Source organism: Durio zibethinus, chromosome 12, assembly GCF_047325235.1.
Source record: "Durio zibethinus cultivar Kanyao isolate XHJ-2024 chromosome 12, ASM4732523v1, whole genome shotgun sequence".
Taxonomy (NCBI): domain Eukaryota; kingdom Viridiplantae; phylum Streptophyta; class Magnoliopsida; order Malvales; family Malvaceae; genus Durio; species Durio zibethinus.
Window position 1 is genome coordinate 21,182,017 of NC_143173.1, and position 61,041 is coordinate 21,243,057.

The 61,041-nt window shown below is 28.9% G+C and overlaps 2 protein-coding genes and 2 pseudogenes across 7 annotated transcripts; all 4 read right to left on the minus strand.

Annotated features, from left to right (window-relative positions):
• Positions 1-1,368: 1,368 nt before the first annotated feature.
• LOC111297147 (transcription factor MYB33-like) lies at positions 1,369-5,768 on the minus strand. Of its 4 annotated transcripts, XM_022891771.2 has the most exons (6): positions 5,542-5,768; positions 5,324-5,405; positions 4,634-4,707; positions 4,135-4,521; positions 2,244-3,243; positions 1,369-1,817 (listed from the first exon to the last, which is right to left on the minus strand). In XM_022891771.2, the coding sequence occupies exons 3-6, from the start codon at positions 4,667-4,669 to the stop codon at positions 1,519-1,521; spliced, it is 1,722 nt and encodes a 573-aa protein (XP_022747506.2). In that variant the 5' UTR covers positions 4,670-4,707; positions 5,324-5,405; positions 5,542-5,768; the 3' UTR covers positions 1,369-1,518. The 4 variants fall into 4 exon arrangements, with proteins under 4 accessions (XP_022747506.2, XP_089597318.1, XP_089597317.1 ...); XM_089741192.1 differs by lacking the exon at positions 4,634-4,707 and having other exon boundaries at positions 4,135-4,549; XM_089741191.1 differs by lacking the exons at positions 5,324-5,405; positions 5,542-5,768 and having other exon boundaries at positions 4,634-4,974.
• Positions 5,769-8,967: 3,199 nt separating this feature from the next.
• LOC111297762 (protein FAR1-RELATED SEQUENCE 3-like) lies at positions 8,968-18,587 on the minus strand (annotated as a pseudogene). Its single transcript, XR_016326100.1, has 5 exons — positions 16,696-18,587; positions 12,992-13,576; positions 12,742-12,831; positions 12,279-12,428; positions 8,968-11,557 (listed from the first exon to the last, which is right to left on the minus strand). The product of XR_016326100.1 is annotated as a protein FAR1-RELATED SEQUENCE 3-like (transcript).
• Positions 18,588-22,468: 3,881 nt separating this feature from the next.
• On the minus strand, positions 22,469-23,136 carry LOC149515880 (peptidyl-prolyl cis-trans isomerase CYP22-like; annotated as a pseudogene).
• A 4,703-nt stretch (positions 23,137-27,839) lies between these two features.
• On the minus strand, positions 27,840-39,752 carry LOC111296419 (SUN domain-containing protein 2-like). Of its 2 annotated transcripts, XM_022890708.2 has the most exons (3): positions 38,562-39,752; positions 28,476-28,536; positions 27,840-28,364 (listed from the first exon to the last, which is right to left on the minus strand). In XM_022890708.2, exons 1-3 carry the CDS (start codon positions 39,663-39,665, stop codon positions 28,231-28,233), a joined length of 1,299 nt encoding a protein of 432 aa, XP_022746443.2. In that variant the 5' UTR covers positions 39,666-39,752; the 3' UTR covers positions 27,840-28,230. The 2 variants fall into 2 exon arrangements, with proteins under 2 accessions (XP_022746443.2, XP_022746442.2); XM_022890707.2 differs by having other exon boundaries at positions 27,840-28,536; positions 38,562-39,747.
• Positions 39,753-61,041: the final 21,289 nt, after the last annotated feature.

Genomic DNA, 61,041 nt, shown 5'->3' on the forward strand with positions numbered 1-61,041 from the left:
GATTTTTTAAAAAAAAATAATTATGATCAAATACTTCACAGGAATCGAATTCGGAACTATAAACAACACAATGCTAAATATTGCAGTTTGTTTCTCATGGAAGTTACAATCCCAAAGTCAAACAAATCTCCACTTGCACAAAGTTAACAGAAAACAGAAGATCAACCTTTTTTTGGTCCATTTCCATGGACCAAATGCTCTTGGAATTTTTTGTTTTTCCCTAAGTTTTATTTTTATTAGTTTTGTTTAACACTTATTTTCAACACACCTTCTCAAGTAGTGATATTAATTTGTTTTTCTTGCCTTTGATGTCAATTATCTACTTAAACTATAATATCGTTTTCATTTTAAACAGGGGACCGCAGTCTATAAATAAAAGAAAAACTGTAATATAACGGTTTGAATTCAAAATTAAAACTATAATATTGTCAAGGATAAAATGATAAAAAAAAAAAAAAATAGTTTAAAACTTTTACAAATATATATATATGAATTTAATAATAACTAAAAATATGTTTCATATTTTTACATTAATACGAATTATAACACAACAAATTTTATGTTTCAGACATGTTTTACACAAAACAAACACATGAATTATCATGTCTAATTTTCAATATAAACCTTCATTGGGAACAATAGTGCAATCTCGGACGTTTCAACTTAAAAAGTAATTTTAATCATCAAAATCATGTTCTTTCAAAACTAACGTTGTCAAAGTAATGTATTTTAAAACCTGTCTTGAAATCACACGTTACAGCCCTCAACGTAAAAACAATAAGTGGAAGTGCAAAACAAATGAATCTTAAAGCAAGTAGCTAAACATCTATACATCTGCCAAAAACTTCCCTCACACAAAGGGTTAGAAAAACCATTAAGTTCATATAAATTGACCCCGAGCAAAAAAGTCAATCAAAAACCAATCTATCAAAGATGATTGTATATGAATGAAAACAGGGGAAAGTTTTGAGATATGGCTAAAAATTAACAACGTGTTTCCTCCAACAGTCATATCATTGACAGCCCTACCACAAATCAGCATCAGTTAAGACACATGAATCAAATAGGAAAGTCATTGGACTAAGAATCCGGAGTTTAGCTCACTTGGTTCATATAATCACCCTTAAATGGAGGCATCTTACAGATCTAGAATTCAAATCCTAACACCTATAACTTCTTTCCCTATCTCCAGGTTATGGCCTCATTTATACCAAAAAGAAAATCATTGGACTGGGGGTTCCATTCTAAAAGTGCATGGTTATTCTAAAATTATAACAACAGCATGAACGCATTTGTATACCTCGTAGTTCCGTATTAGCATGCACACATTCAACACTTCAACAGAAAAGCATCAAAAACAACAAACCAAACATCCATGACTCCATAACATATTATAGTCTCACCCCAAATGATCTTCAGTACATCAGGTTCACCTGACTACCCACATCAAACAAATTATGGAACGAGTGAAACAAACAAAAAGCTCCATAGAAGTTCATACAATTGAGATAGCAGATATCAAGGGAGTTCAGACATTTGACAGACAGCAGGTATGTTATTCCATGCACAAGAATCGAGACCCCATGCTTGACTTGAAATAGATGTTCCAGCTGCCATATCGCTACTTAAATCGTCTCCAAGAAGGGTTGCTATGGCATCAGTCATGATTGTTTGGTCCTTATCATAACCAGAACCCTGCTCAAGCCAATTTGAAGCAAGTAAAGTATCAGGGCACCTACCATCCAACCGAATGGGAGCCTCTTTTTGTATCTCTGGTGTCAAAACATGGTCAGCTGCTTCTGATTTCACATGGGACTCTGAAAATAACCCAAATTCAAGTTACTAAACTCTAGAAAAACAATTGAAAAAAATTTAAGCATGTAAATTCTCACTTCCAGGAGACTTGGAACATTAGTTCAACCACAAAATATCTGGAGAAAATAAAATGAACTCGCTGATATAAAAGATGGTGGAAAGTAAAAATAAAAAACATTGATAATGTTATTATGCTAAGATTTTTGACAAATGACTCAATAACTGGGGTAAGAAATAGCTTTTGTAAATTCTGTCAATCTCAAATAGTTTAAACATCACAGGAATCTAAGGGATATAAGTCAACATTGACACTTGATGAGAAAGATCAAATTTTAATAAGGTGGAAGATAATTTTCATTTTTTGACAATGCTTGAGAAGTATAAATCATGTCTCAGCCTTAACAAGTCCAGATCAGATAGGTACTCACCAGTAAAGGTTTCAGCAGGTGGCCGTTCATCCAATGAACTGCCACTTGCACTGATACACTCACTGAACAGAGAAGTTGCTGAATGACCCATTGGAGAAAGAGGTTCACCACGGTTTTCCCATTCTGTCTCACAAATGTTGAAATTAGAACTTTCAGCAATATCAACAGGAGTTGATGAATTCGAACTCTTATCAGATGCATGATTCTTTGCGCTGCTTAGAGTTTTTGCCTCATGAAGTAAAGCATCCAGCAGGCCACTATTACGGGGTGAAAGACTATCAGACTCTACTCTGCTGGTTGGTGGTGGTGACTGAATAAAAACATCGACAGACTCAAGTAAAGTAGGTGGGCAAGATAATGTGCCCCAGTTACCTAATTCAGTTTCTGGATATTGGAGTGAAGGGAGCTCCAACTTCACAGCCTCCAACGCGGGCTCTGAAGCAGAGAAATTGCCTTTTGAAAGGGCATGGCTGCCTGGGAATACACCAAATGACTGAGAGGTCTCCATTGCAGGATCTGGTTCAATTGAAAAAGACCACCGAAAGGATCGAGCAGCCTTGTCGGACATATCATCCTGAAACTGCTCAAACAAAGGGCATTCATCTTTAACAGCACCAGTATAACCCGGGAAAAAGGCTGGCGATTCTTGAAGATGCTTCTGGCAATGGATTGTTGGTCGCATGAAACTACAATATTGAGAAGAACCTAGACCTTTCATCAGCATGCTGCTAGCGGACATAACAGGAAGTTCAGGGACATAAGGCAGGACATTTTGATTGGCCTTTAAACTGTCAAATATGACATCAGGTATCTCATAGCTGTTGTTCTGCAAGATATCATGAGGTGCTTTACCCCCTCCATTAACTGCACTGGTACTGTGGCTCTCCTGCAGTGCTTGCAAGCTCACTTCAGGAGGATACAGAGGCAAACCAGCACGTTGCCGTCTCTTAATCCGGGTATTCCAATAATTTTTTATCTCATTATCTGTACGACCAGGCAACTGCAAAGAATAACAGAGCATAGAGAAAATTATTTCAGACACCTAAAGGACAGATGTATAAAATCTTGTAACTGAAAACTTATCATGCCTTGCACAAATGCTTAGCATTTCCAAGGTGGGAATAGCTATCATAGAATTCTGGAAGGCATAAATTCCTATTATTCAACAAATGGCACAAAATTTTACGATATAAAGAAAAATATGCTACTAATGTGGTTTATTATCCTTTTTAAGGCAAGAACTAAATTTTGCATTTTAGTTTTCTCACTACTTTTCCTTCTGGCTTTGGGAATAGAATGGGATAAGAAAGGGGGATGGGAAAGAAGAATACAGTATAGAAGCTGCACTTTTATAATCCTGGGAGACACCACTTCAACCAGGCCAAGAATAACATTGCTCCTATGTATGAAGGCTCCTTATTAACTCTTGACAAACTTTCACTCCTTAAAAAACTAAAAATTATTGTCTCAATTTGGATCTTCCTGAAACTGTGGATACCAAAATCAGACGACTTCAGAATTCCACACTGAGCACATAAGTAAATCTTAGAACTTCGGTTAGTTCATTGTTATGAATAATGATGGACACACGCTGCAAGGGGAGTTCAGTTAGAATGAAAAAGCCAAGTGGAACTATCAGGATTCTTCATAATATTTAGGTAACATGCTCTAAATTTATTGTACAATGAGAGGGTTCAAAGACAGCAATAAAGTAATTCAGCGTACAGAGAGGGCAGGGTGCAATTCTACGGACATATTTTGCTTTAACACAAATTTAAAGCTTCCTTTTTTAATGTAATTCTCAACTTTCTTTTATGTTCAATAATAAATTTTTCTTATTCAACCAATCATGAGAATAACTAGATTCATGGTAAATGAACTGCACACTTACATATGCAGCCATCCGAGCCCATTTATTTCCCATCTTTGCATGGAGTTCAATGATCAGCTGTTCTTCTTCTTGAGTAAATGCCCCTTTTTTCAAATTTGGCCTCAAGTGATTTGCCCAACGTAAGCGGCAACTTTTTCCACAACGAAATAATCCAGAGTGCTTCTGAACAGCATTCCAGTTGCCTTCCCCATGCTTCTTCACATAGTCTATCAACATTGCATCTTCAGCAGACGTCCATGGTCCTTTCTTCAGAACAACCCCCCCAGCCGCACCTCCTCCACAGTTACCATCATCAATCAATGGCGATTCTGTCTGATCCTTAGAGAGCATTCCATCTTCCCTCTGATTTTTTGTGTGACTCATCTCTTTGTAATCACACACAAATCCCTACCAACAGGTGAGAATCATTCAAAACCTGAAACCAGAGAAAAGATAGAAGACGTGCAAAATTATAACAAAAAACAAAAAAAAAGAACAAAAGGTGGCGCTTTTTCCTCACTTGTTCATACTTGCACTCCAACTCCCACGGGTACATTTTTCCCCCAATACACACTCTTCGCACATCACAACAAGCTACAAGTGGATCAAACACGACATTTCTTTATTCAAATGTTAAATAAGAATTGCAAAAGCATATTAAATTCTATAAAAGGGAACAAAAGTCCTTGGCATAATAGAAGCACAATTCTACAGATAATGAATTTGGAAACCATAGAAAAAATCATCACATACACAAAGACTAAAATCAGTCGATAGAAAAGAAAACTATCCACAGAATATGAAATCCAGCAAACATAGATGTAAACCGGGTATCAAATTCCAATTATATTCCAAAAATGGAAAAAGCATTCCAATCTTCCAACGTTGAATTAAACCCTTTTACCTAATTTGGAAAGCAGATAACATATAATTTTCAAAAATTAAAGAGACCCATTTCCAGAAATGATGACACAAATAAATTCAGATAAAAAGAAAAATCCAAACTGCATTTATTGCACTAAGGTTCTCTCATAAATTACTCCAATAATCCATCATTTAATAAATTATAAGCTGCAATAATTGCGGTATCAATTACTACATAAAAAAAACTAAATTTAAATTAAATAAGTCCAAATCTACCCATTTCATAAAATAAGCACAACAAACAAAAAAACTAAAAGAAATCTAAGAAAAAGTAAAGTTCAATTACCTGCCTTAAGAAGATGCAAAATTTGCCCGAAAATAAAAATTCTTTGAACGAGCTCAATTATGGTTCCTGACTGAAGTGAGAGCTGAGACAAAGCAAAAATGGAAAACCCGAAATTCAACCCAAAAAATTATAATTATAATAAATTCCTTGATCTAGAACATATACTAATAATAAAAGAGCAAACCCTAGATCAAAATTAGAGTTTCTTTTCTAATTACCGTAATTTTGAGCTAGAAGAAAAAGGATCCGAGAATAGAAAGAGTAAAACATCAAGATCTGACAAAGAAGCGATTACAAAAAGGAAAGCCTTTTTTTTTTTTTTGAGGTTTTGTGTTTGGTGAGGGAGAAAATAGAAAGGATAAAGAAAAGGGAAAAAAAAAAGAAAAGGAAGGAAATTAGAGAGAATGGAAGCTAAAAGCCTGAGAGAAAGAAATGTCGATTAAGAGCGGAAATAAAGGAGTAGAAGGAGGAAGTAAAAGAAAGAGAGATTTTTTTATTATTCTTAAGTTTAATTAGTTATTATTTATTTTATTACAATTAATCTATTTTTTTTTATAAGACATTGGAGTTCGGGATAAAAAAAAAACATATGATTTAATTTAATATTGTTATTATTGTTAAAAAAAGTTTTGATTAAAAATCCGTTTAAAAATATAATTTAAAATATAATTTAAAATTTAATTTAAAATATTTAATTATTTAGTATTGTTGAGAACAGTGATGTAATAAATTAAAATATTAAAAAATATATAATCATAAGAATGTGTAGATATAAAATTAACAAATTTATTTTAATTATTTTTTAAATTATGTTTATAATCAAATATTTTATTCATATAATAAACTATTATATCATTGAATAATTAATTAATAAATTATAATTTATTAATTATTTTTTAAATCAGTTAATATATTATTAGAATTGGTGTTTTAAAATTATAAGTTTAATAAAGATTATGCATATAATGTTTTTTTCAATCACATAAATAATAAGATAAAAATTTAAAGTTAAATTTAAGAATTTCAAATAATAATAATAAATTATTATTTAATTAAATAATCAAATCCACACAAAATAAATCTTGAATTTAAAATATTAAAATTCTAAAACATCCTTTTTACTACTAAATCAAAACCTCATTAACAATTTATTTTAGTTAGTTAATATGAAATATACCATTGTAAGAATTTTTTTTTGTTTTTATTAAGTTTAATTAATTATTATTTATTTAATTACAATTAATTTAACTTTTTTATAAAACATTGGATGTTGGAATAAAAAAATTTATAGTGTTAGATTTGAATCTCATGTTTAGATATCATTTGTTAAGCCCAATTTGGTTTAACATTATTATTATTGTTAAAAAAAGTTTTGGTTAAAAAATGTATTTAAAAATATAGTTAAAAATACAATTTAAGACTTTTAATTATTTATGGTATCAAAGTTTTTAATCATACAATAACATTTATGGTATTTTATTAATAAATAAAATAAAAAATAATCATAAATATTAATAAATTGCATAATACCTCACTCATTATTATTTTTAAGTATTTTATTATTATACACTGTCAACGTGAAGAGTTTTTTTATTTATCCAAAAAAAATTTTTAATTTAATTTGTTGACTTAATCATAAGATAGCTACACGTGTTGAGTAATAAACAAATATTGTCAAGTTTAATTGGATAAAGTTCGGATAATTATAAAATTAAAAAATTATTGAATATTTATAAATTTTAAATAATTAAAAATTTAACGAAGTTCAAAATCAGATATCTAAAAAATAATTGACATCCCTACTTTTCAAAGCGCTTTTCCAAAGATTTGTTTGTTTTCTTGTTATTACTTGTCAGTTGTCAGTCTCTAAATAATGACCTTTTGTTTAATAACTATTCAAGAGAAGTAAAAAGTGACGCTTTAATATTACTTTAATGCTTCTTGATTGGTCCGTGTGTTACACGCTCTATTTTTTTCATATTGGCAAACATGGTCTCCTACATGTACAATTATAAATTTTAATATTCATAATTATTAAAATATTACTTTAAGAAAAATTTTATCTAAAGACTTTGTTAATTACTAATATTATATTAAGTTTTTTTTTTTTCATCTAACTCTAACTCATAAATCAAAATCCGATTCTTATAAAAGATATTTCAAAAAAAAAAATTTTAAGCGCATCAAAAATTAAGTTAGATCTAAATAAAAATTAAAATATCTTGTTTGTATTGTAAAAATATTTATTCACATAATGCGTAGATAATTACTACTACATTAACCATTAATTAATTTTTGAATTAAATACAACAAAATAATTATAGAAGTTAAAATACTCATAAAACCTATAAACCATTCAACTTTTCTTAAATAAATCTTTATATTTTTATTACACTTAAATAAACTATTATTTTTTTTATTTGTATTCAAATAAGGTTTTTATTTCATATAAAAGATTGATTTATTTTAAAATTTTATTTAAATATAAATTAAAAATTAAAGATTTATTTAAACACAAATAAAAAAGTTAATAATTTATTTAGATATAAATTAAAAAATTATTTTAATATAATAAAATTATAAAAGCTTATTTAAAAAAGTGATAAAGTTTAATATTTATTTTTTATTTTTTTATTTTAGCTTATTATAAATAGTATCTTAACAAGGAGAAAAGAATAAAATAAGGCCCATTAGATTATACATTAAAAAGATGGATTATTTGCATTCGCTTCTTCTCAAGACGCCTAAAAAATTATATTACAAATTTAATTTTTAATAAAATTACTTAAATATCCATTAATTGATTATTTTTTTTCTTTCACAAATAAATATATAAAACTTCTAAAAACTTTCAGAAATAAATTTTGTAAAATTTTTAAAGATTTTCGAAAATTTATTTTTAGAAGAAGTTTTGAATCGCACTAAAAAATTTTCAACATTAAATCTTACGAAATCAAACATTAAATGAAACAAAAAAAATAAAAAGAACAAACTATTTACCTTTGCTTTTATGTTTTCTAACTTGGCTTGATTGGACTTAAAATCTTTTAAGATTTTTTATTCAAAAGAGAGAGAGGAGATACGGTGTGAGTGAAGGAGAGAGGAGATGTTTGAGTTTTTTTTTGATAAATTTGTGTTTTGGATGGGAGATATGTTGAGTAAAAAATTAGATGTTACAAGTAAAGAGATATGTTGAGCAATTATTGCGGTACAAATAGCAACACTCCACATTAAGAGGAAGTGAAATGGTCAATGGTTATTCAACTTTGGCCATTGCAACCAGGAAAGAAATGGAAAACTAAAGAAGTTGAGAGCAGATCAACAACAAGAGTATTCTACAAAATTAGATCAACCTCAGAACTGAACTGAAATACTCATAGTATAAATATGTATTTGGATGCAAAGGTGTTGATATCGGTGAGATTAGATATAGCATTCGATTGCCCGACTAAAGATAGTCGATTGTTAGCTGCCTTAAGATCCGGTGATTCATTGGAATCACTGGACCTTTCTCTCTCCAGTTGATAGTGAGATTTTTTGTCTGCAACTGCATTGCTGGGGTGCTACCCAAATGCACCTTACAGTGCAATTAAGGACGAAAATAGCTTGGATTCTATCGCACCGGCAGTGTGATGGAATCCAAATGAACCCTAAATAACCAGTGTTCATTCACAACTTAAATTTACAAATGAGTTTCCAACAAATAACTACACAGAACCAATGTAACTAAAAGTTAAGAATGAAAATACCTAAAGACTAAACCAAATGTGGTTGGTGTCAAAAAGATTATCGCACCTGACTTAAAACTAATCAGATTCCGTCCAACATTAACATAGTATACTGCTACTGTAAATGGACTAAATGCCGAACACCGCCAGTGACTGAAGTGCAGCAAGCACTACATGTCCAAAGCTCTGATACGACTATGAGCCCAGCAATGGAGCTTAATCATCTTCATGAAGAGCATCACCGGACTGAAGCATACCATCACAAAGTAAAACAATATTTAATCCTTTTAAGGACCATTCGAATAATAATCTAAGACCAACATAAATAGATGACAAGTGGCGTTCAACTATGATTTTTCCTGTTTCTCCTATGGTTTATCTTTATTCATTACTCTGTCCCTCTTTCCCTCTCATATTCTTCACCGGCTAGTAATTAATTCCGAATTTCACAACGTCAAAAATAAATAAATAAATAAAGTCTAAGCCGTTGCAACCAGAACTATTTGTCTTGGCTACCTATTCAGTAACTCTTTAAGTTTTCTTGATTAACTATACAAGCTTGTCCCAGCCCTCAAGCAGACGTTACGGTTATATTATCAGGTTCGAACTCCAGTGGTGGGCAAATTTCAGATATATACCATGCTAGCTAGTTCATTGTTCAGTTGAACAACAAAGTAACTGGTCTCTGTGCTCCTTCCAAACTATGCCAACAGATGATGATTTATAACAAACAACAGCAAAAAAGAGCACAATAGATCGAAAATCATGTCAAAATAAAAGCAAACACCACAGGACATATTGGAATTAACTTGGTTTCATTTACTACCATATTTTAAAAACTGCACCATTAGAAGAATATCCCAAGGTTCCAAGCATGACGCTTTGCTCTCATGTGATTTTCTTTCATTAAAAATAGGGATGACATTTGTGCAAATTAAGGCACCATTTGAATTTTCACCATCTTTCAACAGATTCAAATTGGGTGCCAAGAATACAAAAGCAAGTTATCTTAGACATGGAAGAAGAAACTTTGTTATTCATGTTCCTAATTTCGGAATCAGCAATTTTGCATTTTATCTTAATTTTTCCAGCAATTTTAATGAATAAGGCAGAACTGTCATGTATCTATGTTACTGTGTTTAGACTGCTCCAAGAATCCCTAGGAGTTCAGATTATTTTCATGAGGCCCAAGTTACTAGTCAGTTTCCCATTATGAATCTTAGTCCTGATAGGTTTGTGAGTACTCTTGCACCTTCGTAAATATGGGAGCATTTCATCTGCAATTCTTTTTACTACAATCCTACAATTGTCCAATCACAATAAAGAATTAGGTAGGAGTTCACCACTTATAAGTGTGGATTTCATATAAAATATTTCCCACACATTTTTGAATTGTGATCGGCTAATTGTACTACAATGATTGTAAGTGATATGCTCCCAACAAATTTTCCCTCTCTCTCAGCAGTACTCTCAGGTGTTCACAGCACAATAGGCCCTTGAACTTGCTTTCTCCAATTCTGCTGCCCACAATTTCCACAAAATCTTTCCCCTCAATTCTAACCTTCTGTTGGGACCATACAAAAAGCCTCACTGATACAAAAACTTTAACCTAATTCCTATGATAGCTACAATTCTTAAAATCCTTAAATTCCATAGTCGAACATAAACATAGGCACACTACCAAATCTATCACCCATGAGTTTCGTATAAGATCAAAGATCTCCAACCATCCCTTCTCTTTTTTATTCTAGAATCATGGTAACAGACTCGAACTTTCATCGAGGTTTGGTACACTTATCAAAAAATTCTCCAAGAACTGTCAATAACTCAAACCTTAAATGCAAAAAGAAAAATTATAAATTCTAGCGCTACAAAAGGACATAAGTAAACAGAGAAATAACATGTCATAATTAGCCTAGGACTCTTAAAAGCTAAAACCATTAGAATTAGGAAAAAGACTTAGCTAATATAAACCAAAGACCACGTAAAAGCCCTAATAATTTATCTAAACCCAACACAAGACCCAATGAAACATTACTAAGGCTCATTCAGAAAAATGTAAAATTAACACAATAACCTACAGCACAGAAATTGAAAGCCTTAAAATTCTGTGGTGTATAAAAATAGCCAAATTTTATAAATTCAAGTCCTAAATTGCTAGTATTGAAATTATAAAATTGAAAATATTAATGTTTCTTATTCCATGGCCATAACAACCTCTATGGAACTTCATCCAGTCCAAACAAAGAAATCCTTTTAACATTGATTCACCATTAAGAAATTCATCTGTTTGCCTGCTTCTGAGTAGGAAGGTGTCTGCTTACAGTCTGGTAATTTGTTGAATTACGGTTCCATTAAGAATAAAATTGAATCACGGATCGAATGCTTACAATTGTCAAAGTCACTCACGAATATAGGCCATCAATCTCAACATAGAACCCAAAGTATCTTTTGACACTTGAAATTTTACTTCTGTTTCCCCAGAAGTTGTCTTTGTATCTTGGAGCTAAGAAATGGAAACAAACAAGCAATAAGTCAAAAAAATCAATGTAGACTTGCATGCAAACATACAAAACTTAAAGCAACTAAAAGAAGCACAAATCTTACTCTTCAATTCTAAGCAATAGTGAACAAGAAAAGAAAGATGATACTCCTAAATTTATCATATCATAACAAACAAGCAATAACAAGAATCTAATCAAAAGCATCTTATAGTAAGGTGCTTTGTGAGAAAGAGAGGCCAAAGAAAATTCAGCAATCAACAAGAAGGGATATGAAACATTAATGACTTACTAGACCATTGAGACCAAATTTACCAGGACTTTGACCTATTCCAGCAAAACCAAAATGACTAAAATCCCTTTGACACCAAAACTTAACAAACAAGTGTGTTTCTGAGATTCTGCTCATTTAGCCAACTAGACTTACAATAAACACATTTTTCACTATTTTAAATTTCGGCACACTATGCTCTCCATAATCTGATGGAAAACCAAATAGCATGGTTACACTCGTTAAATATGATACGTTCTTAAAAAACAGGTCAGCTTAGCTGAAAAGATTCCAGACATACAATATAGCATCTAATATCATTATGCTAAAACACTACAGTAATTCATACAAATAAAAAATCATCCCAAACAACCAAATCCTTTACATTTTTTTTTTCTAAATGATAATAAATTTCAGAAGAAAACATGCTAGGCTATAAGTTCAACATTTCAAACCTTTAAATTTATGACAGCAACTCTATTAACTGGTGTTGAGAGCCGCTGACTGATGTGAGCCATTGATCGCTACATAGGCTCCAGAGTAAGACTTGTCGGCCTAAACTGCACTTCTTTCTCTCCTGAAGGATTCTTGCCATATTCATGCAGCTGCAACAGAGATGAAAGAAAATTATAGCACAAGTCATGCTACAATGATGCATGCTTTGACAATTTGAAACATGATTGTGAATTCAACAAGGTTAATAGTCATTTGAAGCACAATGATAAGTATAGAACGATTTTGCACATTAGATTAACGAGAAATAAGCTGTTAGTTGTTACTTAATACCAGCTGGCAAAGTATCTAACATGTGATAGGTTAACTGAATCTTGAATTTACAAAGACAAAAAAAAAGCAATGCAAACAAAATAGTTAAATTGAGAAAAATCATTATGAAGATAGGAGTACATGCCAACATACCTTCAAGTTTATGACAGCTACTTTACCAGCTTCCATTGCATTGTTATTTTCTATAACCCAAGTCATGGACTTAAAACAAGTGAGAACCACCTGCATCCAAGAGAAATAGAATTCTCACATATTCTCACTAACAAAAGGTCAGTTAATGCTGCATAAAACAATAATCCAAGACAAATATTTGTGTCTAAGTTGGTGACATACATATAAAGATTATATGAGTAAAATAGATATAAACTTCTTCCACACATACTGTGTTATCAGGGTGACCACTATCATGATGAATAGATAGAGGGATCATGCGAGGTTGATTCAAGTCAGCAAGTGGAGCCCCAACATCATTAAGATTAAAGCGAGTTGGTGCTGCATTTTGCCATGGCCACAAAGATGGGACCATTTCAGAGACTGGAGAAGTAGTTTTTTTGCTACCATCTTCATGATTATTTCCACTAGTATGAGAGCTAGGCGGTGTGACTTTAGCTACATTCTTCTTTACAAGAGCAATCTTTTCCCCAGCCTCTCTAAGACCAATGATTGCTGCATTATATGTCTCTGGGGCAACTGCCCCTTCTTCTGCTAATTTGAAGGCTTCCTGACATAGGTTATTGAAACGGGTGGTTAGAGTCTCAATACCTTGACGATCAGCATGTTGCTCATCCAATCCAACCCAAGATTTGGCACTCCTGGTTCACCACTTTAATATGTAATGGGATGGGAGGGTAAGAACATTTGTCACAGTGAAGACTGTCAATATATGTCTACATAGAAGACCAGAATATTCAAACATCAGACAGGTACAACTTGCTTTCATCTCAAAAACAATAAGCGTTGTAGACACCTCGATTTGTCTCGGGTGTTTATTTTTTAAAAAGTGATAATTAAAAAATAATAAAAACAAAAAATTAGAAAAATTCTAGGGTGGTTAGATTTGCTTATGGCTGTTTTTCTGGGGTGTGATAAATTCAGAATTAGAGATTGAATTTAAAAGGGATCAAAATTCCTTGTAGTTTAGAGTTATCTGATCCTATAAATACAGGCTTACATCAGAGAGGAAATACACAGCAAGCAGTAGGAAAAAAGGTGTTTAGAAGAGCTAACGGCAATCCTAAAATTTTTAGGAATTTTTTGAAAATTTTTTGGCTTTTTTTCTAGAAATGTTTTGAAAAATTGTCAGATTCTGGTGAATTTTTCTGTGCTGGTTTAATTTTTTGATGAGTTTCTAGCTACATTCTCAGATTCTGACAAACTTCTCAGTTTTCGATAGCTGCTTTTTAGAAATCAATGAACTTTTCAGTGAACTTTCGACAAATAACTCAAATTCCAATAAAATTTTTCAGAATTCGATGAAATTCAATCGGTGTTTTTAAGGGGATTTTAGAGAGAGAAAGAGAAAAGAATAGTGAAGAGAGAGAAGGAAAAGAGAAATCTGAGGGAAAAGGCTAAAATTTGGGCTTTTATAGCATCACCAAAATGACCTCATTAAGAAGACCCAAGATTCGCTTGTTTTACCACTGGACAACTTGACCCAAGCACTTAACCCACTTTAACTCGTGTCTCTGCCTTTGGCTTCAGCCAAGCCAAGCTGTAAACCGAGCTGCTAAGTCGCGTCTCCCAAGCTATTTTTTATGTTTGGAGCCGAGCCGCGATGAATCCTCTAACCGAGCCGTTTCATGTTTTTGGTATTTTTTTATTTTATTTATTTTTATTTATGTGTTTGTTTTTTTAGTATTTTTGCATGATTAAATTTAGAAAAAGAATAAAAATATAAAATATTTTTTGAGAATAAGTATAAATTATCCAATGATAAAATTCATAAAAATTTTAAATGATAAATTTCTATAAAATTCCTAGATGAAAAATTTTATCTAAATTTATCCTAAATTGTGGAATAATTTAGATAAAATTTCAATAACAATAATTTATTTTCAAACAAAAAAATTAAAAAAAAATTTTTTTGATTGAAAATGTTTGACAATTATCCAAGGATAAGAATCTTAAAAATTTCAAATGGTAAATTCTTAAGAAATCTCTACGTGAGAAATTTTTTTAAATTTGTCATAAATGGTGGAAGAATTTAAATGAAATTTTAATAAAAAAAATAATTGTCCTATTATTTTCTTTTTAAAAACAAAAAAAAAGAAAAAAATTTTTAAATAAATCCAAATGGTGAAAAATTTAAAAATTTTGAAAAATAAAATATTTTTAAATTGACCCAAATGATAAAAAATTTAGAAATTTAAAAATAAATAAAATAAATAAATAAAGAGAATTTCTAAATAAGCCCAATGGTAGGAAGTTTAGAAATTCAAAAGAGAAAACATTTCTAATTCGGCTCAAATGGTGAAATAATTAAATATATTTTCAAATAAAAAAAACAAATCAAATTAAACGATTTTTCGATAACGAAGTCTCTTCAAGGAAACAAATGGAATCCTAAAAATTTCAAATGGTAAATTCTTAAGAAATCTCTACTTGAGAAATTTCTTTAAATTTGTCACAAATGGTAGAATAATTTAAATGAAATTTTAATAAAAAAATAATTTTCATATTATTTTTTTTTTGAAAACAAAAAAAAGAAAAAATTTTTTTTTAAAAAGTCCAAATGGTGAAAATTTTAAAAATTTTGAAAAATAAAATATTTTTAAATTGATCCAAATGATAAAAAATTTAGAAATCCAAAAACAAATAAAATAAATAAATAAAGAGATTTTCTAAATAAGCCCAATGGTAGGAAGTTTAAAAATTCAAAAGAGAAAATATTTTTAATTTAGCTCAAATGATGGAATAATTAAATATATTTTCAAATAAAAAAATAAATCAAATTAAATGATTTTTCGATAATGAAGCCTTTTCAAGGAAACAAATAGAATCATTGAATGCTCTTTAGGTGAAAAAATATTTTTAAAAGCTTCTTAAGATTGATAAAGAATCGCAATAATTATTTTCAATATTTGAACATTAAATTTTAAAACCATTAGAATCAAGACCATAAGATAAATTTAAAATAAAATGGTAACATCTTTCGGATGGGCATATGAAGATGCTATAATTTTTCCTACATGTAACCAAACTTTCGAACCATATTCTGATTAGTAGCCCGAATCTATTTTTTTAGGGATCCATAGTTAAGCTTAGGAGCTTCTTAAAAGAATAAAAAAACAAATCAAATTAAATGATTTTCCGATAACGAAGCCTTTTCAAGGAAACAAATAGAATCCTTGAATGCTCTTTAGGTGAAAAAATATTTTTAAAAGTTTCACCAAATTGATAGAGAATCTTAAGAATTATTTTTAATATTTGAACATTAAATTTTAAAACCATTAGAATTAAGACCATAAGATAAATTTAAAATAAAATGGTAACATCTTTCGGATGGGCATGTGAGGATGCTATAATCTTTCCTACATGTAACCAAACTTTCGAACCCTATTCTGATTAGTAGACCCGAATCTATTTTTTTAGGGATCCATAGTTAAGCTTAGGAGCTTCTTAAAAGGATAAAAAAAACAAATCAAATTAAATGATTTTTCGATAACGAAGCCTTTTCAAGGAAACAAATAAAATCCTTGAATGCTCTTTAGGTGAAAAAATATTTTTAAGAATTTCATCAGATTGATAGAGAATCTTAATAATTATTTTCAATATTTGAACATTAAATTTTAAAACCATTAGAATAAAGACCATAAGATAAATTTAAAATAAAATGGTAACATCTTTCGGATGGGCATGTGAGAATGCTATAATGTTCCCTACATGTAACCAAACCTCCGAATCCTATTATAATTAGTAGATCCGAATCTATTCTTTTAGAGATCTTTAGTTAAGCTTAGGAGCTCCTTAAAATGATAAATTTTTTAGGTGATTAATCACATCTAGTAAAAAAGATTGGTAATAACTCAATCCATTTATTAAGTCTAGCTATAGATTTATGGAAGTATATAATATGACAAACGTGACGAAGTATGCCTTATGATCATGTTCATACTTTGAAACCCCATATTTACTTACTATGCCATCACCCTCAATCTTGTTTGCAGTATACACAAAAGTTCCAACTAGTTCCCCCCGAAACTTTGAGAAAACTTTCTTCGTGTAGAGGTTTGCAGCCTGCTGTTCCATAGGCGATGGTGTCTTCAGCATGGGTGTGGTGCAGATTGTAAAATAGTCTGCTTCTATTTCCTTCTCTAGAGAATGTTCTAGAGCCCTTTCATACTGCTTAAAGAAAACTGGTATGGTTGTCTGCTGATTTACATACCCATCAAAAAAGGAGCTAACCCCTTGGTTTAAAGAAAGAGTACCAAAGAAAGTACCACGAAAAAAAACTGAAGCCCATTGTTTACGAGCATTATCTACTGCCCGAAGACACTCATTCTTATGGAGATCATATTCATCAAGGAGAGTGCTACATGATGATTCAAAATCCTCAATTGTCTCAGAAAAGTTTTTGCAGCTATAGAGCTCACCATAGAAGGAAGGATGAGCAAGGTAGATATTTGCCAACCTTTCTTGTCCTTCCCTCAAGATGTGCCACTTGCAAATGCAGTGGCGAGTTTCTGGAAATACCTGTGAAACTGCTGCTTTTATTGCTCTATCTTGGTCTGTGGTAATGGAAGCAGGAGGTTGATCATTCATTGCAGATAACCATGTCCTGAATAGCCAAGTAAAGGAAGACTCAGACTCATCTAGAAGTAATGTACAACCAAACAACACCATCTGGCCATGATGATTTATGCCTGTGAAAGAAGCAAATGGTATCTGATACTGATTTGGTCGATACATTGTGTCAAAAGTAACAGCATATCCAAAGTAATTATAAGCTGTCCTTGATGTTGCATCAGCCCAGAAAACATTAGTCATACGGTTATCATCATCAAGCCGTATTGCATAATAAAAGCCAGGGTTTTCAGCCTGCATCTTCTTGAAATAGTTCAGGAGATTTTGAGCATCTCTCCCCAGTGTTCTCCTTTGGCTAGAAGGTCTGACATAGCCTATATGCCCCATATTCCTTACAAGGAGATTAGGTTCAACAGAATTCCCCACCCTAGTTGCTTCATAAGAAACATGATTTCCATCCAGTGTAATATAATCATCAGTAGTGGCATCCAATGTTTCAGGAACCTTCTTAGTGGCTCCAGCAAAATGCCTACAAGGTCTGAGGTAATGAACCTAACTAGGAGTAATCATAGAATGATTATGATCCTCCACAAACTTTGTTGTGATCCACTTTCCTCCATCCTTTCTCTCTATCCTAAACATGGCGTTACAACTTTCAACATTTTCCACTTAAAAACCTCCCTTGAACAAGCAAAGTCCCACGTTACAATTGGCCCATCAGGCTTTGTACGTGTAAACTGACCAACATGGATGCTAAACCCCACCCGCCTAGCATATCCATCATAAAATGTCCTGCCTGCATCCTCACTCAAATTCCATTCCCACACATGGCTTACCTCCTGCACCTCCATCATCATCCTGATTAACAACTACCTCTATTTCCGTCGAATTTTCAGTTAAATTCCAATTATGATCACCAACCTTATTAGACTCAACATTTACTCCCTGGAAATTATCCCCTTTTCCCCCTCCCACATCCATGTTTTCCGCGCATACACTAACCAATTCAGCATGTTTTCGCCTCTATTAAACCTGGGTTATACCGCCCTCCATTCGTTCAATCTATCTGTTTAATTACGTGGTGATCAATTACAATCTCACTCAAAGCAATGCCTTATCTAGTAATGGTTATAAACTATTGAGTTTCAATTGAAAACTCCAAATTAATAAGCATAAGTCAAAGAAACAAAAATACTCAGGAATTAAATTCTAAAAAAGAATTGAAGGAAGCATTGGTGAAGCACCTTTTTCATTTATCAATGATGAAATCTATGTTGGTGGAAGCAATTTTTTTTATGTTATTTTTTGCCCTAACTCTAGAAATTGGAACAAAATTCGTTACTAACATCTATTTTTTTTTTTTTCAAAAAATACAAATATTGTAATATTAAAGTAGCAAATGAGGATAAATATGTGTTTGTTTTGATTAAAATATTAATAATTATTGTATTTATATCTTATTTTATAAGATAATTATTTTTTATAATCTAATATATATATTATATAATAACATATACAAATAAATTTATCACATAAATAATTATGTAAATAATCCTTTTAAATAACAAATAAAATATTTTTTTAATTATAAATTAAATAATTTTAAATTTATTTAAATATCAAAATTATTCAAATTATAATTAAAAATCAAATAAATTATTCAGTCTAAGTATCAAGGACATCAAAATAGGTTGGACGAAGGTGGATAAGCCCAAGGCAGGTGACGGTGGGATTTGTCTGTCTTGTCTTAGGTTTGATCAACTGGTGCAGCCCATGCCCATGTATCACACAAGTCCACACACGTTTTAAAGAGAAACCAATGTATGTTGTTATGGTGGGGTACGGCTACGAAAAAAAAGGAAAATGACAAAGAAAAATTTTAGTAAATATTATATACAAATTTAATAAAAATAAAAAGTATATTTATTTGTTTCATGTTAAATATATGTAAAATATAAAAATTATTTTCTTAATTGTTTTCAACACTCCAAATACCAATTAGTTTTTTATATATAATTTTTTACTAAAATTTTAAACGATAAATTTTTTTGTCATATTATCTATAATGTTTAAAATTATCAAATTTAATTGCATATCAATTTAATTATAAAAAAACTACTTAACATGTTAAATGAACACATAGAAAGCATACAATTATGCAAACCTCAATAATTCATCTCTTTTTCTGATTCCAAAATATTGAATCAGTGTTTGTAAAGTTGGTGTAAATGGAAATTATATTGCAGGCTGAGCATGGTATTGATGCTTAGATCATTTATATTTTTCTTGATGCAAATGGTATTGAGAAGACACATTCAGCATATTTGATTGTGTAAAATTATATTCAATTTATGAGATATTATTTATTTTAATATGAAAATATTATAATTTTATCTCACAAAAAATATTTAATAAATATAATTTGATGAAAGAACTATGATTTGATTCAACTGATACTACAGTCATTTCATTTTATGTAAATCATGTTTTTTTGCGCAAGGTTTACATTCTTTGTTGACAAGTCTTTTTGTTAAGGAATGGCAGAAAAAGTTCTTGCTTTTTTTTTTTATATATATACAAATGAATCGAAGCATGAGAGGGAAGAGTTACATGTGTTAAGATTTGAACCTCAAATCTATTAGATATCGTCTTTTAAGTATGACTGTACGAACTAATTAAGTTAAATGTGTTGTTCTGTCAATTTGATTAATTTGTCTTTACAAAGCCAATAGACACTATCCATTCACACTTCCCAAATTTGTTCTTTACAAGAGACCCATATGTTTGTTCTACAAATCCATTTATACTTGTTGTCAATTTATATGCATGTGTTTATCTAATTAAGCTTCCTGCAATTTCAGTAATGCTCAACCAATAGAGAAATCGAGGGATGCTTACAAGAAATTTCTTGCACGTACAATAGAGGACCTAATGCTACTGAGGTATGGTATTTAATGTGTTCTTTATGTTTGACTCTGCATGAATCTAACTGATTTAAATCTCGGATATTTTTACAGAGATTTTTTTATTCTATTTATCATCTTTTTTTTTTTTGCCATACTGCAGGAGGAGTTGAAGGAAGATAAGTTACCAATTCGAAGTTTTGGAACTGTCCTGGCCAGAGGAGAAAATGGCAAGTTTCATTGCTCTTCTCAGCCAGTTTGCCATCTAAAATCATTTTTCCACAACATAACAAGTAAAATTCCTGTCATTGCAGAAAGGCAGGCCAGCAAGACTTTTGACATTGGCAGTAAATGTTGAAGTCAAATCAGTAAGCAAAAAAACCATTTTTACTTTTAAGTTTGAGCTCTGGTCTATCTAAACTTCTTTTTAACCAGGGAGCTGAAAGAAACAACGAAAATAATGCAATGCCTGCAAAGTGGATATCATACAAGGTTCCCCGCAACTCCAAAACATAATTTCTTGCTATTGGGTGACGCATTGTTTGTTCAGATTATTCTGCAAATAAGATTGAACCTCACAAAATTCTTTCCTCTCAGATTCCGTAGACACCTGTGCCAAGAACCAAAGCGGCTGTTCCAAGTTTTCGTATTGAAGTGTTTGTTGATGAGAAATGTGCATAAACAATTATATGTATTCGTGTATGTAAAATATTAACAATTCTAATATTTGTATTGTGTTTAATATAAAAATTATATATTAAAATTCGTGTCAAATAAATATATATATTTTTTTTGTTTTTTAAATCTGGATATGACTTTTACTAAAATTTAACTTGGCTCATTTTAATGTAATTTTTTTATATCATTTTTATATCGTATCATCATATTATGTTTTAAATTACATTATAACTTTTGAATAAACTTTATAGAACCAGTTGAAAAATTGAAAATTCATCCTTCTTCAATTGCTAACTTATGTTGTATTACTTTGTCTAAAATTTTTCTTACATTTTTACCAGGAAACCAAAGGATAGAACTTTAAGTCTGCAGATGGCCGAAACATAAAACTAACAACCACAAGTACTTTTTAGATTACTTGGCTATGGATGACCAAGAAAAGATCATTAATCAGATTTCTCAGAATCTTTGTGCTGGGAAACTGAGTTACTTAAGAATCCATTGCACAATAACAGTCCGCCTAGATGATTCTACAGCACTAATCTTGCTTCTTGGGGTGCTGTACCATTTCATGATTGGATCAGCTTTTACCTCCAAAGCCACATCCATGATTTCATGTTGTACTATATTTTTGAGTTCTTGACTTTTGGTTTTAATCTTTTTTATTCAATAAATTATTGGGGGAACACTTGTCCTATGTTTTTAGTTAAGTCAGTGAAATCCTGTGTTTGACTCAATACATTGGAAAACTTGTCCTATGTTTCAATTATCAGGCCACATTCCCCAAACACTTGACAATCTTACTCATTTGGTAAGATTTCTTCGCGCCTTTAAGGAGTGGTCAATTACCCAAAATTTATGCCTCAATGGATTACTAGTCAATAAGTGACGAAATTATTTCATTAAGCCTAACATAGATATATTTACTTGAGCTGATCCATAAAAAGAATACACTAGACAAAACTCAAAAATCTCTTATCGCTTAATAAAAATATACTTGAACTTCAACTACAATTTAACGTCTTGGAGCATGTAAAAATTCCCAGATTAGAGGAAGGGGTATGGAAATATTTCAGGACCCAAACAGACTAATCTCACCAACTTCTCCAGCAATCTAACACCTACATCCAGATAAAAATTTCCTCAATCTTGAACTGTTATGTGTTCTTTTATTTTATTCTTATTTGTTAAAAACAACAGCTAAATGAATCTCCTAGGCTAGCCAGAAGAACCATATAGTTCAATGGAGCTCTCCAGCACTTTTATTATAAAAGTGCTTCAGTAATTCAGTGGTCCAATTTAGTACTTCAACCATCTGTATATTTCCTATTCAATGATCTCATTTCCATCAATCATTTAACATTATACTGCAAATATTGTCAATATTCCAATGTCAACATCTTGATAATCAAGCAATTTGAACCAAAGGGGAAAACCTGTATAAATGTCAGCAGATCTAGAGGAAATTAACTCTAAAATGGTTACAGCAACATTTAGGGTTTACTCTTCAGCATATGTGTTAATGATATCATTTTTTACATTTCCCCACACTCAGCTATGATGCATGGTAGTTTTGGCCTGTTGTTGGGTCCAGCAGCCACAGTCTCTATCTTCCGAACGACAAGAAGACTATCTCCAAGCACCCTCTAAAATGATCATGGACAAAACAATTCTTTGTCCTTTCTAAGAATAATATTTAACTCTAAAGAAAGTGGGAAAATCTGGATATATTCGGCAATAAAGGTTAGAGAACATACCCCAAATACTACATGCTTATGCTTAACAAATCAAAAGAATGGTCTAAGATGCAGATAACTAATTTTTTGAAGATTAAAAAACTTGTATTCGCCGGTGCATAGCTGCCTGTATGATGGGAAAAAATCAAAATTAAATTAGAAATCACAAAAAGTGAAAAATAATCATACAAACAAGAAAGGAAGTGGCAGGACCTGAAAGTTTCGGCGGTTTTAGGGGCAATATCAGGGAAGAGTTCCATTTTGATACGACCGGCTGGGATGGAACCTATGGTTATATCGAAAAATACGATTGGGTTTTTGGGATTTGGTGGTCTAACGTGCCACTCCACTCCTCCACCGCCGCCTCCTCCTCCAGAAGCCATCGCCGCCGCACGCGTCTCTCCTTTTTGCTCTCACTCACTGTAAGAACTTGGGTTCTACTAGGTTTTGGTTTGCAAGCTTTTCTCACTCCAGCGTCGTCGGAATTTTGCTTCGTTTAATGGGTAATTTTGGCCAAAATATTATCATGTCCCTACAGTTTTCAAAATTTTCAAAAAAGCCTTTATGTTTTTATTTATTCAATTGACCCCTTAAAGTTTCATTTCTTTTAATTAAACTTTTTTATTTTGTATGAAAACCGAAAAAATCAATCACCCATTTTTCAATTAAATTGTCACATATTATTTTTTTAATACTTTAAACTTTGATCTTCTATTATTTTATATTTATTATTGATAAAATATAAAAAATATGTTTTTAAAATTTGAATGAAATAGTTTCTAGATATATGATTTATAAAATTTAATTAATTAAAATATTTAAAATAATAACAGTTAAAATAAAAATTTTTGATAAAAAAATTAATTGTGACAAATTAATTGGGACGTAATCTTTATTTTCTAAATCAATGTCTGCAAGAAAAAAATATGTGAAAATCCTTAATAAGTTGACATTTACTTGACATGTACCATAGGTTTATTAACGACATGCCACATCAAAATTTATAGAACCATTTTTTTTTTTTTTTGTCATGTGTGCTATATAAATTTTGACACAATAGACGCTGACATGATAAAAATAATGAATTTTAATCATTTTCATTTAAATAAGGGCTAAATAAACAAATATAATATTTAAAGATTTAGTTGGATGTAATATATATATTTGCATTTCTTTTGCTATGATAATACAAAATGACATCATTTTTTTTAAAATTTTATTTGTATTGCATCCAAGAAAAAAAAAATCTACTTCTTCCCTACCAAGTCTCACCATATTTTTTTTTTCAGATTTTCTAATATAAAAGTTTCCAAAATAATTATACAAAAAGTTCTCATAACCTTTAAGTTCTTACTTGGTATTGTAATGTCATTAATTTCATAAAAATATCATTAATATAAGAATTTAAGTGGCTCAAAATAATTTCTATAATTCAATTACGATCCATCGAGAAGCTTGAATGTTAAATAAGTAGGAATAATTAAAAGCTTTGAATTTTTTATTCATAAAAAAAGACTGAAATATTATAAATAGTCATGACCATATAGAGACATGACATAATTAATTCAAAAGCCTTTGAAATATTGCAAATAACAAAGACAAACTAACCATACATTCGTTAGATAGTAGCTAGAGCTAGTAATGCTGGCTGGCTGGCTGTCAAATTAATTTATTTAGTATTATAAGTAGTAGTAGTAGTCCAATAGCTACTACTATATTTTATTTTTACAGCCTCACCACCACAGTTTCCTCAGACATAAGCATCGAGCAGCAAGGAAAGCTTGCTTAAGCAGCTGGCCTGAGTGTTGCCAGCAATGTTGGCGTAGGACCGGTTTGATCGAAGACAGCCTCAGACAAGTTTCCGAATTTATTATCGTCGCTGCTTTGGTTCCCAGATTTGCCAAGACTGGCTTTGATTTGAAACCATTCAATAGGTTGGCTGCCTTCAATGATCTCAGTATAGACCCGCAATTCATAAATAATTAATTATTTAATTATTTCAAATATCTAAATGACGTGGTTTGGTTTTATTTTTTGTTGAAAAATGCAAAGTAATTAAGTCCAAATTCTAATGGTGTATTACCACAACATATGAATGAATTCGAAATAAAATAAAAATTGAGTCAATTTTAAGATACCAATTGAAATTATGAAATTAATATACTATGGGAATTAAGATCAATACCTTGTTAGGCTCATTTTCAGCATTGCTCCAAGCAATAATCCACTTAAGCTTATTGCCTTTGAGAAGATATGCAACACCACCGATGGAACCTTCAGAATCGGTATTGTGCTTAAAGTCACCGGCTTGTTGATCTTGGATCGATTTTGGGGGATCTCCATAGCCATGCCAATAGTTTTGGCTATCCAGCATTACATATTGATTTTTACCAGCATAATTCTAAAGCTGACACAGTGTGTACACTGGAATTGGTGAGCTAGTCATTTTTGGTTTAACCTACAAATTTCTAAAACCTTAGCTTTTGGGTTTGGTTTTACTTCGTGCTTGATGGTCAATTGCATATATCGACACATACTTATATACTGGTTTGCAGCAAAAGAAGACAACTTCGTGCTTGATGGTCAGTTGCATATATCGACACATACTTATATACTGGTTTGCAGCATAAGAAGACAAAACCGGGTGGTACACCTAAAAGTTTTCATTTTTTTATTCTATCAATTTATGTTTCATTTCCATTTTCAAGTATAACCAAAGATCCATGTGAAAATTGCGTGGATGTAGGTATGCAATCTTTTGCAAAGGCTGAGGGGTTGGGCATTCAACGTAATCAATTACTTGATACAACTTCTTTAATTTCTCGTGATCTTTTATTTTTCATTGAATTTTATGATCATAAATGTACTCAAGTTTCACATACGAGGTTTGGGATAGCTCTAAACCTTTTACATTGCACTTATTAGAGTTATTTTCTGTCCATCCCAATTTTTTTTTTATTAAAGTTTGGCTTCAATCGTTAAATTCTTTTGTTAAAACACGTTATTAATTGAATTTTTGATGAAATATTTTCATTCAAAAATTGAAGTCGTTACAAGTATTCCATTGAAAAAATAAAATAAAATACTTCAGAAGTTTTCGTTGAAAATTTATTAAATTCTGTCACTAAAATTATTATCTAACATAATTTTTATTTTTTTGATAAAAGTTCTTGTGGTGGAAAATTTCGTCGCTAATACTCTATTATCTGTCATAAAATCTTCTAGCTACTAAAGGATTCATGTGAGAAAAAAGATCAATCTTGAAGAGAATTGATCCTTTTGCACCAAAATATAATAAATACTAAAATAATAACTAATTATTTATTTTATTGATAAAAATTATGAAATACACAACTTAGAGAATAACTCGAACCATTACTTATAAAGAATGATTTAAAAGCATCACCGCATATATTAATACAAAAATAAAATTACTTACATGACATATTTACTTACAGTATCAAAATTTATTTTAATTTATGTAAAAATCAAATAAAATCAATGAAATTGAGAATATGATAAAAAAGAGTATACACATCATAAGTTCTATTCACCCCTTTTAACTCTTGTGTTAATTAAATGTCATTTATGGTTGATATCTTACTCCATTAAAATTGCAACTTCAATATCCATATAAATGGGTAAAATTACATTGATATCCTTATAACAATCATTTGTCTTTTTTCAAGTTTATTGTGTTAAAATCAAATAATATCATTTTTCAACATGACTATCAGTATTTATGGTGAACAATGCATTTAGCAATGTGGTGAATGTTATTTTTTGGTAGCAATTATCCTTATATATTTATAGCAAAAATTATTAATTTAAAATTTATATTGTCAAATTAATTATTATGTTATAATAAAATCTTTTTACATTAATTTTAACATTTCATTACATTTAAAATTATCATAACTTTATCATAAATGCTACGACATTTTTAATCTATTTTATTCAAAATAATACGAATTTTACAATTTATCTCATCTACTTACAGTAACAATTTTAATTAATTCTTTTAAAATATAAATTATTTTATATTATTTTATAAGTTTATTCGTATCTATCTCATCTTTTAATATTCATGCAAAGTTCATATTATTTCTAGTAAGGAGTCCATTCACATAGCTTTTACTACAAATTCTGTTTTTAATTCGAGGGAACGAGAAATTTGAAAGCTACCTGTAAAGCAAGAAATATATCTACCTATCATTAAATTAAATGTTCAAATGCGATAATTTTCTTAAAACTTAATAAAAAAAAAGTTTTATATAAACAATAAATCTTTAATTCAAATGTTTATAGCATTATAGACTTACCCAAATAGTTTCATTACCTATTTTTTTTTGTCAGTTCGATTGATTTTGAAGTTTACAATTTATTAGTATCAAAGCTATTTTTTTAAAAACTTAAAATTTAATTGATTCATATAATAATTTTAAAAATATATATTTAATCAATTTAAAATTCAAATTTTAATAATTACAACCCTTCCTCTTATTTGCAGGTTACACACACACACATATATATGTTCTCTTCGGTCAAAGAGGATTGAAATTCTTTTATAAATGATGGAATATATGCACATTATTTTTGTTTTTTTTGAAATTATAGGCACAAATTATAATTATAATTAGAAAAATTATCAAATGTTATAAAAATTACTGAATAATCAAACAAATAAATTATTTAACAAATTAAAATATAATTAAATAAATTCAATATAAAATTGAATCAAACTTACATTTAGTGAAATTTAAACCTAGAGCTTTAAAATTTTATAACCTCTTCCATCTTACTGAGCCGAGTATCATTGACTACTTGCACATACCATTGAGCTCGGATGACCGTCCCCTACCGCCGAAACCACGCTTAGAAGTTAAAATTTAGTCATCAAACAATTCATTTTCATTCATATATAGTATTATAGTATCCCTTAGCATGCATGACTCTAAAACTTTGAAGAAACCTTTGTTCCCTATCCAGCAAAGCAGAGGCATTTTTCCCTCCCCTTTTTTTTGTACATTACAGATCAGTAACACTTTCTTCAGCAATCATTACTTTCATCTTTGAATACAATAAAACAAAACACGGCTGCTAAAATATCCAGTAATTCGACCATTCGTAACTGTAAAAGCTACTAAAGCATTGAAGTTGGCTCTAAGAATGAAAATCTCGAATTTGAACCCCAATCGTAACCTAAAAAAAATCGTAAAAACTTACAGTTTGTTCTTTAATACATTTGTACCATTTCGGACAATCCAACTATTGCCTAGGAAATGAATAGCTGAAACTATTGTCTCGGTCTATCGAACTTCTCCTCCCAGGAGACTAAAGCTCATCTATTTCTGGTTCATATAGATCATTGTTCTTAATTCAAGTACAGCCTAACTGGAAACACAAAGGTAGATTCACACTCATTTGCTACACAGAAGAAAACCTTGACAGGATAAGGAATCTGTATCTAGTAAGTGGAAAGACCTAAGTACCATTCAGTTAATATAAATAGACGAACAAAAATTACAAGAGGAATGCAGATTGCAAAAGTATGATTTGCATTAAGGCTGCATTTTTACCATTGAAACAGAATCGAGCTCATGACCATGCACCCTCAATCGATATATGCAAGTATATGAAGGGCTTCCATGGTTGGAAGAGAAATCCAGCCTGACTGTGTCAACAATGCCAACACCTGCTGCATCCAATACATCAAAGGTCTGAGAATTACTCTTCTCAAGGTCATACGTGAATTCTGCCAAAAGAAACATCTTATTAGCATCAATCGGTAAATTGAGATCACGACCTTGCAGCCAGCCAGAGACACGGCAGTCCTTGGGTGCACTGGATCTATCATATGCCACACTCTGTTCACAGTACAAGAACAACACATTTAGCAATTGCGATAAAGTTATAGAGAACAGAAACAGAAAGAGCACTCTCTCAAATCAGCCCTTGATTTATTTTTGCTGGCCATAATTTAAATGAAAAATGTAGCAAATAGCAAAGCCAAGCACAGCTCATAAATGACGATAAATGCAAACTTTAAACTGTCAAAACTTTAATTTCAATCATAAGAAGGTTGCAGCATTGCAAATGAAAAATATATGTTTTTATTAGATCAAGAAACTTAGATGCTAGATGTTTGTAGAATTCAGAAAAAAAAAAAAAAAAAATCAATGGCATAATTTTCTCCTCAGGTGCTCCACCAGAATGAGGCAAGATAGAGGTATAGTAAAGTGCATATGAGTTGAAGCAATCAGAAAAAGAATTAGTTTATTTAGATCATAGATGTGCAGAGATAAGAGATTCATATAGTCATTCCTCTAGGTCTACCCCATAATTATTTCCATGCACATGATATCATTTAAAACCCTTTCTTTCAAGAAGTGCTTTGCATCTAACGCTGTTTTAACTGCAAACAATACATGGCTGATAGGTGCCTTTAAGGCATTATATACCCAAATGAGGACCCAAATATACATTACAAGCATTTATACAGAGAAAACATTGGTCTCCAGTTTAAGGATCTTGATTTACTGCAACGAGAAAAGAAACAGTACTGCAGATAGGCATCTCATCCACAAAAATAAGGAGCACACAGCTCCCTATTATGAACCTTGAGCCACAAAAAGGGAGCTGGTGCACAGGCTCATAAAAACCCTTGAGGGACTGGCATGGGTTTTGATAGTGTGGGAAAACACTTATTTAGAGCTGATTGTAATCTTGTAATCTGTATATTTATTTGTATCTCTAGAATTAAGTATTTGTATCCTTAGAATTAAGGACAAAAAATTATAATAGACAATCCCTCAATTATAGGATCAATTTTTTGGAAGATTTAGTTTCCAGTTTAACCCATAGTTAGTTATATATAAACTTAAGGTTCTTGTCTAATTCTTAATGAGCAGTTTTTCAATATACATTCAATTTTATTCTTAGTTTTTTACACAGTTTTATTTCTTAGTTTTTCCACATGGTATCAAAGCTTTAGGCTCTTCTTGGGAAGCAAAATTTTCTATTTTTCACATTGCTGACTTCTATTTTAGGCCTTCATTGCCGAACCCTGTTTAGATCTTCATTGTTGAACCCTATTAAGGCCTTCATAGCCATTCTATTTTTCCCTTTTTTAGCCTTCATTGTTAAGAGTCATTTCTGGTTATATCCTAAGACTTGTTTCAGTTCAAAGAAAGATATCACTACCACCCAATTTGAGGAAATGTCAACTGGGAAAATCACCGAAGTACTACATATGTCTTGGAAACAAGGAGAGTTCGACAGAGAAGGGATTGAAAAGCTGAGAAACCTATTGAAAACCCTTGAAAAGCCTACTGTGGTATGTTCATTGGGTAAAGTCTCTAGTTCAGGCAAAGCTTCTGGTTCTCATGGATTAAATGTCTTGGTTAAGCCTATTACGAGTTATTGTGTCATTGACTCAGGAGCCATAGACCATATGACACATTCCTCACAGAAGTTTAGTACATATACCCTGTGTCCTAGTAATAAGAAAATTGTTGTTGCAAATGGTTTACTTACTACAGTGGCAAGATTAGGAGATGTTCAAGTTAATCCATCGTTTGTTCTCAAAAATGTTCTTCATGTTCCTAGATTGTCTACTAATTTGATATCTATACAAAAACTTACCAGAGATATGAATTGCAAAGTGACTTTTTATCCCTCTTATTGTGAATTTTAGGACCGGAGTTTGGGAAAGAGGATTGGACTTGCTAAGGAAAAGGATGGACTATACTATCTTAAGACATCAAATAATACAAGTAATATCAAGAATAGTTTACCTTTGTCATTTTTTTTCTGAAAAATCTTCCAATAAAGACAAAATCTGGCTTTATCATTTTCGTCTTGGACATTTCTTTTGGAACTTTGAGAAACATGTTTCCTTCTTTGTTCAAAGGATTAAGTGTCGAAGACTTTCATTGTGATGTTTATGAACTTGAAAAGCACATACGTGTGTCTTTTCCAATTAGTAACAAAAGAAATTCTACTCCCTTTTACTTGATTCATAATGACATTCGGGGTCCCTCTACAATTCCTAATATTTCTGGTGCAAGATGGTTTGTTTCATTCAATGATGATTGTACCAGGGTCTCTTGGGTTTTTTTACTTAAATCCAAATCAGATGTGAATAGTGTGTTTTTAAGCTTCCAAAACATGATCCAAAATCAATTTGGAGTGAGAATCAAGAGATTTAGATCTGATTATGCAGGAGACTATTTCAACCAGAGTCTATCCACCTATTTCCAAAAAGAGGGGATTATCCATAAGTCATCTTGTATTAATACTCTACAACAGAATGGAGTGGTAGAGAGGAAAAACAGCCATTTACTAGCCACAACCCGATCTTTCCTTTTTCAAGCAAATGTACTCAAATCTTATTGGGAGGAAGCTGTTCTCACTACCACACACATTATAAATAGGTTACCTTTAAGGGTTTTGGGATTTAAAACTCCTATGAAACTATTATCACAATTCTATCCCAACCTTAATATCACAAACAACCTTACATCTAGAATATTTGGTTGTACGTCATTTGTTCATGTGCACAATCATAATAAGGGAAGATTTGATCCAAGAGCGATTAAGTGTATCTTTGTGGGGTAGTCACAACTCAGAAAGGGTATAAATGCTATCATCCTCCTATCAAAAAATTCTATGTATCTGCAGATGTCACTTTTGAATAAAGTAAACCATTTTTTACTCAACCTTATCATCAGGGGGAGACTTCATTCATGGAAGATAAGGATAAATACTTTTTTTTGCTTGATTTGTCCTCTTATTCAACATTTTCACCCATTAATTCTTCTGAGTCGAAACCTATTTCTGCTGAGCCCAAGTCAAACATTGAATTTGAGTCTGAACCCATTCCAAATACAGAAGATGTGACAAAGGATAATATTGTTCTTGATTCTATGAAGGAATTACAAGTGTACTCAAGAAGAAAAGTTCCAGATCCTGAACCAGTACCAATCTAAGAACCTGATCCTAACGCTGAAAATGAGGTAACTACAATTTTTTACTCTGTTTCTCAAAATGAGCATGAATCTCCTAAAACTATAACTAGTGATTATTATCTGCCTATTGCCATTAGAAAAAAAACCAGAGAATGTACTAAGCATCTACTATACCCAATCTCTAAGTTTGTGTCATTTAAAAAATTTTCACCATCCCACAAAATTTTCTTGTGAGCCTAAACACTATTTCTGTTCCAATTACATTATCCGAGGCATTATCCAGTAAGAAATGGAGGCAAGCCATGAAAATAGAAATGGAGGCCTTTGAGAAAAATAAGACATGGGAACGGATAGAGTTGCCTAAAGGAAAAAATTCAGTGGGGTGTAAATGGGTTTTCACTGTAAAATACAAGACAAATGGTACTGTTGAAAGGTATAAAACCAGGTTAGTGGCTAAAGGCTACACCTAAACCTATGGAGTGGATTATCAGGAAACCTTTGCTCCAGTTGCCAAGATGAATATAGTTAGGATTTTGTTATCATTGGCTGTAAATTACAATTGGCAACTTCAACAATTTGATGTAAAGAATGCTTTTCTACATGGTGATTTGGAAGAAGAAATATATATGAAGGTTCCACCGGGATTTGGAGGCCATCTAAAAGCAAACAAAGTATGCAAACTGAAAAAAGCTTTATATGGCCTTAAACAGTTTCCTAAGGGTTGGTTCAAGAGATTTGCCAAAGTGATGCTAGCAATGGGATATAAACAGAGTCAAGGAGATCACACATTATTTATCAAGCACTCTGATTCAGGAAGAGTCACAGTTGTATGTTGATGATATAATTGTAACTAGAGATGATGAAAAAGAGAGAGAATCTCTAAAACAGTGTTTGGCTAGAGAATTTGAGATAAAAGAGCTAGGGAGATTGAAATACTTCATAGGAATTGAAGTAGCTCACTCACAACATGGTATTTTCATCTCACAACAGAAATATATGATGGATCTTCTGAAAGAAACTGGGAAGCTCGCATGTAAACCTGCAAACACCCCTATAGATCCTAATCATAAAATTGGAGAAGTTAATGAAGATGTTGTTGTAGATAGAGAGATGTACCAAAGATTAGTTGGAAGACTTATTTATCTCTCATATACTAGACCTGATATAGCATATGCTGTGAGTGTGGTAAGTCAATTTATGCATAGTCCTAAAGAAGTGCACCTACAGGCTGTCTACCGTATATTGCACTAATCCTGGGAGAGGTATCTTATTCAAAATAAATTCGCGGCTAGTTCTAGAAGCATATACAGATGCTGATTATGCAAGTTCAATAACTGATAGAAGATCTACCTCAGGCTATTGCACTTTCTTAGGTGGTAATCTTGTGACTTGGAAGAGTAAAAAACAAAATGTGGTGGCAAGATCAAATGCTGAAGCAAAGTTCAGAGTAATGGCTCAAGAAATTTGTGAACTACTATGGTTAAAGATTATCCTAGAAAACTTGAAGATCAAGTGGGATGGACTAATAAAACTCTACTGTGATAACAAGTCTGCAATAAGCATTGCACACAATCCTATGCAACATGACAGAACAAAACACATTGAAGTAGACCGACATTTCATAAAGGACAAACCAGACAGTTCGTTGATTTGTACACCTTATGTATCAACTAAGGGTCAACTTGCAGATATGTTGACTAAAGGTCTTAGCAGTGCAACATTTCAAGAAATTATTTCCAAGCTGAAAATGGAAAACACCTATTCACCAGCTTGATGGAGAGTGTGAGAAAACACTTATTTACAGCTGGTTGTAATCTTGTAATCTGTACATTTATTTGTATCTCTAGAATTAAGTATTTGTATCCCTAGAATTAAGGACAAAAAATTATGATAGACAATCTCTCAATTATAGGATCAATTTTTTGGAAGATTTAGTTTCCTAGTTTAACCCCTAATTAGTTGTATATAAACCTAAGGTTCTCGTATATTCTTAATGAGCAGTTTTTCAACATACATTCAATTTTATTCTTAGTTTTTTACACAGTTTTATTTCTTAGTTTTTCCACAGATAAATAGCATTAAGGCTGATTCTTGATGACAAGCACTGTAGGGTGTACACTACTGAGACCTTTACAAAATAAAATCAGGTTTTTTTAGTCTCATATTTTACAAATTAGTGAGAGTTTTGATAGCTAAAAATTAATATAAAGGCCAGTCCCTCGACAAATGACAACAAGCATTTTACGAAGCATATAATTAAGACCTGTATAGCAAAAATTAGGTTGGCTGGAAAAGAATGCATGTTACTCCAGCTGCAGAGTTGCACTCCCAAGTAGAAAAATTGCATTAGTTGATATTTAACTGAAGGCTAGATTTCCTTTAGTCAAGATGCAAATCTACTTACTAAAAATACACATAATTCTACAGAGAGGAGGGAGAGATTCTTTGGGAACCCACCAAATTTGTAAATTCAAGAACCATTAAAGTAATAAAACAAAACAAAAAATGGTTCATTCTGTTGGCCAAATTACAAGATAGGTTTACAATTTTTTTTTTTAAATTTCCAAAATAGAAAACATATAAACAGTTTTCCTTTCTAATTTAAAGAAAAGATTAGAAACATACAATTGGAAAACAAAAAACAAAATAACAACTGAAAAGTTCACAAGGGATAATCACTTAACAAGTATAATGGTGAAATTGTAGTAAGCCACAAAACTACTAGCAAATTTAAAATTGAAAAGAAAATGAAATTTCACAACTTTCCATCAGTGAATCACTCAACAATACTGGCCAAAAAAAAAAAATTCAGTCAACTACAAAACATTAATGAATTTATAGTGAACAAACTGCTGGTATGCCAGTCTGCCTCAGGCTTACTTCACAACATCTCACTCAAAATCAAAGATCAGAAAGCGACCTAAAGTAATGATAACAGATTATACTATTAACAATTACAATTCGGCAGAAAAAAATTTTTCCCTGTTTACTACGAACTGTGCATAGTGAAATCCTAAGGTCTGGTTTTTCTTTTGCAGAATTTCTTTAACACTGAGCCAAGCGAGCTAATACTACAAACAAATTCACCAGAGCAATAGCCAAATGAACGCCAAGAAATAATATGTAAAAATGGGAAGCAGCAAGAATACCAGGATTTACATGATTCGGCTTTAAACCTACATCCACAAGCAGAGTTAACAAGATATTTTCACTATAGTCAAAGCAAGACGAGGTGTACAAACAAGTTTAGGTTCCAACTACACCCCACAACCTAAGAGCAGAAGCTTTTACAATTTTCTAAATTCCATTTTTTTCACTTTCTTGCACGAAGTAAAAATGAATACCAAATTGAGTTTGTTCACCTTTTTTATTTTATACTCACCATTTCTTGCAACCCAAAAAAATGCCATTCATGCAAGTAGAAATAAGGGCAAACAATTGAAAGGGAAAAAATGGAAACCAAGAGCAATTTAAGAAAAAGAGAAAATGGTGAGGTAGCACTTAAGCTAGCTTAATTTTCAAACCATCCACAACAATCTCCACCTTAGCTTGAGATCACTGGTGGTTCAAAAAGTGATGACAACAAGGGCAGTTGTAGAAGAAGGGGAAGATTGGATGCAAAATTGAATTTTTAGAACTCATGTGATTGTAGATAGTGGGAGCATGAAGAACATTATTCAAAGAAGGCAGTGAAGATGTTGAATCTGTCTACGGAGAAGCACCCTTGTCCATACAAACTTGAAGGCGCCTAAGATAAGGAATGAGATGCCAATAACATCTCAGTGTTTGGTCAAATTTCCTTCGAGTAATAATCCAGATTGTGAAGCTTTGCATGATGTTTTACCCATGGATGCAGTTCATATTCTGTTGGGTATACCTTGGCTATTTGATCATGATGTGGAACATCTCACTAAGCATAATTTTTTTCATTTTGTAGAGATATGAGAAAGTATATTTTGCACCCTCGAAAGGAGAAAATTAAAAGAAAAGCTGGTGGTTCTTCTTTGGGCAGCAAGGTAACTGGGTTTTATCAAGGGAGAAATTTGAAGTTCAGAGTAAAGAAAATGGAGCTGTTTATGCTTTACTTACCAAGTTTGAACAAGATGACTTGAAGGATCCTCTTGAAGGTCAGCAGTTGTTAAAAGAGTTTAAGCAGCTAGTTAATAAGGAACTGCCTTTTGTTTTACCACCATTGGAAAGGGACCAACATTCTATTGATTTGTTTCCCAGGGATTCATTACCAAATATGCCAGGTTATAGCATGCCTTCATTGGAGCGAGCTGAGTAGCAAAAATAAGTCGAGAAGTTGCTTACCAAGAGTTTAGTACAGGAGAGAAAAAACAACTCACAAGGCCTCAGATGGGTTCTATGAATGGTTGCTTACGCGAAGAGATTGACATAGAAGCATTCTACAATTTATCTAATTGTTCATCTTGATATGTTTTCTTAGTCTTTTACTATAGTTATTAGTAGGTAATTATGTTTTTATTTTATTAAGTGGTCATATGACTAGCATGTGATCTCTTAATGAGTTTGAGTGGCTAGGATTAGATGGGGTTTATGTAAATCCACAGACTAGGATTAAAAGCTGTTGTAACACTAGTATAAATAGTACTTTTTTTCTTTGAAATTAACACAAATAGTGTTTTAAACACATTAGACAGCCATATCATATTGGAGTATTTCCTATCAAAGGTTCTATAGCCCTAAACCGTAGTTATATTGTTCCTGCTTTGATTTTACATCAATTTTAGCCTCTTGTTCTGGTTTTCTTTTACAGTTTTGGTTTTTTATTTTATTATTTATACTTATGCACCGCATCACAAGTCCAAGCAAAGTCCAAGCAATGCTTGAACCCATAAGCAAGGATAGCTTTCATCAACATGTCCACGAGATCTCCTCAGTAGCAAGGAGCAATACCAATCAGAATATCATGCATAACATGGTCCCAAATGAAGTGATATTTTCAAGCCAAAGTGGAGATTTGTTGTGGATTTGTATGAAGGTTAAGCCAGCTCGAGTGTTGCCACCCACCATTTTCTCTTTTTCCTTTCATTGCCCTTAGTTTCCATTCTTGCCTTAGCCATCGTTTGCCCTTATTTCTAGATCCATTAATGGCAATTTTGGGTTGCAAGAAATGGTGAGCATAGAAGTCAAAAAAGGGTGTACAAAGTCAATTTGGTCTTCTTTTTTGTTTCTCACAATAAACGGAGAGGAGAGAGTTTAGGGAGTTTAAAGAATTATAAAAGCTCTTGCTCTTAGGTTGTGGGTTGTCGTGCAATCAAGTGAGTTTTGTGTACCAAAACTGTTGTACTCTTCATCTTGCTTCCACTATAGTGGAAATTTCTAATTGCCTCAGCCCGTGGACATGGGCTTAAACCCAAACCACACTAATCCTAATGTTCTTGTTTCTTTTATTTTTGCATACTATTTCTTGCTACAAATTTGGTTATTGTTTTGATAAATTTATTAGTTGTCATATTCGCTTTTTTGGCTCGATGTTTCAACATTTTCAACAACATGCCTAGATGCTATTATCTTACAACAGAAAAGGGCCAGGCTGCAATAAACCAAGGCATATATATATATATATAGTCCATCTTAATTTTGGCATCATGAATGCAAGATGGAAAGTTCAACAATGAATGATTCTTCCATTCATTAATCAAGTGACAAAGTTAAATTCCAAATCTGGCAATCCATAACTCATTATGCCTCACCACAAGATGCAGTTAGATCAAAGATTCAAAGACGATTTGATTAAAATGCAGGCTTTTTTCTTACTCCAAATTGCTTTAAAATGTATACTGATTCCCTTGTAAGATGCTTGTTTAGTCAAGATAGGCAAAACAAGAAGACAGACAGATTAACAAGAATTAAAATGTAAACTTCAAGATGTTGTAAATTAAAAAGAAGGCCAAAAAAGAAACTTTTTTTAGTTCAGCCACTTAAATAATATTCTAAGCTCTACCCTCAAAGAAACATATCCCCAATATCTTAGAGGCAAACGTATGAGAAAGCTAAATATGAGAAACAGAAGAAAAACAAACCATCAAATGCCCCATCCTAGCAATCCATTTTTTTCTAAAAATACAATTAGCTCTTGCTTTCTTTACCCAAAGCAAATCTAGCAATGCTAGAAACATAAGCATCTTCACCCACAACTTCCAAAAGTGTGCTTATGCTGAAAGTAAATATAAATGGATAAATATATCCTCATCTGACACATACCCTTCAATCAAGCCTCAACATTTGTATTATTAACCAATTTCTCTTTGCCTGAAACCACTATTGAACCAAGGAAACACTACAAAACCTAATTACTTACATATTTATATATAATAGGGAAAAAATAATACATAAAGATTTACCTATTTATTTTGGAAGGTAGGATGCAGGGTAAGGAGGGTGTTATAACAGACTACTGGGTAAAACCAGATTCAAAATGAGATCCAAGTATAATGTTAGTGTATTTTTTTTCTTAATTCTATAAGATCCATAATCCAACTTTATAAGAATAATTGCCATCATCAAATTGAGGCTAGTCACAAACAAATTGAGCTAGATCTCCTAATTATAAGAAGTCTACTAAATGTTATTAGCTGTTAGTTAGCGGAAATATAGTGTCTTGAAAGAGTGAGAAGCAGATTGCCATTGCAAGATCAAGGGTTGAAGCAGACTTAGAGCTATAGCTCATATCACTTGTAAATTATTTTAGCTAAAAGGATTGGCTACAGGAGCTCAATTTCGAATTTTCACAGCCCATAGATATTATGTTAGAGCTTCAGGCTCAATATCCAAAGAAATTGAATTATAATTGGACTTTTCATCACAAAACAAATCAAAAATTAAGACATATACATAAGTTGAATTATAAAGAAAGTAAAAAACTCTACACCCATGTAAGCATAATGAAATATTACCTTGGCAACATGTTCCAAAGTAATAGCCTCTGGGATTATAGCCATGCTCAACTTGATCTGAACAAACCCATTGCTTCCTTTCAATGGAAAGCACTGTCCTGGTTCTCCAAAACTTGGCTTCAACATCTTGTCTGCATCACGATGAACCCCATTTTGACTACTTCTCAAAAACCAGTTGCTTCCCTTTCCAGCAAGAAAGGGCTCGGAATGCCTAACAACCTTTCCCCCACCAGAAAACAGTGCATAATCAGCCCTCGCAAGCCCATCCGAGGCATGCTTCTCAATCTCATTCTTAACAATCTCTCTCGCATAGGCTCCTAGATCACTCAAACTCACTGCATTTTCAGTTTTATCATTCTCACCCATTTCTTTTATCATTTGTTCATACATCTTCTCAAACTCTTCCTTTGTCAACAAATCCACGCTCTTCAATTCACTCAAGGACTTATCCAATCCCTCACTCTTTTCTTCCAATTTTTTCAATGAATTCTTCAATACTCCAGTTTGATCCTCAATTCTCCCATTCAATTCCCTCCTTAACCCACCAATTTCATTGTCGATTTTCCTATCAACAACATCTACCTGAACCTGAATCATTTTAGCCGTTGTCTTCAAAAAACTCTCAACCTCAGCAACCCTACCCTCAAATTCCGTTAATCCAGTCTGTGTACCAACCCCACTAACCTCCCCTGATTTCAAAGCCAATTTCCTAATAATCTGAACTAAACCAGCCAAAACAAGCAAAAGCACTAAATTCTTAATAAAAATACTAACCACAGTCAATAACCGGGGTTTCTCCGTCTTGTTGACCACTCCTTTCCGCGTTCGCCGCTGCGGGACGTTCGAGTTTTGACCCACAGTGGCTTTTCTCGCTTGCATCAAGTCCTTCGACGCTTCGCCCCGGACGGAGTGGTGGCTCAGATCTCTGCTGTGACCGGCAGTAACAGCAGTACCGGTGGCTTTATCTTCTCCAACGTTAACTCCATTAGGGTTCTGTTCGGCTACCAATGCTTCGACGTTCGTTTTCTTTTCGCCGATTAGGACCGGCCGGCGACGAGACGCCATCGCGGGGTTGGCGGTGATCGAGACGGCAGATGCCGACATTGTTTTTTCGAATCAAAGAATCGATGGAAAATAATAATAAATGAATTATAAAATGCTAATAACTTAGATTGATCGGGAAATTTGAACGCTGTGGCTTTTCAAGTGATTTTGAAATTGTGGCGTTTGGGTTTGGGCCCATTGTCAAAAGTTGTTACTGGTACCAAATCTGAGTGTTTTTTTTTTTTCATTTATGTTTTCATGAAAAATTACAAATTTCTTTCGAATAAATTTATCAGTATTTTTTCAAAAAAAAAACTATAAATGTTTTTTAATATGTTCTTTTAAAATGTTTTTATTCATGACACTCACTCAAAAATAAAAGATAATATAAAATATAAAAAAGATGACACGAAAATAATGTAATTTAAAATTTTATAAAAAATCATACATGAATTTATTAAAAATTAAAAATATTTTTTATATTTTCCATATTAATATGTATTATAACACATAATTGTCATACAAAATATAATATAAATATATAAATTATTAATATTTTATATGATATAAATTATTAAATTTAAATAAAAAATAAAACTATATATTTTTTAATTCTGTATAGTTCGAAAAGAAAGATAATGAATGATTTGAATTGTCCACTAAAATTAGGTGCACTCGTGGATTAACTTAGAAACTCGTCAGTGGAGCATAAAGTTTTCATTTATAAACTTGTCTACGAAATTCAAGAATTCTTTGTCACTAAATTAAAAAAAAAAAAATCATCCATAGTGTATTATGAGATAGAAGTGTTTTAAATAAATATTTCTTAATGCATTTGACATAATCTTTTATTATAATTTTATAATTATTTAATTATACAAAAAATTATGTCAAGATTCACGAAAGAATATCACTTATAATTAATGTAGTGTAATTAATTAATTATAATTTAATATTATATAAGGTACATAAAAAAATTATATAGAACCTACATTTTTTAAGTGGTTGGTTTTCTATCAAATTTTTTTTTGTGATCAGAAATGATAATGATTAGGATTGAATTGGATTCAGTTTAATTTTTCAGATAATAAATAGTATTATGAATTTTTAAAATCCAATTCGAATCTAAATTTAATTGAATTTTATTGATTTGGTTTAGTTCATTAGTTTTAGAAATTTATTTTTTGTTTTTATATATTATTTTAATATAAATTTTAATATATTCAAATAAATTTAGATATAAAAAATTATTTTTATTTTATAAAATTTAAAAAATATATAAGCTAATAAAATATATTTATTTCTATTTAGTTCTTTTTTTGATTTCTTATTTCTCGATCTAAAATTCGATTCAAATTTAATATATATTTTTAATATATGAAGTTAATCTAAATTAAATAAGAAAAAATCGATTCAAATCAAATCGAACACTATGATTTCGAATTAGTTTTTGTTTTCCTCAATTTTTTTTCTAACCTTTAATTATGATTAGCTAATTGCAAGATTGTAATAAAGTGAACAACCGATGATATAAATGGCCATTGAACTAGAGTGAAATGTTTAATATAGTATTTAAACTTTAAAAATCTGTAATATGATACCTAAATTATAAATTTGTTAACTAATGTAATACTCACTCTTAATATGGCTAAATTCAAACGATGACACATTACTCATAAACAACCCTCAAAATACCACATTAGTTAACAAATTTATAATTGAAGTTTATTGACCATTTGTAACATTAAACATTTTACAATTTAGGTGTCATATTTAACATTTTACTATAATTTACGGACCATTCATAACATTAACCCTAAAGAGAATTATAGATGAAATGCACTTAGCCACTCACCACCTCTAAATGTGGGCTCAAGATTCTAAATTATGATTTATTAAGGGTTAGTTTAACCAAAAGCTTTTTGTTGTTTAACATTGTGTTTGGACCAAAAGTAGCCTTTAAATGCAAAAACTACTTTTTATTATAGATTTTCAAAAAAAATATAAGAAGTAATCCCATATTAGATAAGGAAAAGATAAGATAGTCATTTAAACTAAGAGGAGTAAAAGTCTAATGAAGTTAGACTTAAGTGACTAAAGTGTAAAGATTAACTATGGGCTTGGATTGTGAAGCTTGGTCGGTTTTGCATTAATTAAATAATTAATATTAATATTTAATTAAAGGTACTTGACACTTAAACATGTGGCACATAATATAATTAAAATATAATTTTATTTAAAGTTTAATTTTTAATTAAACAAAAGTTAATTAAGTGTTTGATTAATTAAGTCTATTTAAAATAGACAAATAAAAATAAACAGTTAAGCCTATACAAAACAGACAGATAAGTTTATTCAAATAGACAATTTTAATTATTTAAAAATAAATAATTTCTATCTATTCAAAATAGACGGTTATGTTTGTAGAATGAAAAGACATTTAATTAATTATATAAGCTATTCTAATTTTATGAAAAAAAAAAAAAACAAAAACAATTTGCAGAACCCTCCATCATTTTCAAATAATTTTTAGATTTCTTTTATAAAGTCTTGCCATAAAAATTCTTTATAGAAGTTCGGTGATCTTGTAATACACTGGTGAATGTTTAATTGACTGATTTTGTCAGTGTAAAATGTAGTCAGTCATTAGGGTTCACTATATCCTTGAGGTTTATTGCCTGCAACCTTTTTACACTCCTACTAGTAAATAATACGATGGAGGTGAATAAAACCTTAAAGAAAGTGACACCGTTATATGCCTTAGAGTTTTTCTTCAAAATTTTAGATTTACCAGAAGCATAATTCTAGATTTTTAGATTTTGGTTCTAATAATTTTAAGGTTTCATCCAATTCAACAATGGTTATTGAAGCAACGCTTAAAGAATTGGCTTCTAGTTTTGTCAAATTGGATTGACTCAATGGTGGCAATATTCAAAAATGGCAAAAGAAAATACATTTTTTACTTTCAACCTTGAATGTTTTATATGTTCTAGCTACTCCTAGGCAAAAAAAAAAAATGATACAGAATCTATTGTTACAAAAAGAGAGAGGTAAAAATAGGATAATGTAGACTACATGTGTAAAAGACATTTTCTAAATGGTTGTCTGATAGCATATTTGATACATATCAAAACAAAACTATTGTAAAAGAGTTATGGGATAAATTGAAGACCATATATATGACCAAGGATGCAACAAGTAAGAAATTTCTCATTAGTTATTTTAATAATGAATGTATGGTTGATAGGCGTTCTATAATTGAAAAATTACATGAAATTGAAATAACGCTTAAACAATTTAAACAGTATAATATGAGCATGAATGAAACAATTATTATATCTTCTGTAATAGACAAACTTCCTCCATCATATAAGAACTTTAAAAGAAGTATTAAACATTAAAAAAAATGAAATCACTTTTAAGGCTTTAGCTAATCATCTTTGAATTGAAAAAGAAAACAAAAAGTAAGAACAGAATTCTAGTTCTGGTGATGTCAAAGTTGATGTTATGTAAGAAAGACATATCATTAAGCCTATAAAAAAGAAGTTCAAGTTTAAACAAATTACTAATGGGTCTAAATTCAAAAAGATCCAGAAATGATAGAAAAGGCTCGTTTGACCATTATGTTAAGTTGGGACGTTTCAAGAAATAAGGTCAGTTGCTATAGAAGAAATATGATTCTTAAAATAATGATGCTTATAAAAATTTTGTGACGTTGATTTCTGAAACCAACATGCTTGAAAATGATGAATCTTGATGGATTGATTCGAGGGCAACAATACATGCGTACAAGGACAAAAACATATTCACAGCGTTTAAACCAAGTGAATATGTCAATATCCTTTACATGACAAATTCTTCTACAGCAACAATCAAAGGTAAAAGGATTATTGAACTTGAATTTATTTTTGAAAAAATTCTAACTATGAATTATGTTTATTTTATACTAAAAGTTAAGGAAAATTTAGTGTTTGAAAGTCCATTGAATAAGTTTGGTTTCAAACTTGTATTTAAAGCAAATAAATTTATTCTGTCTAAAGAAAAAATTTTGTTGGAAAGGGGTATATATATGAGGAAATATTCAAACTCAATATTATTAATACAAATATAACTATTGTTTCTAATTCAATGATTAAATCTTCATATTTATGACATTATAGATTAAGTCATTTAAATTATAGAAATCTGCATGATATGAGTAAACTTTTGTTAATTCCTAAATTTAGTTAAGCATTAATAAATGCAGTGCATGTATGTTGACAAAGATTACCATAAATTTTTTTTCTAAGGTTAAAATAAATACAAAGTTACTTAAATTACTTAACAATAATGTTTGTGCTATGCATAGCACTGCTACATTATCTGGAAATAAATATTTTATGACATTCATAGAAGATTGTTCTAGATATTGTTATGTTTATTTGTTACATCCTAAAAATGAAATGCTTGATATGTTTAAAATTTATAAATATGAAATTTAACTATAGTGTGAATCCTTTATTAAATGCTTGAGGTTGGATAGGGGTAGAGAATAATATAGTACAAGTTATTTTGAATCATTGGTATAATCCACCAAATTATAACTTCTTACATACCACAACAAAATCGTGTACCTGAAAGAAAGAACAAGGTCTTAACAAAAATAGTAAATACAATGTTATCATATTCTGATCTTGGACAAGAGTTTAAGGGTGAAGCTTTATTAACAATTTGTCATATACTAAGTAGAATTTTTAACAAAGAAACAAAAATAACCACATATAAGCAATAAAATAAATAAATAAATTGTTATTATTTAAAAGTTTAGGGATGTAGAGTTGTAGTTAAAATTTTAGAACCCAAACAAAAAAGGTTGGGCGAATAAGGAATATAATACATATTTATAGGATATGTACAAAATAGTAAGCATATAGGTTCATCGTAATGGAATCAAAATTTGAAATCCATTAAAACAAATTGAAATTAGTGACAAACACTATCAAGAAATAAGGACAAGTAAAAGACCTAAAAAGGCAAAAGATTTTGGACTAAATTTTTTATGTTTGTTGTGGAAAGGACTAGTGAAAAAGCATAAATAATTAAATTTCTTATTGTTTTAATGCAAAGTCTGATCGTATTTCATATGAAGAGACAATAAAGTCTCAAGATTCTACTATTTGGAAATAAGCAATAAATGACAAAATGGACTCAATAATAGGAAATAACACTTGGATTTTGGTTAACCTTCCACTAGGTTCCAATTCAATAAGCTGTAAATGAATTTTCAAAAAGAAAATGAAGGTGGATGGAACCATAGATAAATTTAAAGCAAGGTTGGTAGTCAAGGGCTTTATACAAAAGCAATGGATCAACTATTTTGATACTTATGCTCCAGTAGCTAGAATTGCAACAATTGGGTTTCTAATTTCACTTGTCTTTATTTACAATTTGGTTATACATAAAAAAGATGTAAAAACGACATTTTTAAATAGTGAATTAGAATAAGAAGTATATAAGAAACAATTTGAAAGATTCATCATTCCAAGTCAAGAATATAAGGTTTGTAAGCTTGTAAAATCTTTATACGGACTTAAACAAAGCACTAAAATAGTGGCACCAGAAATTTGATGAAATTGTTCTTACTAATGGTTTTAAAATTAATGAGTCCTATAAGTGCATATGTAACAATTTTGAAAATGGCAAAAAAGTTATAATTTGCTTATATGTGAATGATATGCTAATATTTGGCACTAAATTAGACCAAGTTAAGTAAACAATAAAATTTTTATCAAATAATTTTTCAATGAAAGATATAGGTGTAACGAATGTTATTCTTGGAGTTAAAATAATCCAGAATGATAGTAGTATAACATTGTCACAATCACATTATATTGAAAAAGTATTTAAAAAGTTTGATATTTTCAATTGTATTCTAGCATCTACCCCTATGGATTCTCAAATAAAATTTGTATCTAATATTGATAAAATAATCGATCAATTATAATATGTAAAAGTAATTGGTCACGTAATGTACGTATTGAATTGTGGCAAAACATAGCATTTGCTGGTAGAAAGTTAAATAGGTAGACAAATAATCCAAGTAACTTGCATTACCAAGCGATTAAAGTAGTACTTAGCTATTTGAAAAAAAATCAATTATGTAATCAATTATAGTGAATATCTTTTAGTTTTAGAAGGGTATTTTAATACTAGTTGAATTACTAATATGGAAGATCATGGTTCTACAAGTGGGCAATTCCAAAAAATAAACATTAACAACAAATTCCACCATGGCAACTAAGTTTATTGCATTGGCTTTAATAGCTAAAGAGGCTAAATGATTAAGAAATTTATTACATAATGTACTTTTATGGCCTACACCAATTTTTTCAATTCTATTTGATTTGATAATGGAGCAACTCTAGCAAGAAGAAGCAACCCTAGCAAGGGTATATAGCCAAGTATATAATGAAAAGTCTAGATATATTGGATTAAAACATAGCTATGTTCGACAATTAATTTCAGATGAAGTGATCATTATAAACTATGTAAGGTCAATTGAAAGCTTAACTCAACCCTTGAAGTACCATAAAGTCACTCATGATGGAAACTCGATTCAACACTTGGTATATCATCAAGTTTTAAGTTCAATGAGATAAAGTACATCATTTGTATGTGACTGCCAGCACTATAATAAAATTTATAATTTCATCTCAAGCAAAGTGCTAGGTACCCATAATGGTAAAGGAATGATGAATAATGTACTCTTAAGAGACCCATAACATAAATATGTTAAAGTGAGAGTTATAGGAATACTTTTGACATAAGCTAACTATATGAGTATAAAGTGTGGTCACTTTTAAGAGCTTAAGAGTTTGGCTCCAACAACACTTATGAAAAGATGATGTAGACACATGGCCACAAAAGTGTTATCAGACACCAAGTATTCATTAGGTGTTGAAATCGTTGTATAAGACAAGTTTGGTTAACCAAATGAATAGTTGGTTCAAAGTATAGTCTAACTTTAACTTATTTTCATTAAGTGAATATTTAAATTGGAAGATATATTCATTTATGCAATTGATTTCAAAGATCATCATAAATTAAGATTGTTTTCAAAATGATGAGAGATTGTTAAAGACTTTCAAAATAAAGTATGAGAAGTAATCCCACATTGAAAAAGGAAAAGATAAGAGAATCATTCGAATTAAAATGAGTAGAAATCCAATGTAATTAGCCTTAAGTGGCTAAAGTACAAAGATGGACCATAGGCTTGGATTATCAAATTTGGATTAATTAAATAATTAATATATATTAATACTTTATTAATGGCATTTGACTCTTGACACTTCACAAATGCAATGAATAAAATATTATTTTATTTTATTTTTAATTTTTAATTAAATAAAAATTAATTAAGTGTCTGATTAATTTAGTCTATTTAAAACAAATAGTTTAGTCTATATAAAATAAAAAGATTAATCTGTTCAAATAAATATTTTTAATTATTTAAAAATAGATAGTTTTTCTCTTTTCAAAACAGACAGTTATGTCTGCAAAATAAAAAAATAATTAATTGTATAATACAAAAATAATTTACAAAACTCTTTTTTCTTCTTAAAATAATTTTCATTTCTTTTATAAAATTTTACTGCAAAGATTCTTTAAAAAATTCATGTTGTAATAAAAAAAATTATCAGTGATATTCTCCCTACTCTTAATCTCATTTTTTGTGACGATATCTTTTATATTACAAAATTAATTCTCTTTTATGTTTTGAACACTTATATTTTAAAATTAATTTTTATAATTTTTTTTTACTTTTTAACATTAAAAATAAAACGATATAAAATACATTAAAATTATAACTCCTAACTCTTTGTTTGAAATTTCATGAAAATCAAATGGAGATAACAAAAATGAGACAGGATACATAATTTGAAATGTTGTGCGATAATACATCTAAAAATTGGTTTTTTTTTTTTTTTTTTTTTGTATAGAATAATAAATATTAGTGAAATGCTACTTTATATGGGTTAAATCCAAACCAGTCCGAAGACAAAGGATCCCGGTCTAACTCACGAAGGAAAAGTTCTATTATAAAAGGTCTAAAATAAGGCCCAAATTTAAGAAAGAATAATGTTTTTGTGGTTTACCAAAAAACTTAGTATTATTATTACGGTAAAAAAAAGTTTGAATTAAAAAATATATATATTTAAAAATATAGTGAGAAAAATATGTTTAAGAATTTTAAATGTTTAATATATTTATGCATTAAATTAAAATGTCTAAAATAATAATATTTTAATTTCGTTTAAGAAATTTAAAAATTGTACATAAAATAATATCTTATTCCAAGACTCCAAATGTGGCACAAGAGTTATTATTGTATATTCATTCATAATATAACGATAAATTTGATCTTGTTGGAAAAGTTACAAAAGTCAAATTTATGTTTTCTTTAAATTTACATTATTGTAACTTATATTTGTGATAAAATTGTTTATTTTAAAAATTTGTGAATAATGATTGGTGGATATAATAAATAAAAAACAATGTGATTTTAATTTTCTTAAATGATTACATAAAATTATATTATAAAAATAAATTAAATCAACCAAAAGAATCAATTTAAATTTATTTAATATAAATATAGAGTTAATTACATTTTTTATATTTGAACATTGAGGAAATATAAAAATTGATATCTAAAAAAATAAAATATACAATTTGTATCATAAATTTTCAAATTATATATTATGTTAACCAAAATTATAATATTATACATTTAATATATTATATTTAACCAATATAATTTTGTAGTCATTTAATATTTGTATTTAACAAATGATAGGTATATAATAAAATTATACAAATTAAATATTATATAAACGAATTAAATTAATACTATTAAAATTTTTATTGAAATAATATATTATTTAAAAATTCAAAGTATAAATTATGTAATTTATTTTTTAAAGTATTAATTTATATATTTTTAAAATTCAAGTACTAAAAATGTAATTAACTCATAAATACATAGCCATTGAAAATTGCTTTTGGCTCTTGGATGGAATTACATACGAGCCAACTAATAGCTAGGGTGCTATGGCATCTGACAAGCTCCTTTTCAATTTTATGAGGTTTGATTGGCAAATTCGTATGGTATAATGTATTGATAATTTATGTATTTTTATCATATTTTATATATAAATTATGTATTATAATTTATATTTATATGAATATATAAAATATATTTTTTATTTTATTAAATTTATATATAATTTTTATTAAAATTTTAAATTATATTATTTTTATATTATATTATCGTATCATATTTTAAATTATTATTTATAATTTACCAAGACATTTTCAAAATCTTTTAGAAGCCAAGGCTCCATGGCTCTAACTACGGGCTGCCTTGATCATGGTGTTGCAATCAATTATCATGGTGCCATTTGTGAGTAATCACATCATAATTGGTTCAACTAAAAATCGTGCAAGGAAATAGCAGTATCCTAATGGCAAAGCCATTAACCATCAAAGGCCATGATGTTGTCGATGAGTTAAGAGTTACCTTGTGGAGACATGATTGTTTCAATGAAATGGCAATCGGGTGTGAGACAATGCCATGTGTTGTGGCTCCCAAAATCATCCAATTAAGCCATCAAAGGTCATCGTTTTGTGAATTTATATCCAAAAATGTTTGTCCCTCGAGTGGACTTTACTTTGCATATTTTAAAATTAAAATTAGATAAAATTATTTCAAGTATTGATATAATAATATTTTCGGATTGAACTGTATCAAAATTAGACATAATATATCTTTAAATTTAATTCGATTTAATTTAAATTTACGAATAAGATTCATCCATATACATCTTTATTTACTTTTTACAAAGTCATTACAAGATAATTATTAATACCACAAGGAAGGGATCCGTGAATATAGGGACGGAATTCGTTGGGTTGTTTCAATCTTTCATATAAAATCTATCTTTACCAAGCATTGCCACTAATTAAATGAAACTAGAAAATAAGATATTTGCTTCAACATGGCGTATGAATTATTTAGAAAATGTCTCTATACGGTGAATATGGAAAAGGTTTTTCATTTGGGCCATCCAATTATGAAAATTTATGATTTTATTACTAATGTTTATAAAATTTCTTTCTTTCAATCCATAGTTGAAGATTAAAGATATATTAAAATGATATCGTAACTTCATTTATTATTTATTATTTATATAAGACATGATGTTATCGATATAATATTATAAATTTTAAAAAATTAATAATATTTAAATATTTAAAAAATATAAATTATATTTTTAATCACTTAACTTTTCAATAATTTTTATTTAAGGTTGCTTAATTTTAGAAATTTCATAATTTAGTTGTTAACATTTATGAAATTTAATATTTTTTTAATTTTTATAGTCAAAATTTTATTATCAACGTAATTTTATAATGATTTGATATAAATTTATTATAATAAATTTATTTATTTTATTTATATTTAAAATATTTTGAACCTTGATACAAACTTTATAATTCGAAGAATGAAAAGAGGGAGCTTCCGTGGCACACGTCCACATTAACGAGATAGCTTACGACAACAAATTGACGTTTTCACTATCGGACAAAGGTCTTTTCTGTTGGATTTTGTCCCATGCAGAAGTTGCTTTACCATCTCTTTTATTTGTTTCAACCTTGCGTGGCTTCCGAACTCTAGACTGGACCCAATAGGACAGTGGCCTTTCTTGCACCTGCTGCTGTCTCGAAGATCATCTTCTTATTGGAAAATTTAAACTAAAAAAAAAAAATACTACAAAATTAATAGTTATTATGTGAATACTGGTACATTGTGTTAAATTTTTTTTATTTTATAGTATTTATTCATCATGTTTTTGTAAAATTTACATAACTAAAAAGGTGAAAGATAAAAAAATCAAAAGAATATTTAATTGGTCTTTTATTCTCACAAAATATATTTAATAAAAAATAAAAAATTATAAAAGAACAAAATGAGAAAACGAAATAAGAAAAAAAAATAAAAAAGGCCTATAGATGATTTTTATGGACATTTTTATAGAGTTTAAAATATTAATTTTCAAAATAATAGATTAAATCATAATTTTATTAATAGAATATATAAATATAAAATTAAATTAAAAATAAAAAAATATTTTTATATATTTCTAAAATGAGTTGAGACAAAGCACACTAAACCCATTTTTGCCTCCATCTCCAATTTTATAAAAAACTCAACATATTCCAATTTGATCCCTATTTAAAAAAAAAAAAGTTTCTATATCAAATTATGATAAATCAAAATCCGTCAAATACATATTATTTTAACATCTCTATCACTCAACACTTTTTATTGCAAAATTTATCTAATTAAAAAATAAAAAAAGGCAAAAAAGACAAATTGAGGTATCATGTGAATTTCTCCATTAGCCATTTTTTAAACAAAATTAATGTAATTAAAAAGCATTAAAACAAAAGAAAAAGAAAAAATCAAGGAAAAAATAAATATATATATAAAAAAGGAAAAAACAACTCATCGGGATACTATGTGAACATCCCAATTGAGTTTAAAATATTAGTATTTTAAATTAAGATATCAAATAATAATTTTATTAATAAAAATTTAAATAAAACTATAAAAAAAGAAAATAATAGTATGTAGTGACATGTAAACATCTAAATTGAATTTAAATAATGAATATCTTAAATAAATGTATAAAATAATAATTTGATTAATATAATACATATATAAGTATAAAGCTAAATAGATAATAAAATATATTTTTATATATATCATAGAATGACTTGGGGTAGAGAATTATGAAGTTACTTTTAATATGTCCTTATTTTCTATAAAAAAAATTGACTCGATTTTACTCGATATCTATTTTACAATAAACACCTATATCGAATCAAGACATATAGAAACTTATCAGATATTAATTGTTTTGCATCCCTATTAATCTAATCATTTGTTGTAAAATTGATCTAATTAAAAAACAAAAACTAAAGAAAACAAACAAATGGGGTTGCTATGTGAATACCATTATTAACATCATTTTCTTACAAAATTTTTCTACTAAAAAAAGCAAAAACAAAATATTAAAAAAACCAAAAAAATAAAAAAATTTGTCTCCTATAAGATCGAGTTGAATTGAAACCAGTTGTATATGAATTGTTATGTTATCCCAACTTATGAACCCTTTTTGTTGCAAATTTTATGTAACTAAAAAATGAAAGAAAAACAAACAAATTTGAGTGCCGAGTGAACACCTCTATTAGTTTTTTTTTTTTTTTGACAAATTTATCTAATTTTAAAAAATTAACAAAAAAAAAAAAAAGAAATATAAGATGTCACGTTGACACATTGAATTAGAGTAAAACAAAAGTTAAAATGAGTAAAGTTTATACAATGGATGGATGGATTGATTACATCTTAATTATGTATAAATATATAGTATTTTTTATTAAGTTAAGATATTAAATATTAACTTTATTAATATAATATTTATATATAAATATAGAGTAAATAAATAAAAATTTATTTTTATACTTGAGAAATGATGAAAAACCTTAAACCTACATCTGACTCGATCTCAATACTCGCACATATTGAATCGAGTCAAATAAAAACTATTGGATATGAATCGTTTTATCATATTTACATTCATTGACTTTTTTCTTACAAAACTTATCTAAACAAAAGAATTCAAATTAAAAAAAAAAAAACTAAAGGAAATGGTGAGAAAAAAAAGAAACAAAAAGAAGTCAATTAAGGATGGCACGTAAATTTATTAAATTAAGATATTAAATAATAATTTCACTAATGTAATACATATACATAAAAATATAAAATTAAATTAATAATAAAACATATATTTATATATAACTTGATGTAAACATTTAATTTTGTTCGAAATCTTTTTGATAGTATTGGGTCTCAATTTGCATTTTGATATTGGGTTTTAAAAGTCATTTTTTTTATTTTGATTTTTTTAAAAGACTATGATTTTATTTAGATTTGAAATTTAAAATTTGAGTTTAATTTTGATAATTTTTGGAAGCAAGTTTTACAAGAAAGAAAATAATTTTTTATAGGATTTTGATAGATTTAAATGGCATTAAAATGTTTCATATTAAAAAAGGATTCAATTCCTATATAAAAGTCTAATTCTCAGTTATTAATCATTAACAATAAGAGAAATAAAAGACACAAACGATCAAATAAGCAACACAAAGTTTTGAGTTTTGAATGGAAAATTTGAAAGCAATTGAAGGCCTTAATCAACAAGCAAAAAAGCAATAGAAGAATATGGGAATTAGCGAGGCAGAAATGCAAATCGTCAAGCAAGAAGAGAAAAAGAAAAATTATAAAAAAAAAAGGCTGGGTCTCGACGGTGGATTTGGAACAAATCACTATTTAAAGAAAAAGAAAATTGTAACTAGAATTGGTGGTTAAATGGTGTTAGAAGGACACGACCCCACCTGATTATTTTGACTTATATCGTGGTATTTTTTCTTCCTTTTTTATTTGTTATTCATTTATTTCTTTATTAGATTCTTCTTAATTAGTATGTGACTTAATTTTTTTTTGGTTAAAAAATAGTGAATAAAGAAATCTTCGATTTTTTTTTAAAACTTTAATTGTAAATATGTTTGTATAATTATTTGGTATTAATTTTGTAAATAATAGTTCTAAGTAATAAAAAGGATAGATAAATTGGTTTCTTTGTTATAAGATGTTTAATAAATTAAATGACGGCGTCTCTTCAAGTAAATAACAAGTTTATATTGAATACTCTTGAGATAAGAAAAATTTCTTTTTGGTGCAAACCTAAAGACACATTTTTTTATATTTAAATATCAAAATTTATAAAAGCCATATTTGATTAAGGCTTAAATAAGAAAATATGTGATTAATTTGGTATCAATTTTAGACGTTTTAGAGGTGCTAAAACTTTCTCTACACGTAATTGACTTTTAAACTTAGTTCTGTATATGTAAACCATAACTTATTATTTTCAAGGACCCTTAGTCAAGCTTATAATAACTTTAAAAAGAGTAGACTTATTTAGGTGGCCAAACACACTAGATAGAAAAAGATTGGGGCGATTCCATGATTTTTATTTCTAATAAGCAGGTTATTAGATTTGAATTTTATAATAGTTTGACGACTCCACTAAGGGCATTAAAAACTCAAGCTATTAGTTAGTTATATGTTATCTTAAGTCTTGCTTTGATTGTTTCATTATTATGATTTTTCATGTGTATTAACCTATTTGTTTATTTTATAGTTTATAATTTTTTTATGTGTACTAATTTATTTGTTTATTGTATAGATTTTGACTTTTCATATGTACCAATTTGTTTGATTATTTAAGTTAGAATTTCCCTTTGCACACACTACATATGCATTAATGCATAAACTCTAGACCCAAATTTTGTCATTTCTTAAAAAAGAATAAGTATCTACACTCTCGTAAAATGATAACTTTCGTGTGAATTAGTGAAAACTCTCACTCAAATTGAATCTCTTCTGTTTGAGCTTATAATGATGGATAATAATTGTGGTACCTTATTATTTTATAATGAATGATAATGTAATGAACAATTTAAGAGCTTTTAGATTGTCAAACTTTTGAACCTAGCATATAAATAAACCCTAAGGATCCAAAAATAAGCTAAAGCCTTACTATTCCCTTTTGTATAAAAAACCTTAAAATAGGACACATGAAGGGATGTATTTTGGCATTCCTCTTATATATGTTTATATTTATGTTTTGTCAAGATAATTTTGAACTTGTACAAAGATAAAAATATTTTTTTATAATTTTTTTCTTTTTTTTCAAAAAACTATAAAAATAAAGAAAAATAGATGAGATTTTGAAATGTATTCATACATATATTTTTATTGTCCATTCATTCATGCATTATTTTATTTTACTTTTTCATATATAAAAAGATATGAGTGCCTAATTATAAATTAAAGACACTTTTTTTCTACTTTTTCTTCAATTTTGTACACAGTTATGAATATAAATTCTTATTGTTACTATATATTGCATACATGTATTTGTATATACATTTTTATCTATGTAAATATTTTTGTATGTACATTATTTCATTTGTTTGGGGGCAATCATTCTCTTTTTATTTTTGTACATAATTGTGAATATGAATTCCTATTGTTATTATGTATTGCATATATGTATTTGCATATATATTTTTATTGATGAAAATATTTTTTTATGTACATTATTTAATTTATTTGGGGGCAATATTTGCTTTTTTAGTTTTGCATATAGTTTTGAATATGAATTTTTGTTTCTACTATGCATTACATACATGTATTTACATATACATTTTTGTTAATCTAAATATCTTTGTATGTACATTATTCATTTGTTTGGAAAAATCTTTTTCCTTTTTAGTTTGTATATAGTTTTAAATATAAATTCTTGTTTTTACTATGTACTGCATACATGTATTTGCATATACATCTTTTTTTATTTATGTAAACATTTTTGTATGTATATTATTTCATTTGTTTAAGGTAATTTTTATTTTTTGTTTTTCAGTTTTGGTACATAAGTTTTGAATATGAATTTTTGTTTTTCATTATACTTTGAATATATGTATTTGTATATATTTTCTTCATCTTTTTGAATTTAAGAAAGTTTAACAATAAAAGCCCACTTGATTTCTTTCTATGATTGACAAATAGTCTTTGCAAAGAAAAAACCTTTTGAAAGCAATATTAAAAGAATTAGTGATTACTGTCAAGAATGATCATACCTAGTTGTTTCATTTACTATTTCATATCTCAATTCAGTTGAGCATTACACCATTCGAAGCTTGAATTCTCAACTCCTACAATCTTGATTTTCACTTGACAAAGAGGGATTTGTAAGTTAATGATTTTCATTAAGGTTGTGAGTAATGAAATATGCAAAATCTTTTTAGAAAATTCTTTATAAGCCAATACATGAGGCATTCTTATAAAAATTTTAGATTTTGGTAATTTGATAAGTATCGGGGCTATTCCAAACACATTACTACCAAAATCTTTTTGATTCATACGACAACAATTAGGCTTTCACTTGGTATGACAAATTGAAATAATACTTGAGTTGTAAAAAAAAAAGGACTTGATTGTAACATCATTCATATAAGACATTCAAATGATTCCAAAATTGATAAAATTTTTTTTTTAAGAATAGATTTTCAATAGAAGTATCCATATTTAATATAATAAATGATAATCTTTCATATTCTTTTCACAAAAAAAAAAATATTTATTTGCTATTCTTTTTGAGTTTATTTAAATTTTTTCAAACAAACCCTAACTAAGAATCACTTTTCACATTGGGGGTAAGACAAAGCAAATAGTCGGTTTGATTAATTCGATTGTAAAAATTAAAAAACTGATTTAATTGACTTAATTTATAGAAAAATTGAATCGATTGATTAATAAATGAAAGTTGAAATTAACCAAACCAATTCAAGGTGATTGGCTTTTCAATTTTCTTAGGTATCAAGATCAGATTGTAGAAAATAATAGCACTCCAAATATTAAAAAAATGAAATCCATAAGCAAATTAGGATAAGAACCCATTTTAGAGTTTAGAGGGTGTCGTCATTTATATTTGAAAGAAGAAAATTTCTTTAGGTTGTTAAAAAATGAAGGGTGTTCTTTTCTCAGGCTTGGTTAATTCATAGTTAAAAAATAACTGTACCTTTATACTTCAAAATTTTCTATGCTAATTGATAAACACAAAAGAAAGTGAAGTGCTTAACTATTTTTGGTTTGGATCTAAAAAACAAAGCCAATTGTCAACATATAAATGGCGTAAGCTTGCCTAAGATTTGAGGGGAAATGAGGTTTGTATGGTATCGTCTGGGTTTTTGGCATCTAGGAAAAAAGCTTCAGATTATACGAGTAGAAGATATAAAAACTCTACCCTTTGATCTGTCGTTTAGGTTTTTGACATGATTGTGAGAGGTGATAAGAGAAAGAAAATTTTGGTATGGTTGAGGCGTCAAGGCAGCAGCATTAGAGAGAAACAGAAAGTGTAAAAGAGAAAGAAAGGAAATAAAGGATTTATTTTTGGGATTTTAGATCTTCATAAAAAGAAAAAGGGTAAATGAGTAATTGAAATAATTAAAATACAAAATATTAATAATATTTATTTATTTTAATATTTAATTATTAAATTTTAAAATTTTCTATTGGTTTGGGTCTTAAAATTCAAGACAAAAAATTGACTAATCAAACATAAAAAACTGAACCCTAAACCAATTTAATCTATTAAACTGACAAAATCGAAACCAATTTACTTTGATGATCAATTTTTAAGCAATTTTTTTTATTAACACTGATTGTTGCTCTTCTTTATTGGGGGCAAGCATGAATGACAATCTATTTAAGAAAATTTAGAACCAAAGTTAAGGACAAAGAAAGAATGTCTATAGTTAAAAGGCAATTGTAAAGTAAATAAAGTTCTGAAATTTTAAACTAAATTTGTCAAAAAGTGAAAGCATGCAAGAAACAATGAAAAAAAAAATGAAACTGAAAAGAAAAAGAGAAAAAAGATGAAAATGCATGTTTTGTGAAGTGGAAACAATATATGTTTTTGGGAAAAGAAATGATTTTTAGTTTGATTACTTTTAAACACATTTTTGGACCTATTTGTCCTTTCTTTTAGAATCCTAAACCCTAGCCTACATTATGTCATTTGAAAAGTCCATTTTAATCAAGTGTGGATATTTGAATTGAAGAACTTTTTTTTAGGAAATCACCATCACCTTTTGATTTTGGAGGAATTTTAAATTTTCAAATGCATAATGGAAAAGTAAAAAGAATAAAGAAAGAATAAAACTTTAGGGTGAAAACCTGAAAAGGTAATCTAAAGTAAGATTGGATTTTGAAAATAACTCATGCAATTACATGCAAAGTGAAAAGTAGTAAATGAAGGCATTTTGAATGAACAAATAAGCATTAGAAATATTTGAGAAACCCAAAAAGATCAACCCTCTTTGAAAATTTATTCTAAAATTTAAGCCTTTCTTTCTTTCCCAAAAATTTTAAGTCTATCATAACTAGCTTTTATATTTATTAAAATGTCACATATTAAGAATATATGGGAGTGCCAACGTGAATTGTACTTTAAAACAAATAATTTTTTTAATAAATTTGAACTTTGATTTGCGAATCTAGATGAAGAAATATTGATATTCCCTTTCTCATTCAATGACAGTATTTTTTAGTAACTAAAATCTTAATATGCCAAACCATTTAATCTTTTAAAAAAGACCAAGATGCAATTCACCTAATTCATTATAGTTAGTAATCACTAATTTTCAAGAGATTTAAATTTTACATGTTTTTAAAGAATTGAAACATTTTGATTATGAAAAATTGTTGTGTAGGGGTTTTTTTTTTTTTATTTTGGGGTAATTTTTGTTACTAGTCTTTTCGGAGCCTTTGAAAAATATTCAAATTTAGTTTGTTGCATATATAAATTTTGGTGGATTGGGAGAAAGATGATTTCCAAATCAACATTACAAGAATAACCTTTTTTGGGCAACAAAAATGCTTTGTTTTAATAATCGCATTTGCATCATTTAGTAAATGTACAAATAGTTGTTTTGATAATTTGATCTACATAATTGTTTAGACCATGCATTTACATTATTTGATAAGAATTTAAATCATTATTTTTAATATTACATAATTATTTGTATCACGCATTTGTATCATTTGGTTGAGTTACTATGGACATCAACTATGATAAACTTTTTTTGAAAAATTTATATCATAGATTTAAAAATAAAAAACTAAAGCAAAGAAAGGATAAAAAATCAAATTCAAAAGTGATGTTGACATTTTCGTTAATATCTAACTCTTAAAAAAATCAAATTAATAAAAGAAAAATAATTAAAAAAAGAAAAGTATTTTTAGTAATAAATATCAAATGGGCCCATATAAAAATTTTAGATATTTAAAAATATTGATTAAATAAAAAAAGATAAAAAAATGTAAATAAAAAAAGATAAAAAGAAAAAGAAAAAAGAATCAAATTGCTTGACACGACCTTGTTATTGAGCGAGCAAAAAAATCTAAAAGATAATTTATTGAATATATAAAAAATAGAAAAAAGTAAAAGTAAAAAGCAAAAAGAAAAAAAAAAAAAACGTGGTAAACCATTAGTATCAAACGGGTTTAACACAAAAAATTGAAATCTAAAAAAGAATTATTTTATTTTTTAAAAAAAGTAAAAACAAAAATGATATTAAGTGAGGCTCACAAAAAAAATAAAAAATTATTAAAAATATTTATTTCATATAAAAAAGTAACAAAAAAAAAAGAGAAGAGGTGCTAAGTGGCTCTTTTTTAATTTAAATATATATATGCTTATATATCTATATATATATATATATATATATAAAGAGAAGAAAAGTGTAGAAGAAAGTTTTAAAATGACTAAGGCAAGTATTCTCGTCATGAATGCCAACAAAAGAAAAGTAGTATACGTCGAAGAAATAATGTGTTAAGGGTAAAATAATTTTTTTACTTGAAAATATTTCAAGAATTTTTAAGGTATTTTAATCTTTTGGTCAATTTGAGTGTTTTTGTCTTTTGGCTGATCTACCGTGTTAAACCTATTACAAGGGAAACTTCTCTCATACGCGGTTTAGATTTTCAGATCCACACCTCCCGTTGTTGCCAACGTGAACAGCCACCTCATTTCACGTTGTTCCCACTTGACCAAGCTGACATGTCATTTTACTCCTAGAAACTATTAAACCACATCAGTCCAGATTTATCTCACGTTAGGTCGAGCTTTGGGCATTTAAGCTCTGGTATAAATAGTTCTCCCTCCTCAGGTAGGGTAAGCCACTCATTCATTTTTCATTTCCTTCAACCACTTGCCATCCCTTATCTTCTTTTCCTCTTTTATTCACCGACTTTTGCATTAGAATACAAATATCGAAATCACTTTTAACTTTTATTTATAATTATCATTAAACTTGATAATTTTCTATACAATATAAAAATAATATAAAAAATCATATATATATTTTTAAAAAATATATTTTATGTTTATTTATGTCTATACGAATTTTGATATGATATAATTCATGATTTATATATGTTGACACGTTCAAACATATTTAAGATACAAAAAATATGTTTAAATAAAACGTATTATATGAATATACGTTTAATACGTGACATGATATAAAAAATATGTTTAATTTTATTTTATTATACGATTTCATATTTAATATGTTTAACATGTTTTTATATTTATTTTAATTTAATATAAACATATAAAGATTATTTTAAACATTTAATTATAATATTTATTTAATAATTATAATAAAATTATTTTTATATTAATAATATAAATACAATATAAATATTAATACTAGTTCTATACATCATTATTTTATTCTTTAATCTTTAATAGTTCATCATTTTGAATATATATTAAGAACTAATATAGTTATATAATGTATATTAAAATTTAAATCTATATATTAAATACATATTAAATATGTATCAAATTTTATATATTTTTTAATATGCATGTATTTTTTTATATTATTAATATGTCAAGTTTATTAAATTATAAATGATGGATAATTTATAATTATTTGTTATTTTAGTTATTTTTTTATATATAAATTTATAATTATTTGTTATTTTAGTTATTTTTTTATATATATTTGTGTTAGTTGTGTCTATTTATGTATATACGTATTAATCATATATATTAATATATATTTATATTATTTGTATTTATTCGTTTTGTTTTTAAACGAATTAATTATATATATATTAATCGTACTATGTCACGTATAACATATATAATAAACATATCATATTTATGTTTAAAATTTAAACATATTTTATAATTTATGTTATGTTTATATTTTAATAATTCGTGTCATTATATGTGTCAAATATGACACAAAACACGATATAAAAATATAAATTTTCAAATCTAATTGTCATTCTTGCTTTCAGATGCATTTTTTATCCCAATTTCACACGAACAGGTGCTATTATCATCACATAATTTAATGTATAATTAAAAAAAATCATAGACAATCCTTTTTTTATAAAGAAGCTTACAGTTAAAAGAGATTACATATTTCAAATTAGTATTTTTAGAATAACAAATTAAATTTATTACTCATCTTTAGATATGAGGAATTTTAATATTATACTTTTAATTTGATGAAAAAATAATCAAAAGTTTGGTAAACAAAATTATTTTATAGAATATAATTTGAACCTTATCTCTTTATAAATTTATAAGTGTAAAACATTATTGATTTTAATGTATTTTATATTAAAATATTAAAATTTTTAATAAAATTGATTCTTATGATTTTTAAAGTAAAAAAATAAAAA

Bases quoted from the DNA above. Each gene is read 5' to 3' on its own strand.
- LOC111297147 (XM_022891771.2), bottom strand. From the start codon at position 4,669: ATGTACCCGTGGGAGTTGGAGTGCAAGTATGAACAA. The intron at 4,522-4,633 runs GTGAGGAAAAAG...ACCTGTTGGTAG, and splicing joins TGGAGTGCAAGTATGAACAA to GGATTTGTGTGTGATTACAA. The intron at 1,818-2,243 runs GTGAGTACCTAT...GGTTATTTTCAG, and splicing joins ACCTGCTGAAACCTTTACTG to AGTCCCATGTGAAATCAGAA.
- LOC111296419 (XM_022890707.2), bottom strand. From the start codon at position 39,665: ATGTCGGCATCTGCCGTCTCGATCACCGCCAACCCCGCGATGGCGTCT. The intron at 28,537-38,561 runs GTAATATTTCAT...TACTGTGAACAG, and splicing joins CTTTGGAACATGTTGCCAAG to AGTGTGGCATATGATAGATC.